Here is a 72,089-nt window from a genome sequence, read left to right as displayed (position 1 = left end):
GTTATAGGGCACACCCACGTGATCCCATCACTTGGGAATCTCACCCAGGTGAAGATAAATAAGCAGGTCCAACAAGAGCTTGACTCATACTTCGACGAGTTGATGCACACTACCACTAGCCCAGACTTGCCTATCAGTGCAAACATCATGCACAGGTACATTGTTGGTCCGGCCACATTGAAGACAATGATGCACATGCTCTCAGACGAGTTGGACAGAGGAGCTTGAGTAGTGTACCCAGATGCTATGGAGGCAAGGTTCAGGTTTTAGACAGATGTCACAGCAAAACACACGGACACTATCAAGGACTACCAATCTTGGCATCAATATGTCAATGTTGATTAGCAAGAGGATGTCGAGAAGTTGGACTTCTATGGTTATCTAAGTCTGAATGATGTCTAGTATGGCTTGTTCAAGCCATTGTTCACATGGGTACATGTGCATTGTAATGTTGAGTCATGTCAAGTGTAAGTCAAGTCTCAATAGTGGATGTAACATTCATAGAGTAGGTGAAGAGTCATGGGGGTAGTTGAATGGTCACAAAGGGGAATGTCAAGGGTCACCCCACCCTTTGCTATAAATAGTACCTCATAACTCATTGTATGGGCTTTTGGTTAGGTAAGCTTCTACTAAGACTATCTTGAAGAAGACTTGGATAATATTGTAACGCGCCTTGGATTCTCCACTGCGCGGAGCTAGTACATCTCTTTGGAGGAGCAAGCAAATGTGGCTGTAACATTTCACTACTGGGGCTAGCAAGTTTACATGGATGTATTGTATGATTGAGACTTACACTTCTTTATATAATAGGATCCAACACATTTTCATACATATGTTGTTATTGTAGTTGGATTGCTCTGGTTGCCTTGATTATATATGTTGTTTAACTTATGTACTTGTGTATAAATTGATTTGTATGCAATTATATGAATCTCGTTGTTAATGCGTTGCATATGTTGTTAAGGTTGTCACCGTCCATGTCGACTACTCTTTTGGACATCAGACAGACCTTTCACATGAACCTTTCTGTAATAACTGTCGCACTCATATCGGATTGATCCATGAGTGTTGTACATGTTATCGTACCTTGTATGATGTGATTGCCGCATCCAAGTGGACTGCTCTGCCGAAAGCTATGCATATCCTTTTGTGTTTTGTGTTCCTAGCCAAGTTGGGACTGATCCCTTTCAACCTAGAACTCACCTTCACCTCCTTCTCCCTTCGAAGTGTTATAACCTCTCATACATCTTCCTTGACTCACTTCATCAGTCACACCCTTGCTACTCACAAAGGTATCTTACTTTCCTTTGTGCGACATCGCGGTCAAGGCATTACCTTACAACCCACTACTAGGACTCCTACACCAAACAGTCTGAGGTCTAATTGGGACTTCTTACTGGGGAGATACCCTTGACATGTTAGCAGGGCCAACACCGTCAACGGACTCCTACACCAAATGGTCTTAGGTCTAATTGGGACTTCTTACCGGGGAGATCCCCTTGACATGTTGGCGGGTCCAACACCATAAACACTTTATCAGTAATACCACGCTCCAAGATCATAGTGGCAATAATCTTGAAGGTTGTGGTACATATAATGTATGTCCCAAGTCGGGTCTTTAATAATGATATACAATATCAATGTAATTTAGCCTCATATGTAACACGAACTCTGGATATATATGCTTTCCAAAATAAAGGGTGACTTGGTCATGGTGGGGGAACTGGCCCCAAGCTCCAATTAATTGATCATACATAAAAGGGGTTGCATCAACATTCTTAAAATATTTGTGTCTAATTATACCTTTATTTTTAGTAGGGAAATCCATAGGGATGTCAAACAACTCTCCACAAACATCAATGTTCTTGGGGGCCTCTTTCACCACCTCCCAAGTAAGTGGGCCTATAACCTCATGACTTCTAATCCTCTATATGGAATATAGGAGGCGTCTTTTTGGGCCCAACCTCTGTTATGTCTCGATCAACCTATTGATGCTTTCTAGTGATGTAGGTGCATAGAGTGAGCACAAGATGTGAGATTCTGGAAAAGAGCTTACCAATGTGATGGGATGGTCACATGGTAATGATGGGAAGAAATTTTAAATGTTTTGTAAGAAAATGTAAATAATTACATCAGGAAGTGATTTTTTATTTTTAGAAATAAGACAGAGAAGTTATTTTCTAATATAAATATAGTTTTCAGTTTCCCTTATTTTTTGGAGAAGGGGAAACGATTCACACTTTGTGACTCTTGGTTGTCATAGTCTGTTCCTTTTCAGAAACTATTAAAAACAAAAAGTGATTGGGAAGAAAAGGAGAGGAGAAGCTCACGAGTGAGGAGAAGAGCGGGAAGGAGAAGAGAGGACCCCGTTGTTTCTTTGGGCATTACAGTTCTGAAGTTTGCAAACTCGTCTGTACCTTCAATCTATGTGAAATCTAAGGTATTTCTGTGTGAATGGCGTAAATGACCAACAATTTGGGCTGTAAATTGTGTGATTGTTACATGACTTGAGATTGAATCGAATCCTTGAGTTTAAATCAAATTGGTTTTCGCTTATAAGTTGTTTTTAGTTGCAATTTTTATTCTTGACCATTGATATTGGTCAGTTTATGAAAACTTTTAGCTTGTTGTACCGATTTATATTAAGAATTTGAATCTGTAGCTTTAATCATTATGTGATTATTCATGTATCTTCGGAATTCTTGTTGTAATGGTTCCAAAATGATATGGAGGAATATTTTGTGTTTTGGAATAGTTATTCCTAGGTATTAAAACTATTTGAGTGTTGTTACAATGATCTGGATTTAAACAGGAACGCAAAAAATTACAGAGATAACCATATACACAAACATGCAGTGGAAATAATTCTTCATTTCATTAATGGGAAATACTGAAATATGCTTACAAACAGAAATGGAAATAAACCAGCTAGGGCGATGGTAGCTTATCTCTGAGAAGAGATGTGGTGGCTACATGCCTTTGAACTCTGTTACAATGAGGCTTGAAGGCCTATTTATTGTTGAGAAACAATGGAAAACCCTTAACATTCCAAAACCTAACCCTAGGAGATGAAACGCCAAATTGTGGGCCCCGTTTGGGTAAATTGGTACATCAACTTCCCGGGGTTGTAACTTTGGCATACGATCTCCGTTTGATGCGTACAATAGCTCGTTAGAAAGATCTATCTGAGCACTACCACTTTGGCAAGGGAAACATTGGTCCATGAACCCATGTTGCCCCCAGATTTCCCAAAAAATGTCGTTTAGGGCCTCAAAACGGCTCCAGAAGTTCAGGACCCGAAAAAACTGCTAAAAATAGTAAGTTGTGCTACAATTAAGGAAACTGAAAATGCTGAGAGAAACAATGGTGGGGGTCCAGGTGGACTTGGCAGGTGGCCACCAATATCCACCTGGATCATTCCTCCCCCCTTAGGAAGCAATGGTCCCCATTGCATTGAGTTCCTCCATGAGATGAGGAAACTTTTGCTGAACTTGTTCCCTGGTGAGCCACTTGCCCTGCTGAAGGAGTTGGCCTGCTTTGACAACTCGATATAGTTGGATATTCTGTTGGCGAGTGTTCTTGATCTGTGTGTCCATGATCCGATCAGTTGCAGCTTTTTCCATGCATTCTGGATTTAATTCTGTGGGTTTGAGTTGTTCTGCAATGTCGGATGTGTCTAGCAATGGTGGAAAGTATGGCCGAAAGCGGTCCACATTGAACACTGGGTGCAGGTCAAGGAATGGGGGAATGTTGAGCTCAAATGCATTGTCTCCCATAGCCTTAGTAATGGTGTAAGGACCATATCGGAGTGGTCTCAATTTTCGATAGGCTCCAGTAAGGCATTCCTTTTGCAAATGCAACCAGACTTTGTCGCCCACCTGAAACTTGTGTGGCACCCGATGTTGATCATGTCGCTGCTTGTACTTGGCATTTGATTTCTCGAGAATGTCATGGACCTGCTGGCGAATATGTTGGATGCGCTCAATGAAGCTGGTGGCCTTATCTGTTTCAAACTGGACATGAGCTGAATTTATGTGAGTAGCTGCAAGTGGCATGGCCACATCAATGGGGCATAGTGGCTGGAATCCCAAACCCACCTGAAAAGGGCTATGGCCAGTGGAGCTGTGAAGAGCTTGGTTGTAGCTGTGCTGAACATAGGGGAGGCTCTCGTCCCATTTGCGTGGATGCTTTGAGTTATACATGCGCAGAATGTGCACAATCATCCTATTAACAACCTATGTCTGGCCATCAGTTTGAGGATGGAAGGCTGTGGACTTCATGAGTTTGGTGTCCAGCATTGACCAGAGACTGGACCAAAATGTGCTGAGAAACCGACTGTCTCGATATGAGATGATAGACTGTGGGATCCCAAAGTGCACCCACACTCATTCAAAGAAGAGTTTAGCAGTGGCTTCTGCTGTGATATTCTTCTTGCAGGCCGCCATAATGGCCATCTTCGAGAACCTGTCGACGACCACAACAACACAGTTATTTCCATGCTTAGTGGAAGGAAGGCCTGACATGTAATCCATGGAGATGGATTCCCAAGGCCAACTAGGGGTAGGCAATGAGGTATAGAGGCCGTGCTTCTTAATGGTCGGTTTGGCAATGGCACAGGCAGTACATGATCTGATGTACTTCCCAACATCCTGTCGAAGATTCGGCCAATAGAAATAATTTTGCAGTACTGCCACTGTTTTCTCGACCCTGAAATGCCTGGCAGCCCGACTGTAGTGTGCTTCCCAAATCATCTTGGCACGCTTGCTTGAAGGAACACAAAGGTGACCCAGGTGGCATAACAGGGCATCCTGGAGGTGAAAATCTGGAACATGCCGACCCTCCAAGAGTGTCTGGTAGTGATGCCGAATTCTGGGTCGCTTTTGTAGAGAAGTGGCCAATCAGAAGTCTCGTGCCCACAAGAGGTGAGCACGGTGGTTAATTCCATGATCGGTGGTCGACTAAGGCAATCTGCAACATTATTGGTGCTGCCCTTCTTATACTTGATATTCAAGTGGAACTGTTGCAGGTATGTAGACCACTTCTGATGGCGATCATTCTGCAATTTCCCTTGGGTCTGTATGAACTGCAGGGGTCGGTGGTCTGTGTGGATGACCGTTTCCTTCCCCAAAATGTAATGCTTCCATTGTCAGCAGGCCTGTACAATGGAATACATCTCTTTATCATAAGTGGGGTACTTCCTGACTGTGTCTGAAAGTGTTTCACTGTGATATGCCACTGGATGTCCATGTTGAGTAAGGATTGCCCCAATAGCATAGTCAGAGGCATTTGTCTCGACCTCAAATGGTTGTTGTAAATCTGGTAACGCGAGCACTGGTGCCATGCAGAGGAAATCCTTCAACTCAATGAATGCCTTCTGTTGAGATTCAGACCAAAAGAATTTTTCTTTCGCCCCTTCCTTGGTGACTTGACTCAAGGGCCAAGTAATATGAGAAAACCCCAACACGAACCTGTGGTAGAAGTTAGCAAGACCTAGAAAGTTGCAGAGCTCTGTTAGAGTGGTTGGAGATGGCCAATCCCGAATGACTTGGATCTTGGCTGGATCGACATGCACCCCCTGTTCATCAATGATGTATCCCAGATACTGAACCTGGGTCATGCCAAAAGTGAATTTCTCCAAATTGGCACATAGCTTGTGTTGCCGCGGTGTTTGGAGAACCTGTCGAATGTGGTGGAGGTGCTCTTCCCAACTCTGGCTGAAGATCAGAATGTCATCCAAGTATACTACTACAAAGGAGTTGGTGAATGGCCGCAAGATGTCATCCATTGGCCTCATGAAGGTTGCAGGAGCATTCGTCAATCCAAAAGGCATAACCAACCATTCGAAAAGGCCCTCCTTGGATTTGAAGGCAGTGTTCCACACATGAGAGGGTTCGATTGGTACCTGGTGATATCCTGACTTCAGATCGATCTTGCTGAAATATTTCGCCTGCTTTAGTTGGTCCAGGAGGTCATCAATCCGCGGGATCGGGTACCTATTACGGACAGTGATCTTGTTCAGTGCCTGATAGTCAATACAGAGTCTCCACGTCCCATCCTTCTTCTGTACCAACACGATCAGGCTCCCACAAGGCGATGAACTCGGACGGATGTGACCTTTCTGCAGGAGCTCCTGAATCTGCCTCTTGATTTCATTGTTCTCCAGAACGGAGCGTCGATAAATTGGTCCATTGGGTAGCGGTGCACCTGGGGTCAGATCGATGGAGTGCTTGACCTAACAGTGCAGAGGAACCCCTGCAGGGGAGGTGAAGATGTCCTCGTACTCCTCCACAACCTTGTCCATCTGTAGTTGTCGTGCAGAGGGACCCCATCTGGAGGTCGCGACCACCTTCTTCTTCTTTCCTTGAGGGCGTATCATCAAGAAAACAAATTTCCTGGTTTTGGAAATGATCTTACTGCATTGTTTTGCAGTAATCAAAGAGATGGCGGTAGGTGGTGCTACCTCTGGTATCCTGTACAACTTATTTCCCAATGTAATAATAACAGCACGGGGCCTTGATTCATACACAGCATGTCGCTTCCACAAGTATGGCTGTCCTAATAATACATCACAAACTTCAAGGGGAGCAATGTCACACAATTCCTCATCCGTGAAGGGCTTGATGTTGTACGGAAGGCGACACTGCTAGCTCACGCGAAGATCTCGTCCTTAGTGAAGCCACCCAATGGTGTATGGTTGTGGATGTGCTGTGGTCGGTAAGCCCAACCGCTTCACGACCTCTACCGAAATGAGGTTCTTTTGACTCCCGCTATCAACAATGAATTGTATCGGGGAGCCCTTTACCCACATCTGGGAGTGGAAGAGACGCTCCTCCTCCTCTGGATCTTCAGGTTCATTTTTCTGGATCTTGGCGGTAGCAACAGTGGCATTGGGATCCGCATCAATGATCTGCTTCCCTTTTTCATTCCCCTTATTGGGTTCTGACTCAGATTCGGAACATGCATCTGATTCTGAAACCTTTAGCTCAACCACCAGTGACTGCTTGGCCCGACACTCACTCGTGTTGTGAGTGGAGCTCTTATGGAACTCACACCATTTTCCAGTGTCCTTTTTCGGCTTCGCGGTGCTATTCTTTGCTTGCAGCTTCGGCGGGTTGTCTTGGGTTGTCCCGCCTTGGCTTTGTCCTTTGTTCTATGGTTTAGGGGCACCTTTCCCCTGCTTGGGATTCGCAGATCCAAAGTCTCGCTTCTTTTGTTTAAACTTCTGCTCAACCTTGACAGCATACCGGTACACTGCGCCGAGTGAGGAGATGTTCAGGAATTGTATTTCTTCCTGGACAGGCAGCCACGGTATTTGAGTATCAAATGTTGCTCTGAATCCTTGATACCCAACTTTGTGCGAAGGGTATGGAAAAGATTGGTGAACTCCGGCACGTCTTGGTCCCTTCCCTGCCGCAACGTGGTCCACTTTATGTATTCATCCTCATAGCTTCAGACAGGGTAGTACTGCTCCTTGATGGCATCCCGGAATGAATTCCAGGTGGGTGCGGCTGAAAATAGTGAGCCAGTACTTTCATCCTTCTGCTCGCAGTAGGTTTCCCACCAGTCCTTGACGTGAGGGGATGCTTTGAGAAGAGCGAAAACAATCTTTTCCCAACTCGAAAAGTCATGAACAGAAAAATAACCCTCTAGCAGATTTAACCATTTATCTATGGCATCTGCGTCTATCTGACCCTCGAATATGGGGATTTCAAAATTAACTCGTACCTTAAAGGGCATGGCATTTCCAGAGTAGCTGCTGGAAGCTGATGCGTTGCTTCTGGGCAGCCGCTGAAGGATCTGGGCAAAGCTGTCCATCATCGCGTTCCGTTGTCGCTCGAGGGCTTCTTCGAGCAAGATTTTGATGGGATCTCCTTCCCCCTCGTCTTTCTTCTCATCCGCCATGGGAGGCCGTCGGGATTTGTGAGGCTGGTCTTGCAAAGGTTCAACTAGTTCAAGCCCTAACTCCTTATATCCCGACCTTGTTGGGGACATGCAAAGAAAAACAGAGAAAAAGCAGACCGCTCTGATACCACTGATCTAGATTTAAACAAGAACGCAACAAATTACAGAGATAACCATATACACAAAGATGTAGTGGAAATATTACTTCATTTCATTAATGGGAAATACTGAAATATGCTTACAACCAGAAATGGAAATAAACCAGCTAGGGCGATGGTAGCTTATCTCTGAGAAGAGATGTGGTGGCTACATGCCTCTGAACTCTGTTACAATGAGGCTCGAAGGCCTATTTATTGTTGAGAAACAATGGAAAACCCTTAACATTCCAAAACCTAGCTCTAGGAGATGAAACACCAAACTGTGGGCCCCGTTTGGGTAAATTGGTACATCAACTTCCCGGGGTCGTAACTTTGGCATACGATATCCGTTTGATGCGTACAATAGCCCGTTAGAAAGATCTATCTGAGCACTACCCCTTTGGGGAGGACAACATCGGTCCATGGACCCATGTTGCCCCCAGATTTTCCAAAAAACGTCGTTTAGGGCCTCAAAATGGCTCCAGAAGTTCAGGACCCGAAAAAACTGCTAAAAATAGTAAGTTGTGCTACAATTAAGGAAAATGAAAATGCTGAGAGAAACAATGGTGGGGGTCCAGGTGGACTTGGCAGGTGGCCACCAATATCCACCTGGATCATACAAAGATAAAGTACCCTTGTTTGGAATTCTAAAAAAAACTCCTTGATTGTTTGTTCGATTGGAAAATTTAGCATTGCAAAATCTCATGAAGGAAGGTAGGTGAATTGTATATTGTGTCAAGGAGTGAGTTAGGGACATTGGGAGTTGATTTGGGAAAAGAGTCGAGTCATTTCATCTTCCCCAAAACCGCAATACATAATTTTAACAGGCGTTACGAAATCATTTCGTAGCGACGAAACAACCAATTGGAATATAGGCTTTGCGAAATCATTTCGTAGCAACTGATAAAAAAAATTAAATTTTGAAATAATGTGTGTCGGTTTGAAATCCCCTTTTGGACTACTTCTGTATTGCCTCATTATGTGGTTATTTTTGTTGTTGGGCATAGAATGTGAAAAAGGGGCTAATCCATTGTTATATGGGTATAAACATGAAGGATTAAAACATTGGGACAAGTGCTTAAATGAGTGTGTCAAAGTGTTATTATATTGCATACATTATTTGTTAAGTTGAAGTATATGTAATTGGATTTCTGAATTGAGGTGATATTCTTAAGGGAGGATGAGAGAAAAAATCTCTCATGGAATTTATCATAATAAATTCATATTCTTATATTGAATGCACAGGTTAAATGTTTCCTTAAATATTGTTGAATTAGATGTAAAATTGGAGCTATGGATTCAGGAGATTCGGTATACTGGCATCCGGTGTGAATTAGACTACATCAAGTGATATCAGATCCTAGGAGGCTCTTTAGCTTGACAAATCTTAGAGGAGAAATACAAATATTTTAAAGAAGAAGAGTTTGAACAATCTCTGGTGATGAGTTTAGAACAACTCAACAAGCAAGCAAAGTTTTGGAGATGAAATTCAAATCATGGAGCATAATTAGATCTAATAAATTTGATTGAGTGACTGCATAATTGAAATTTGAAAGAAAGGAAGCCATTAAAGTTTAGAGTTTGTAGCAGAAGCATGGAGTACAATCAAATTTGAAAATTTGGTTGAGGTAATTTATCTTGTTCTTATTTAATTTGAAGATTTATGATTAAATGATGGAAATTTGAAGACGACATTGTACGGAAGGAAGTCTACTTTGGGAGGAAGTAGATCATATTTGTTTTGAAGAAAAAAAAATTATGAGTGAAGGAAATTAGTAGGTTATAACATTGAAGCTAGAGTGAGCATAAAAGACTGCAAAAAAAATAATGCATGTTCAACAAAGATTTGGACAACGAGGTAATGGTATTTTGTTAATTAATTACTTATTACAAGTAGTAGTGATGATGTTTACAGTTGATGAATGTAACCAAGAACAGAGAGAGTTCTTGATGATGATGGCAAGGAACCTCGCAATAGAGAAGGAGGACAAGAAAATTTATCAGAGGAAGAAGGTGAGTAAATTGCATGCATAAGCCAAAAGAGAAGAGAGTGCTCAAATGAAGATTCCAGAGGAAGGAGAAAACAAAAATACTAGGAGAAGACTAGGCATGGAATCACTTAGTATGGTATTATAATGGCTTATTTACAACTCATAGTGAATAGGGAGAAGCTCATATAATAAGGAGATTTGTGACCATTGAGGGTAAACGGAAAGGTTTAAAGAGAAGCCATAGTAGATAAATTTAGGATAAACTTGATAGAGAAGTAGTTGAAATTAAATTACAACTAGAGATTTTGAGAGAACTGCTACAGAAAAATGAGGAAGGCCAAGGTTACATATGGAGTCTATAGAGGAGAGTAAAATGGATTCTTTTGCAGATGAATTTGAGACAGAGATCGAATTCTTAGTTGATGGAGAAACTCAAGGAGTTTGAACAGAAGATAAATGCTTAGTTGGAGTAAAATATCAAAGGAGTTGAGTTGTAGCAAAGGACAATTGTTGAACAAGAAGTTCTTTGTGAACTTAAACAACGATTAAACCTTGAAGAGAGAGAGAATGATAATTTTGACAGGAGATTAGCTGAAAGTCTCATAAGCGATTTGGAAACTTAAGGCTAGCATGAAGAAAATGTTGATGAGAGACTAGTTGATAGCCTCACAAGTTATGTGGACAATCAACATATGATGACTGAGGTATTAATGGAGGACACAGGACATGATAATTTTGATTTTAACAATTGGTGTATGAATTTAGGAGTTGTTCCGTATGAAGGAAAAAGCATTGATTTTTTTATGTGAAAAGAGGAGGAATAGTCACTAAGTATTGTTATACAGGCTAGAAGGAGGACGAGGATAGTCAAGATGAAGACTATATGCCATAGGAAAATGCAGCCATGGAAGAATAGGCTAACGGTGATGAACACGTGTGTGGATATTAATGATGATGTTGTTATAGTGGATGAAGTAGATGAATATTTTATGCGAAAATTGGAAGCTTTAGCACTGCATGAGGGAGAGTTGATTGAAGCAACAAAGGAGACTTCAAAGCCTCATATTTTTAAAATAGATAATTGGTTTGTTTATGAAAATGTGCGGGAAAGAATGAAATGTCTTGGAAATACTTCAATTAATCAAGTTAAAGAACCATTGGTAGAGGACTTGCATGATTTCAGAATAGGCATGGAAAAAATTGTAGCTGAATTGAAGTTTTTAGAAAATTGGTTGAACAATCTAAGGACAAAGAGTAGAGTGAATTGCAGTAGTCCAAGATATGACAAAGACATGTTTCCCATGGAAAAAATGAAACAAAAAATAGAAATTGATGATGATGAGTTCCAAAATAAAATGAAGAGGGTGGCGAAAGAAGTTGCAAGCAATTGTTACCTTGATGTGTCAGTGGAGGACAACAACGAATTTTAGCTAAGAAATAATGGGTTGTTCTAGCCAGAGGATAGGTTGGATGTAGAAATAGATAAAATGAGGAATTTGATGTTGAAGAAGCTTCAACAGAAGAGGCATGCAGGACATAGGATAATAAAGGGCATCATGTTGCAGATGGTAGAGATATTTTTCATCAGAAAAGAAGGACGAAGGCTACAACAGGAGGAAACAATAGAGCAACCACATGGAAAGGAGAAGGACTAGCTACAACATAAAGTTTGGAACCAAGGAGGAATCACTTCATCAACACATGGTTAGGAGACCATGTATATTGTTGGGCTCCAAAAATGGCACTCATTACCATACATTTTTCACTTATGCTTCCATTATTTCGCTAACTATTCATCACCTTGTCACTCCATTTTCCCTACTATTCACCATTAATGGGTCTCATTTATATTTTCCAAATATTGTTTATTTTTAAGCATTTTTGAGAGAAATTCTTGATTAAATATTAGAAAATAATATATTTTACTTTATATATGGAAAGTGGGTTGTTTTGGTGACATGTGTAGGTTCCAAGGAAGCTTCTAGGGCATCTTTATGTGGCCATGAATGATCAAATTCGAATTTGAAAAGATAAGCTTCATGGAGGAGATCATGGAGGATAGGGTTATGTGTCATCATTGGTTGAGAAATATGTGGGTCAAAGGAGAGAATAGTGGGTCTAAATTTATGAGGTTGTTATCTTAGTTTTTGTATAAATAGGAGCACCTCCTCCATTCCAAAGAGGAGGACTCTTAGAGCATTGTATCCAATTGATGATGGAATAGAATAAGGCTTCATTTTTCATATATTTCCATTATGTAGTTTTAGATATAAATTGTGTGAATGTAGGATATGAATTTATGTAGTTTTAGATATAAGTTTTCTTAATGTAGTATATGGAATAACTTGTCTTGTTCTTAAGAGAATTGAGCTCACTCTAAAAGGATGAGAGAAACATGTTATTTCATATTAGATCTTGTGTCATTTCATTGTTTAGATGTTTAAGGATTTGATTGGTGAATGAGTTTTGAATTAAAATCTTATCAGCATGTGAGAGAACAACCAAGGGTCTAAGTTAGACTCTCTCTCTATTTGATTTGCATGATAATTAAAATTCATTCTTTTGCTTTTATGTTTCAAGTATCATATGAGGAGATACCAAGAGTCTAAGTTAGGCTCTCTCTCCAATGATTTATATGGTAATTGAAATTCATCATTTTGCTTTCATGTTTCAAGTTAATTCATTTCTTATGCTCATGAATGACTCTTAGTTTAGTTTGGATTAGTACATGAGAGGACAATCAAGAGACTAAGTTAGTCTCTCTCTCTACTTGAATCTAAACAACAACTAAGTTCATTCTCTTGTTTTCATTTTAAGTTTTTTTAGTTTCATGTAATCAATGATTTCTCTATGATACTGTAGGGAAGGACAACCAGGACCTCCTTAGTTAGGAGCCTCTTCCCTTGCATATTATATTGAATCGTAAATAATTAAGTTAGACATAGGTTAGTTGCCTACTCCCGCATATATTGTGCTGGCATCATCACAAGCTTACGAGTTTCCCTGGTCGATAATTTATGCAGCAATTTAAGTCCAATAAATTGCCCAACATTTTGGCGCCGTTGCCGGGGATGGTGCTAAGGGATTAGGCATTAGAAATTTAATTTAGTACTAGTATTTTTCTTTGGGAAAAGCTAACTCATGTTGAAAGGATAACTTGGTGACAGCAAGATCTTAGTAACATGGGGAAGTATATATAGGCATTAGCTTTGAATCTCATTTTTAGCTGCATATATAAATCATGATAAATAGGATGCATATATTTCAATCAATATTTTCATTATAAAAGTGTAAAACTAATCCATTTATGGACAGGAGATCTAGAATGATGATCAAGCATTTGGAGGAGATTCAAGAGAATGAGGACTACTTTGAAGATTGGTTTCAAAAGGTGACTAGGCCACATCATTCATCCATTCTTCAAAGAATCCTAACATTTAATCCAAATGTGAAATTGATCTCTCATATCCTTACAGACATTCAGGTATATTTTTCAAATTTGGATGTGAGCATACTAGAGACTCTGATTCGTAAATGGTTTCATTGGAAATACTCCTACGCTTGAAAATAAAAATAAAAATCCCTTTCTCAAAAGGGAGTATGATAGAATAGGAAAATAAAACCAAGCTTGGAAAGTTTTTTTAAGTTTTGATTTTTAAATTTGATTTCATTTATTTCTTGGAATTTTGGTGGTGCAGTAAGAGCCACCTCATTCACCAACCATTGGCAGGAAGATCTACAATCAAAGAGATACTTGCGAAGAAGGAAAACAAGTCGAGTTTAGAGCGCTAAAATCTGAGATTTGAGATCAATTCTTCTTACTATGTTTTTCAAATTCAAAATTTCAAATGTGTAAAGAATTGAAAAAAACTCCGAAGTATGCTCTCTTCTTGCGCCTTGTGTGACCTGGAAGATCAGAAAGGAAATTGAATAAGTTAGCTTTGCAATTTTGTAATAAAATTCATAAATCTGAAAGATGACAAAGAGATCTAAATCTACTATTAAATCTAAAATTTTATCTAATTTTGATCTCTATTTTACAATTAAATTTGTCTCAAAAAAAAATCTTTAAAAATAAAGTTTCTCTAAATCTCCAAATTGTTAATAAATTTTATTTTAACTTTATTGAAAAATACATAGTTTTACCATAAATCATAAATAAAACATAATTTTCAAAAACAAAAAGTCATATATATTAAACACAAACAATGAAAACAATTTAAAAAAATCATATAAAAACAAAACACACAAAAATCAAAACAAATAAAAATTAAAAAAACAAATAAATAATTAAACAAAAACAAAAAAAATCAAGCGAAACAAATCACATCATATAAAATAACAGTAAACAACACATGCCCATAAAAGGCCCATGAACGAACGAATTAACGATTAATTTCGATGGCGTTTGAGAGTTTGCATAGTGATATGAAGAAACTTCAATCCAACTCAGCCATCCGCCCTCTTTTAACCTGCAACCTAAATAACAAAGATAAAAACCTGGGATGCGTACGTCCGATCATGGCTGGTTTATTGGTAAACTGCGTGTTGATTTCACAAATGGATATGGATTTAAAAACAAATTATTGAGAGGGCTGAGAACAAACGACCGAAAATAAAGTTTTGTGAGGGCCGACTTTGCACAAACCAACGAAAGTAGGTTGGAAACAGAGAAAATAAAACATGAATAATACATAATTACAAACCAAACATTAAAAAAAAAAAAACAACAACACATTATTAAAACTTATAATAAAGCCCACATTTTGGCAAAAGCATGATGCATTGCAATGAGGGTTTGAACGAACAATCCTTGCACGAAGGTTAAAAAATGAAACGACATGCAGGCTTCTCCATTGCTTCGACCCGCATCGAATCTGCAAATAAAAACCACATTCTGTCAAGCTTGCCCCAGATCAATGAACGAAAATTGGTATAAGTCCATATTCAAATATGTTGAGCAGATCCTATTTTGCAGGTAGGCAGATGAGTTTGAATTAGAACAAAATGTCTCGATTGCAAGGGACACATGTGGCGTAAGAATCAGAAAATCAATTCGATAGGCAGATATTTTGGAGTCGGACTCGCTAACTCGTTGCCATTGTGTCGAAGTGTTTATTATTTTGTCACACAATTAAAATTTTAAAATTGAAATAAAATTTGTTTTTATATTGTTTTTCACATTATTTCATAAAAAGTAAACTGCTTGTGTGATTTATGGGTGAAGTGTTTGGTTTGTTACTAACAAGTCGTGGTTTATGGGTGAAGTGTTTGGTTTGTTACTAACAAGTCATGTGTTGTGTTTTAATACCATGGAGTTCATACATTGTGATGTTGACTATTTTGGTCTACTTTTGGCTGCCATGTGGTAGTTTGTGGTTGGTTTACATGACAATCATCATTGCTCTATGTGGCATCACTTCACATTTCCTAGTGACTATCCGTCATGTCATTACTTCATCAAGCGTCCTCTCGTATAAAAACGATTCTGGCAGAAGTATTTTACATAGGATGATCATGTCTCTTTGAGTCTTGCAAGTACAGAAGCCGATGGTATCAAAAACTGAATGGAAAATCTTATTCCATGGCTCAACCAAAGAAGACTGACAAGATTTATTTTTAGGTGCAGGCAGGGCGCAATCCTGCAACTGAGAAACCTTACGACAAACTTCACTGTTTCAGCCGAATTTCAAATGAGCACAACTTTCTCATACGACATCGGATTTCGACGATTCAAGCGTCGTTGGAAAGGTCTTGGCGATATCTACACAACGAGGAAGCTTTCAAAATAGTTTGAAACAGTTCAAGATTGACGAAATTGCTGACAAGACATAACAGGTAAAATGAGGCACTAGTTTCGAGACAGGTAAAAATTCTTTTGGTTTTTCTTTCAAGAATTTGTTTCATTAGTACCAATTCTCAGTTTCTTTTTGTAAATGTCATAAATAGAGAGATTGATCACCTCTCTATTATGATAAACTTACATTTTATTGCAGAAAAAGTACTAAGTTTTTGCAGGTTCGAGGAAGATAAACAAATGAGCACAAGCAAACGGTGTCTTTTAAAGACCCCATTTCAAGCATGAGGACATGCTTTCGGATAAGCCAAGGGGGAGAGTGTCATCATATCCATCACTTGCAAGCCTTTTAGATGCCAGTATCTTCATTGCATCCATGCTTCTTTAGTTAATAAACATTCACCTCATTTCCCTTTACATTCGCCATTATACTTCTACTCATTTTCAGTAAATAAAAACTTCATTGCATTCCCACTTCTCTAGTCAATAAAATTTCCATTCCATTTTCCTTTCCATATTTTCAAATAAAACCTTGATAAATTTTCCATTCTATTTTCCTTCACAGTCGTTTTCTTGTCTCTTTCACTAACCTGTAAGCCCATGAATAAATTCATTCAACTCCCTTACAAAGTTGAGCCACCCCATTTTCCTTTTCTTCCAAATAAACCCTGCTTCAATGCAAATTTTCTATCTATGGTCCTTCAAAATCATTATTTCATACTCGTGTTAGATGATGGAGGATTCCTTAAGGCCTCCCTTCTAACAAGTCTTGACCCATCGACCTCAGCACCTTATCTGGGATAAAGACTAGAGTCATTATCAGTACCTTGAGGCTTGTATGCCTTAATGACAGGCTCTCTCGCCAGCAATCATGGGAATACACCAATGTCCCTTGATCGTTGGATCTTGCAAGTGGCTCGACATCAGCCCATCTATTCGCACTTCGCAAGATGTACTTAGGCACCTTGGCACTCATTGACATTAACAGTGAGCTTGCCTCACATTGGTTAACGACATTCATCAATGGTCGGTAATCCAATGACTTCTTTCCATGTTCGACATCGACACATTTATTCACATGGAAAGATTTGTGCCATCGAGTGTTGAAGACTTGAAGACCCATATTTTGTAGCAGATGAAGCCAATTTCCATTCATTGTATTTCCATTCATTGTATACATTGTATTTCACTTGAGGACAAGTCAATAAATAAGGCTGGGAGGAAAATGTAACTTCTATATTTTGTATACCTTCCAAGCCTTATATATTTTCAACCATATCCAGCAGACTCATCAAATTCATCATCCAGCAGCAGATACAACTTTCAGCCATGTTCAGCAGACTCCTCAGATTCATCTTTCATCCACAACTTGAAGAAGAAGCTTCAGATCAGAATTGTGGTAGCTGAACATGCATGATTCATCCACTTCCTTAGGTAAGTAAGGTATGATGTTTTCTAACCTTTAATCTTGAAATTCTTTTTAGATGCTAAAATGATGATATTTGGAAAATATTCCACTATTTCACTATTTCCTTTCTCATTTAAAATTGCCAAAAACCATCAGTTGGGGAGGGGGGAATTTCACACTTCATTCTTTTTCCTCATTCATATTACATCTTAACCCACATAGTCTTTCCACAATAAAAACTACTACAAAATGATGAGCATATGATTGATCTCAACAAAGTAAATAATGATTGAAAACACAAGAACCAATCATTAAAAAGAGATCTCAACAAAGTAAATAATGATTGTAAACACAAGAACCAATCATTAAAAAGAGATCAAAGTAAATAATGATTGTAACACAAGAACCAATCATTAAGAAGAGATCAAAGTAAATAATGATTGTAACACAAGAACCAATCATTAAAATATGTCAATGCTTTGCAAACAAATAAAAGTTATCCAAAGATGTGCAAAGTTAAAAGGAAGTCCATGATTGAAAGATGTTTGTTACACAAGAACCAAACATCTTGTAAAAGGAAGCTCATTTAAGAATCAAATAAAATAAGTCATTGTAGTAGCTTGCATGAGGACATGCAAGAACTTCAGTTGGGGAGTATGTTGGGCTCCAAAAATGGCACTCATTACCATACATTTTTCGCTTATGCTTCCATTATTTCGCTCACTATTCATCACCTTGTCACTCCATTTTCCCTACTATTCACCATTAATGGGTCTCATTTATATTTTCCAAATATTGTTTATTTTTAAGCATTTTTGAGAGAAATTCTTGATTAAATATTATAAAATAATATATTTTACTTTATATATGGAAAGTGGGTTGTTTTGGTGACATGTGTAGGTTCCAAGGAAGCTTACAGGGCATCTTTATGTGGCCATGAATGATCAAATTCGAATTTGAAAAGATAAGCTTCATGGAGGAGATCATGGAAGATAGGGTTATGTGTCATCATTGGTTGAGAAATATGTGGGTCAAAGGAGAGAATAGTGGGTCTACATTTATGAGGTTGTTATCTTAGTTTTTGTATAAATAGGAGCACCTCCTCCATTCCAAAGAGGAGGACTCTTAGAGCATTGTATCCAATTGATGATGGAATAGAATAAGGCTTCATTTTTCATATATTTCCATTATGTAGTTTTAGATATAAATTGTGTGAATGTAGGATATGAATTTATGTAGTTTTAGATATAAGTTTTCTTAATGTAGTATATGGAATAATTTGTCTTGTTCTTAAGAGAATTGAGCTCACTCTAAAAGGATGAGAGAAACATGTTATTTCATATTAGATCTTGTGTCATTTCATTGTTTAGATGTTTAAGGATTTGATTGGTGAATGAGTTTTGAATTAAAATCTTATCAGCATGTGAGAGAACAACCAAGCCTGGTCTATGTTAGACTCTCTCTCTCTATTTGATTTGCATGATAATTAAAATTCATTCTTTTGCTTTTATGTTTCAAGTATCATATGAGGAGATACCAAGAGTCTAAGTTAGGCTCTCTCTCCAATGATTTATATGGTAATTGAAATTCATCATTTTGCTTTCATGTTTCAAGTTAATTCATTTCTTATGCTCATGAATGACTCTTAGTTTAGTTTGGATTAGTACATGAGAGGACAATCAAGAGACTAAGTTAGTCTCTCTCTCTACTTGAATCTAAACAATAACTAAGTTCATTCTCTTGTTTTCATTTTAAGTTTTTTTAGTTTCATGTAATCAATGATTTCTCTATGATACTGTAGGGAAGGACAACCAGGACCTCCTTAGTTAGGAGCCTCTTCCCTTGCATATTATATTGAATCGTAAATAATTAAGTTAGACATAGGTTAGTTGCCTACTCTTGCATATATTGTGCTGGCATCATCACAAGCTTACGAGTTTCCCTGGTCGATAATTTATGCAGCAATTTAAGTCCAATAAATTGCCCAACATTTTGGCGCCGTTGCCGGGGATGGTGCTAAGGGATTAGGCATTAGAAATTTAATTTAGTACTAGTATTTTTCTTTGGGAAAAGCTAACTCATGTTGAAAGGATAACTTGGTGACAGCAAGATCTTAGTAACATGGGGAAGTATATATAGGCATTAGCTTTGAATCTCATTTTTAGCTGCATATATAAATCATGATAAATAGGATGCATATATTTCAATCAATATTTTCATTATAAAAGTGTAAAACTGATCCATTTATGGACAGGAGATCTAGAATGATGATCAACCATTTGGAGGAGATTCAAGAGAATGAGGACTACTTTGAAGATTGGTTTCAAAAGGTGACTAGGCCACATCATTCATCCATTCTTCAAAGAATCCTAACATTTAATCCAAATGTGAAATTGATCTCTCATATCCTTACAGACATTCAGGTATATTTTTCAAATTTGGATGTGAGCATACTAGAGACTCTGATTCGTAAATGGTTTCATTGGAAATACTCCTACGCTTGAAAATAAAAATAAAAATCCCTTTCTCAAAAGGGAGTATGATAGAATAGGAAAATAAAACCAAGCTTGGAAAGTTTTTTTAAGTTTTGATTTTTAAATTTGATTTCATTTATTTCTTGGAATTTTGGTGGTGCAGTAAGAGCCACCTCATTCACCAACCATTGGCAGGAAGATCTACAATCAAAGAGATATTTGCGAAGAAGGAAAACAAGTCGAGTTTAGAGCGCTAAAATCTGAGATTTGAGATCAATTCTTCTTACTATGTTTTTCAAATTCAAAATTTCAAATGTGTAAAGAATTGAAAAAAACTCTGAAGTATGCTCTCTTCTTGCGCCTTGTGTGACCTGGAAGATCAGAAAGGAAATTGAATAAGTTAGCTTTGCAATTTTGTAATAAAATTCATAAATCTGAAAGATGACAAAGAGATCTAAATCTACTATTAAATCTAAAATTTTATCTAATTTTGATCTCTATTTTACAATTAAATTTGTCTCAAAAAAAAATCTTTAAAAATAAAGTTTCTCTAAATCTCCAAATTGTTAATAAATTTTATTTTAACTTTATTGAAAAATACATAGTTTTACCATAAATCATAAATAAAACATAATTTTCAAAAACAAAAAGTCATATATATTAAACACAAACAATGAAAACAATTTAAAAAAATCATATAAAAACAAAACACACAAAAATCAAAACAAATAAAAATTAAAAAAACAAATAAATAATTAAACAAAAACAAAAAAAATCAAGCGAAACAAATCACATCATATAAAATAACAGTAAACAACACATGCCCATAAAAGGCCCATGAACGAACGAATTAACGATTAATTTCGATGGCGTTTGAGAGTTTGCATAGTGATATGAAGAAACTTCAATCCAACTCAGCCATCCGCCCTCTTTTAACCTGCAACCTAAATAACAAAGATAAAAACCTGGGATGCGTACGTCCGATCATGGCTAGTTTATTGGTAAACTGCGTGTTGATTTCACAAATGGATATGGATTTAAAAACAAATTATTGAGAGGGCTGAGAACAAACGACCGAAAATAAAGTTTTGTGAGGGCCGACTTTGCACAAACCAACGAAAGTAGGTTGGAAACAGAGAAAATAAAACATGAATAATACATAATTACAAACCAAACATTAAAAAAAAAAAAAACAACACATTATTAAAACTTATAATAAAGCCCACATTTTGGCAAAAGCATGATGCATTGCAATGAGGGTTTGAACGAACAATCCTTGCACGAAGGTTAAAAAATGAAACGACATGCAGGCTTCTCCATTGCTTCGACCCGCATCGAATCTGCAAATAAAAACCACATTCTGTCAAGCTTGCCCCAGATCAATGAACGAAAATTGGTATAAGTCCATATTCAAATATGTTGAGCAGATCCTATTTTGCAGGTAGGCAGATGAGTTTGAATCAGAACAAAATGTCTCGATTGCAAGGGACACATGTGGCGTAAGAATCAGAAAATCAATTCGATAGGCAGATATTTTGGAATCTGACTCGCTGACTCGTTGCCATTGTGTCGAAGTGTTTGTTATTTTGTCACACAATTAAAATTTTAAAATTGAAATAAAATTTGTTTTTATATTGTTTTTCACATTATTTCATAAAAAGTAAACTGCTTGTGTGGTTTATGGGTGAAGTGTTTGGTTTGTTACTAACAAGTCGTGGTTTATGGGTGAAGTGTTTGGTTTGTTACTAACAAGTCATGTGTTGTGTTTTAATACCATGGAGTTCATACATTGTGATGTTGACTATTTTGGTCTAATTTTGGCTGCCATGTGGTAGTTTGTGGTTGGTTTACATGACAATCATCATTGCTCTATGTGGCATCACTTCACATTTCCTAGTGACTATCCGTCATGTCATTACTTCATCAAACGTCCTCTCGTATAAAAACGATTCTGGCAGAAGTATTTTTAAACAGGATGATCATGTCTCTTTGAGTCTTGCAGGTACAGAAGCCGATGGTATCAAAAACTGAATGGAAAATCTTATTCCATGGCTCAACCAAAGAAGACTGACAAGATTTATTTTTAGGTGCAGGAAGGGCGCAATCCTGCAACTGAGAAACCTTACGACAAACTTCACTGTTTCAGCCGAATTTCAAATGAGCACAACTTTCTCATACGACATCGGATTTCGACGATTCAAGCGTCGTTGGAAAGGTCTTGGCGAGATCTACACAACGAGAAAGCTTTCAAAATAGTTTGAAACAGTTCAAGATTGACGAAATTGCTGACAAGACATAACAGGTAAAATGAGGCACTAGTTTCGAGACAGGTAAAAATTCTTTTGGTTTTTCTTTCAAGAATTTGTTTCATTAGTACCAATTCTCAGTTTCTTTTTGTAAATGTCATAAAAAGAGAGATTGATCACCTCTCTATTATGATAAACTTACATTTTATTGTAGAAAAAGTACTAAGTTTTTGCAGGTTCGAGGAAGATAAACAAATGAGCACAAGCAAACGGTGTCTTTTAAAGACCCCATTTCAAGCATGAGGACATGCTTTCGGATAAGCCAAGGGGGAGAGTGTCATCATATCCATCACTTGCAAGCCTTTTAGATGCCAGTATCTTCATTGCATCCATGCTTCTTTAGTTAATAAACATTCACCTCATTTCCCTTTACATTCGCCATTATACTTCTACTCATTTTCAGTAAATAAAAACTTCATTGCATTCCCACTTCTCTAGTCAATAAAATTTCCATTCCATTTTCCTTTCCATATTTTCAAATAAAACCTTGATAAATTTTCCATTCTATTTTCCTTCACAGTCGTTTTCTTGTCTCTTTCACTAACCTGTAAGCCCATGAATAAATTCATTCAACTCCCTTACAAAGTTGAGCCACCCCATTTTCCTTTTCTTCCAAATAAACCCTGCTTCAATGCAAATTTTCTATCTATGGTCCTTCAAAATCATTATTTCATACTCGTGTTAGATGATGGAGGATTCCTTAAGGCCTCCCTTCTAACAAGTCTTGACCCATCGACCTCAGCACCTTATCTGGGATAAAGACTAGAGTCATTATCAGTACCTTGAGGCTTGTATGCCTTAATGACAGGCTCTCTCGCCAGCAATCATGGGAATACACCAATGTCCCTTGATCGTTGGATCTTGCAAGTGGCTCGACATCAGCCCATCTATTTGCACTTCGCAAGATGTACTTAGGCACCTTGGCACTCATTGACATTAACAGTGAGCTTGCCTCGCATTGGTTAACGACATTCATCAATGGTCGGTAATCCAATGACTTCTTTCCATGTTCGACATCGACACATTTATTCACATGGAAAGATTTGTGCCATCGAGTGTTGAAGACTTGAAGACCCATATTTTGTAGAAGATGAAGCCAATATCCATTCATTGTATTTCCATTCATTGTATACATTGTATTTCACTTGAGGACAAGTCAATAAATAAGGCTGGGAGGAAAATGTAACTTCTATATTTTGTATACCTTCCAAGCCTTATATATTTTCAACCATATTCAGCAGACTCATCAAATTCATCATCCAGCAGCAGATACAACTTTCAGCCATGTTCAGCAGACTCCTCAGATTCATCTTTCATCCACAACTTGAAGAAGAAGCTTCAGATCAGAATTGTGGTAGCTGAACATGCATGATTCATCCACTTCCTTAGGTAAGTAAGGTATGATGTTTTCTAACCTTTAATCTTGAAATTCTTTTTAGATGCTAAAATGATGATATTTGGAAAATATTCCACTATTTCACTATTTCCTTTCTCATTTAAAATTGCCAAAAACCATCAGTTGGGGAGGGGGGAATTTCACACTTCATTCTTTTTCCTCATTCATATTACATCTTAACCCACATAGTCTTTCCACAATAAAAACTACTACAAAATGATGAGCATATGATTGATCTCAACAAAGTAAATAATGATTGAAAACACAAGAACCAATCATTAAAAAGAGATCTCAACAAAGTAAATAATGATTGTAAACACAAGAACCAATCATTAAAAAGAGATCAAAGTAAATAATGATTGTAACACAAGAACCAATCATTAAGAAGAGATCAAAGTAAATAATGATTGTAACACAAGAACCAATCATTAAAATATGTCAATGCTTTGCAAACAAATAAAAGTTATCCAAAGATGTGCAAAGTTAAAAGGAAGTCCATGATTGAAAGATGTTTGTTACACAAGAACCAAACATCTTGTAAAAGGAAGCTCATTTAAGAATCAAATAAAATAAGTCATTGTAGTAGCTTGCATGAGGACATGCAAGAACTTCAGTTGGGGAGTATGTTGGGCTCCAAAAATGGCACTCATTACCATACATTTTTCGCTTATGCTTCCATTATTTCGCTCACTATTCATCACCTTGTCACTCCATTTTCCCTACTATTCACCATTAATGGGTCTCATTTATATTTTCCAAATATTGTTTATTTTTAAGCATTTTTGAGAGAAATTCTTGATTAAATATTATAAAATAATATATTTTACTTTATATATGGAAAGTGGGTTGTTTTGGTGACATGTGTAGGTTCCAAGGAAGCTTACAGGGCATCTTTATGTGGCCATGAATGATCAAATTCGAATTTGAAAAGATAAGCTTCATGGAGGAGATCATGGAGGATAGGGTTATGTGTCATCATTGGTTGAGAAATATGTGGGTCAAAGGAGAGAATAGTGGGTCTACATTTATGAGGTTGTTATCTTAGTTTTTGTATAAATAGGAGCACCTCCTCCATTCCAAAGAGGAGGACTCTTAGAGCATTGTATCCAATTGATGATGGAATAGAATAAGGCTTCATTTTTCATATATTTCCATTATGTAGTTTTAGATATAAATTGTGTGAATGTAGGATATGAATTTATGTAGTTTTAGATATAAGTTTTCTTAATGTAGTATATGGAATAATTTGTCTTGTTCTTAAGAGAATTGAGCTCACTCTAAAAGGATGAGAGAAACATGTTATTTCATATTAGATCTTGTGTCATTTCATTGTTTAGATGTTTAAGGATTTGATTGGTGAATGAGTTTTGAATTAAAATCTTATTAGCATGTGAGAGAACAACCAAGCCTGGTCTATGTTAGACTCTCTCTCTCTATTTGATTTGCATGATAATTAAAATTCATTCTTTTGCTTTTATGTTTCAAGTATCATATGAGGAGATACCAAGAGTCTAAGTTAGGCTCTCTCTCCAATGATTTATATGGTAATTGAAATTCATCATTTTGCTTTCATGTTTCAAGTTAATTCATTTCTTATGCTCATGAATGACTCTTAGTTTAGTTTGGATTAGTACATGAGAGGACAATCAAGAGACTAAGTTAGTCTCTCTCTCTACTTGAATCTAAACAATAACTAAGTTCATTCTCTTGTTTTCATTTTAAGTTTTTTTAGTTTCATGTAATCAATGATTTCTCTATGATACTGTAGGGAAGGACAACCAGGACCTCCTTAGTTAGGAGCCTCTTCCCTTGCATATTATATTGAATCGTAAATAATTAAGTTAGACATAGGTTAGTTGCCTACTCTTGCATATATTGTGCTGGCATCATCACAAGCTTACGAGTTTCCCTGGTCGATAATTTATGCAGCAATTTAAGTCCAATAAATTGCCCAACATTTTGGCGCCGTTGCCGGGGATGGTGCTAAGGGATTAGGCATTAGAAATTTAATTTAGTACTAGTATTTTTCTTTGGGAAAAGCTAACTCATGTTGAAAGGATAACTTGGTGACAGCAAGATCTTAGTAACATGGGGAAGTATATATAGGCATTAGCTTTGAATCTCATTTTTAGCTGCATATATAAATCATGATAAATAGGATGCATATATTTCAATCAATATTTTCATTATAAAAGTGTAAAACTAATCCATTTATGGACAGGAGATCTAGAATGATGATCAAGCATTTGGAGGAGATTCAAGAGAATGAGGACTACTTTGAAGATTGGTTTCAAAAGGTGACTAGGCCACATCATTCATCCATTCTTCAAAGAATCCTAACATTTAATCCAAATGTGAAATTGATCTCTCATATCCTTACAGACATTCAGGTATATTTTTCAAATTTGGATGTGAGCATACTAGAGACTCTGATTCGTAAATGGTTTCATTGGAAATACTCCTACGCTTGAAAATAAAAATAAAAATCCCTTTCTCAAAAGGGAGTATGATAGAATAGGAAAATAAAACCAAGCTTGGAAAGTTTTTTTAAGTTTTGATTTTTAAATTTGATTTCATTTATTTCTTGGAATTTTGGTGGTGCAGTAAGAGCCACCTCATTCACCAACCATTGGCAGGAAGATCTACAATCAAAGAGATATTTGCGAAGAAGGAAAACAAGTCGAGTTTAGAGCGCTAAAATATGAGATTTGAGATCAATTCTTCTTACTATGTTTTTCAAATTCAAAATTTCAAATGTGTAAAGAATTGAAAAAAACTCCGAAGTATGCTCTCTTCTTGCGCCTTGTGTGACCTGGAAGATCAGAAAGGAAATTGAATAAGTTAGCTTTGCAATTTTGTAATAAAATTCATAAATCTGAAAGATGACAAAGAGATCTAAATCTACTATTAAATCTAAAATTTTATCTAATTTTGATCTCTATTTTACAATTAAATTTGTCTCAAAAAAAAATCTTTAAAAATAAAGTTTCTCTAAATCTCCAAATTGTTAATAAATTTTATTTTAACTTTATTGAAAAATACATAGTTTTACCATAAATCATAAATAAAACATAATTTTCAAAAACAAAAAGTCATATATATTAAACACAAACAATGAAAACAATTTAAAAAAATCATATAAAAACAAAACACACAAAAATCAAAACAAATAAAAATTAAAAAACATATAAATAATTAAACAAAAACAAAAAAAATCAAGCGAAACAAATCACATCATATAAAATAACATTAAACAACACATGCCCATAAAAGGCCCATGAACGAACGAATTAACGATTAATTTCGATGGCGTTTGAGAGTTTGCATAGTGATATGAAGAAACTTCAATCCAACTCAGCCATCCGCCCTCTTTTAACCTGCAACCTAAATAACAAAGATAAAAACCTGGGATGCGTACGTCCGATCATGGCTGGTTTATTGATAAACTGCGTGTTGATTTCACAAATGGATATGGATTTAAAAACAAATTATTGAGAGGGCTGAGAACAAACGACCGAAAATAAAGTTTTGTGAGGGCCGACTTTGCACAAACCAACGAAAGTAGGTTGGAAACAGAGAAAATAAAACATGAATAATACATAATTACAAACCAAACATTAAAAAAAAAAAAACAACACATTATTAAAACTTATAATAAAGCCCACATTTTGGCAAAAGCATGATGCATTGCAATGAGGGTTTGAACGAACAATCCTTGCACGAAGGTTAAAAAATGAAACGACATGCAGGCTTCTCCATTGCTTCGACCCGCATCGAATCTGCAAATAAAAACCACATTCTGTCAAGCTTGCCCCAGATCAATGAACGAAAATTGGTATAAGTCCATATTCAAATATGTTGAGCAGATCCTATTTTGCAGGTAGGCAGATGAGTTTGAATTAGAACAAAATGTCTCGATTGCAAGGGACACGTGTGGCGTAAGAATCAGAAAATCAATTCGATAGGCAGATATTTTGGAATCGGACTCGCTAACTCGTTGCCATTGTGTCGAAGTGTTTATTATTTTGTCACACCATTGCTAAATCAAACCATGTGTGTAGATACAAAAAAAAACACTCTATAGAATTAAATCACAACTCGCAACTATTGAAGTAAAGGCGCGCCACACAAGAACTAACATCTATTCTAGCTCGTTGCTATTACTCTCTTGATTAACTCTATGTAACAACATAAGATAAATAGAAACATATGTTGGGTATACGACCAAGTAGTCCCACATTGACTAGAAGTGGGGAGGATCATGGATATATAAGGATGGACAAATATCTCCATTGGTATGAGGCCTTTTGGGGTAAGTCCAAAAGCAAATCCATGAGGGCTTAGGCCCAAAGTGGACAATATCATACCATTGTGGAGATATGTGGTGTCCATAGTCCTAACAAGTGGTATCAGAGCCATGCCCCGAAGTTAGCCAAGTGGATGAATCCTCGGAATACCGAACGAAGGTGGTGGGCCCCGATAATATCACGATGGGATCCGTGGATGAGCTCGGTTAGACAGGCGGTGTGCTCCGGATTCTTCATGGACGTGTCCTCGCCCCAACACGGTGAAGAGGAGTTGACCTGGGATAGAGCAAACTCTCGAGGCAGGTGGTGCTTCCATGTAAGGCGTGTGCTTCCAACACATTGGAGCGGAGAACCCTGGTTGGTAGAGAGTGGACAGATGGATAATCGTTTGAGGGGAGGCTCAATGGTCCTTTGTTCGAGGGGAGGATTGTTGGGTATACGACCAAATAGTCCCACATTGACTAGAAGTGGGGAGGATCATGGATATATAAGGATGGACAAATATCTCCATTGGTATGAGGCCTTTTGGGGTAAGTCCAAAAGCAAATCCATGAGGGCTTAGGCCCAAAGTGGACAATATCATACCATTGTGGAGATATGTGGTGTCCAGAGTCCTAACAACATCATCGAATGCAATCCATGATTTGTACAACAAAAATTGGAAACCATAAATCAATGAACTAAACTGAAATGTACACTACCTAAGCACTGCAATCCCTGCCAAAGATGAGGGCCCTTCCTCCTTAGCAGGGTGTGAGAGGAACACAAAAAGTGATTAGCGAATCAGTTGGAGAATAATAACATCATCACTATGCCAATTGATATTAAATAAGTTCAAGATTATAGAAACAGAATAACGGTACTCTTCTATATGCCGTCTGTCGATACATAAAAATTTGAGTCTTTTATACTTATTACAACCCAAAAATTAGAAAAACGGATCAGCCATGAGAATCTCCTGATTCTCATGCTGATAAAAAATAAAGAAGTTACAACCTATTGCTAAATAAATATACATCAGTTGCATCTGCTTGAGTCTTGTTGCTTCAAAAATAAACAATCCTACTGCCGACAGTTGTTATGTGGAATAGTACCCACATTTCCAGCTTCGGTGCAACAACATTGAGCAAATGGTGGTTCGGGATGACGCAGCATAACTAATGACAGCATTGTTGATGTGACGGCGGGCCCACACGAGGTGTAACAGCAACCTATAGCAACATCCAATGTGTAACAACAATATGTAACAACAATAACTTGTAACAGTAGCAACCTATAACATCACCTTATATGTAACAGCAATCTATAACAGCACTCAGGGTGTAACAACGAACTGTTCTACCCTTTTCGGCAGTTAATACCTGCTGGCTGTCTACTTCATAGCTTCATTCTCATGAGCCAACACCTGAAAAAGATGAACTTCCCAACATACACCTTCAATGCTCTCCTAGTTAGCCACAAAAAAGGAATAAAGCCTCGTATTATTCCGTAAAATACAACAAAGTAACATGACTGTAAAATGGATTAAAAAGGTAAGAAAGTAGAGAGTTTGGTCATATAAGGATACAGGCTTGGAGGACAAAAAGGAGAAAATAGGGGAAAGAATGTGTAGAAAATAGGTAAAACACCACACCCAACATCTCCCCCCAACTGAAGCAACTGCATGTCCCCATGCAGAATCTCAGTTCCTTCTGTTGTGCCCACTGTGGAAATCTGTGAAATTGTAGGCACCAATAGTATCATCGCTCGGAGCTCTAAATCCTTGATCGACCATTAACTCACGTGGCTAAGATCCCTCTTCATAATCACATAACCAGTAATTAGGCTGATACTCCTCCAATGGCAACCAGATCAAAGGGAATTTGAACTTAAGGACAATCCAGAATGCCCCTAGTGTCAACACAATCTAAGCATATTATGACACTCGTGTAACAATAGCCAAAAGGTTCTTGTACTCAAAGGGGTCTCCTTCTTGCAATTCTGCACTACAGGCCTCAGTGAGTTTGGCTCTTCATAGTTGCAAACAAGTTGATGCAGATCCTCACAATTCTTCTTCTGTAAATGGCCAATTGATCTCTGATTTCTAGATTGCTTAGGAACTTTTTGAACTCTCGCTAGAGTTCGTAAGCCATTCCTGGTTCAACCTTGACCCACAATGCTGTCCTTTCCTCATTGGTCTATATTGTTTTCTTGGCCAATTTCCACTCAATCTGATTCCTCATAAACGAAAGGAATGCCCGCAACTGCAAATCTCCCATGAAAGAAAGGACACTCGCCACCATCCTCGTGCTCACATGCTTGCACATTATATTGTGCAAGAACAACTCACACAACAAATTCTATCATCAAAATCAGAGGAATGAAAAATTTCTAAAAAGGTGCAGGTTAAAGAGCCCATATAGGACCTATTCTCATAAACTGCCCTCAACTGAAATAATAGTAACGTTCCCACAGGAACACAGGGTATGATGAGGAAGGCCACCTGCATGTTAGCAGGTTTAGAGCAAGGTCATGGAGTTTGGTCTTATCAAACGACAGGTCGAAGACCTCCCAATGCAGCTGCTACAACTATTCATCCTTTTTCTTCATAATTTCTTTATGCCTCCGTGCCTCCCCTTCTCTTTCCCATTCCTCTTTTAACCATTTTTCTCTCAAGGAATCCATCATTCTCTTATGCGTCTTGAGTGGAATCACTCCCTCCTGCAGAGAGAGTACCAACTACTTCCATTTTTGCAGCTCTGCCAATAACAACGATTTCTCAGAATGCCATCCTTCAACAAGACCCGACGTTCCCTTGCATGCATCATCAATTAAAGGTGTACCGGCCTCTTGAGGGAAAAACTATCCTACCTTAGCTGCTGGTTCTTATGTAGCAATAGCTTCGTCAGTGGGTTTGGTCACAATTTCTTTATTTCCCTGGTCAACTTCCATTTTTACTTCTCGTTCTTGTGTGGCAGCAGTAATATCCACAGGCTTCTGTTCATCATTTTCCTTCGGACCAGCTTCAGCCTCTGCTCTTGATTCTTGTGTAACAACAACATTTACCATCGGCTCATGGATATTATTTTTCTCTTCCTCCTCTTGGTTGATTTCCTCCTCCACTGTTGTTCCTAGTGAAACAACAGTGTCAGCCAAGGGTTCCTATGTATCCATTGCTTGATCACTCTCTATGGATTGTGTTGTCTCAGTTGTTGGTTCTTGTGTATCAGCAACATCCTCGTCAGGTTCTGGTGTAGTAGCTTCCCAATTTTCTGTTTGAATACGCCTTGAGGTAGTGTCTTCTGCATAGACTTTGAATCTGACTTCTAATGCAAAAAGTTCCCAAGACTTCTCCCCTTCTGGCCCTGTCCACGGCCTCTGCCAAAGTATCCAGCCCTGGGTCTCTTATCTCTACCTTTCTTACTTCTAGTGGTTCCCTTAATTCTTTAATTTCTTTTTCTAAAATTTCAATTTTCGACAACAAAGACTGGGTTTCACTCTTACTAGGTGAAGGAGGTTTTTCTAACTAAGATTGCTCCTCGTCCTTTTGCTCGATTGCTTCTTTGTCCTTTCTCGACATGGATGGGGACTCTGGGTGCCCGCTAACCCTTATCCTCTACTTCAGCCTTCTGTCTCCAATTGGTTTATCAACCGACTTCTTGCTGACCCTCACTGTCGAGGACTGGGGCTGCTCCTTTGTCACCTCTGGAGTTTCCCCAACCATCTCTGTTTGCCTTCTGCGAGTGGTCCTGGGCCTTTTCCACATGAACTCTTCCCAATTCTTTCCCTGTCGACTCAAGGCATCCAACACAATGAGTTTAATAAGGCCATGGTTCATAACACATGTTTCTGGATGTGCAACCGTTTTCACAGCCGCAACCATGTGCCTAATATTGCCTAGCAAGAAATAAGGAAGGTTGATCAACTACTAATGGAAGAGATGTTTCAGTAATGGGAAATGGTAATTAAACACAATTGTTGCTCTTCCCTCACAAGTAATGTACTTAATGAGGAAGAGAGCAACATCCGCCCATGGCTAGGGGAGTGACAGCCTATCAATTCCCCTGCCTTTCTTAACCAACGACTCGCTTTCCTAAAGAAAATCCCCTTTCAGTGAGGGGTCATTAACCTTCCTAGTAAACCATCTCTTCCCTTCTACTGGCAATCCTATTACTCTAGCGATAACTTCTTCCGTGACCTCCAATTTCAATCCTCTGACTTCCGTCTAGTTTCTTTCCAGGTTCTTTGCAAATTCCATGGTCAGACAATTGTCGATCCTTCCAATCTTCAGAAGAATTCGAACCAGCCTGCATCTTTGAAAACCTGGCATGCTTTAGGGCAATCTTCCAGGGCTTCTGTATACCCTATCTTGTGTCGTATTGCGGCTCCTCCCATTGTCAGTGTTGTTTCACCTGCTTATCCTTCCCTCCATCACACACTCTAGCTATTTCAACCTGTACTACTATCTTCCTCCTCTTCGAACACTCTGAATGGGGATTCAACACTTCCAGTAGGGGTTAATGATAGGGTGGCAGGGTGGCACAGGTGAAGATTTTGGATTAGGACTTGGCACACATGGTTCGTACTGCTCAATGTATATTTCCTTAATGGTGAGTCATGGGGAGGTCTCATCATGGTGCCCTTACCCTTTTTGGTATGATTCGACATTAAGTAATGATAACTACCAGGTTACATGCCTTAATTGCTGGATTTTTTCAAATAATTACAAATCATGCGATGGTCATGTCACAATGTGATTCGTTCCCCCCAGCTTAATTATGAAAATTGTCCTCGGTTGTCAATTAGTCATGTTAAGTTGCCATAATTACACAATAAAACGAATTCAATATTACCTTTTGATGACGTACCTGGGTGACGTGGGACGAAGTAATGGGCAATGCGACGTCGAATCATACTTGGGAAATGAGACACGCGAACTTAAATCTGATGACGAGGCTCTTGGTGATGTTTTGGCTGTTTATTACAATACAATATCTCGTTTTATTCTTGAAAAGTCGTCGACTACTACAAGTGTAATAGCCAAGAAACCTGATATATGTTAATTTAATTTCTTCAAAAAGATAAAGAACAAAATATTGTGTAACAACACTTATCACATGATATACTTTGGAATAACAAATGTTGTTATAGAGAGTGTAACAGCCCCCACCAAGTGGTTTTCAACTGCTACAAAAGTGTCTGTCTGCACCTGAGAAAGGTTTTCACAGCCAGATTTGAAAGTTTGACGGTGTAACAGCCACCACCAGGTGGTTTTAAGCTATTACGCTTATTGGAAAAATTAAAATTTTTGTAGCACAGGGGGGCTTTCCCATCAAGGTTAATTTTAGGGGCGAATAATCGCCCAAAGGCGAAATTTAAGGCTTTTTATATTTTAATGGGGCGAATTTTTAATTAAAATAATATTTTTTTTTTTATATAATTAGCCCATATTTTATTTAAAAATTAATTTATTTTTTTATTTTAGCCTAGGGCGGATAAACTAACCGAATTGTATTTGATCAAAATAGCCCCATTTTGATATTTGCAGAATGGTATTTGATCAAAATCGCCCCCATTTTGATTTACAGTTTGGATTTTCTGGTTTGAGAGTGGTTTGTGAGGGTCGATTTGGTCCCGGGAGTGGTTTGTGAGGGTCGATTTGGTCATGGGATGTTAGATTTATTTTGAAATGGAGGGGGGAGCGAGGGCAGCTCCCTGTTTTGAGGGATTCAGCCCGCTGTTTTGGTGTATATGGCTCCCTGGGTTTTTGTATAAAAATGGTTTTGAAATAGGTATTTTCATCCTAGTTCACAAATCTAGCAGCAGCAGTTTCGGTGGGATATTCTTGCATTTTCAGATTTCAATCCGCTTATTCTTCTCTGGTTTCGGTATCCATTGTTTCTTGGATTTGAATGGCTCATGCCACTGCAGCAGCAACAACAACAGTCGGTACAGAAAGTTATCAGTACTTACCCTAAATATTACAGCATTTGGATGTTTGCAGTCTGCCAGTATCCCAAGATGAATATTGTGATGGAGAAGGCAACTTCCTGCTTCTGATTCCCATGTATTGTTCGTGTTGGTTTAAATAATATTTCTGCACCATTTTTGCAGTAACTTTCTGGTCATTGTTGTTTTATCTGTTGCTTATATCACGCCTATTTCGTTAAATGTCCGTTTCTTTTTCCTTTGGTTTTCCCTTTCATTCTGTTAGCTTTCTTATAGCTGTAGATTGTGCTCATTTTTGTGCAATCCAGATGTGTTCTTGGGTGTTTTTGGTCAAAATACGCGGTCATTTTTATTTTCAGGGTTATTTTATCAGATGATAGGTTAATTTCAAATTTCAATTCGCTGAATATGTTGTGCTTCTTTGGCACAGTACGTCATATTGTTTATTGCGGTGATAAGGGCCAGAGCAGTTGGTGCCGGTGACTTGAGTTTTGTTTGGTTCTTGTTCGTTGGGTGATGATAAAAAATGTAATATTCATTTGTATTTGTTGATTTTATACTCATGGAACTTGTTTCTTATTGTACTCAGTTCTTTTGATGCAAGAAAGAACAACAGACTAGTTTGAGCTTGAGGTACTTGAAGCGGCAGCAGCTCTCTTCTCAAGCGGTATGTGTTCTAGTTCTCAAGTGTAATATGAGTAAATTTAGAATGTACTGTCGTTTGACAATACTTGTAAGCACTTTGAAGCAAATGGGCCTGAATGCTAGAAGGAAGCAAATTATCTTGCCTAGTAAATAACTCGCTTCCTTGATCATAAACATGATTGGGACCAGGATATTTTCCACGATCAAAGGTTGTTGGAACCTTCAACATAGGAAATCGCAAACATATGCATCGAGTGGCCTTGTCACATAATTTTGGTGTATCATATTGTGAGCTCAAGTTAATATGCAATGATATTTCTGTCCCTAATAATCTCTGATGGAAGAAATTCTACAGCGTACTATACTACTATTGTGGTTCTTGTGTTGATAAATCTCCTTTGCCCATTGAAATAACTACTTCAGCTAATCCTTGGTAACGATGGTCACACAATGCCCTATGAATAGTAGAATTTCCTTAAGAATCTGCAGTCCAATGAAAGAAAGTCCATCCATGTGCATATCGAAAGTTAATCCCAGTACCATCATCGATTGCACACTCAATTTGTTCCCACTGCTCTTCACTTGCTGCTTTCAAACACAAAATAATATCTTTGACTATAACATCTTCATACATAGTATGATCAAAATTTGAACTTGGTTTTATTCCAGAGTGAAGCATGTGAGCAGATTGAGCATGCAACAAAATTTCCTCGTAGCCTTGCTTGGCATCCATAGACTCTAGAAACATTTCCATTCCCAATATTAGATTTCTCCTTATTATCCACAAAATTACCCTTACAGAATCAATTAAGACAATGTCATCTTTGTTGTTCGGGTCAGATTCACTAGAAGTATTTGAATATGGAAATTTTCCCATCTTTACAGAAGTATCTATATCCCACAATAATGCACAAGTCTCATCAAACCCTGAGGCATCAATGTTATCCAAGGAAAAATCCATAGCTTCTTTTATCTGATTTCTTTCCAGGGTGAAGGCTTTCAATGTGTCTTCAAATCCGCCTTTTTGTTTGTCAATTGAGGAGCGCTCTAGATCAACCCACCCACTCTTTCCAGCAGTATAAGTTGCACTACAACCTTTCTCCTTTTCTAGACGTCTCATGCCTTCCTGTTGGGATAAAAGTGGTGGTATCCATTGTCCACTTTCAGTTACCATGGTGAAAAGCCTTGTCTACGGTGTTTGAAGTAGTTTTTCTTGAGAAAATGAATAGGTCGGAAAAATGTAGTATGTATGCTCCTTTAATCTAAGGTCAACTAAGAAATTCATCAATTGAAGGTCACGTCCCCTTCCCATTATTTCTTGCTTATAAGCACAACTACAATCAACCACACACATTGCCATGGTGTCGATCATGTTCATTTGATGCTCATCGTCTTGGAAAGGAAGTGTAACCAATTCACCCTAGCTAAACTCTTGCATTTCATCCTCGGCTGCCTTACCATCTGCTTTGGTCATGAAAACAATGAAATTGATGTTCCATTGCCTTATTCGTTCTTCTTCCATTCTCGGCTGCCTCATTCTATTAATGGCATTAGGACTAGGCCAATCTAATGTCAGTGAAAGACAATTCTCATCCACCTGGCGCACTAGACTTTTTATATAAGGATTAGTTGTCTGAAGATCTTCATTATCAAGTATACTAATTGGCCTTCTACTTGAATTAATCTCATTGGCTAGTTCATCGAACCAACCTACCAGTTGTGAGACTACCCCAAAACTCAGATTTGCAAAATCCAGCTCTATGTCTGAAGATTCTTTTTGCACGATTGTTAACTTTGGATGTGAAATGACCAGGCTATGTTCCCTTGGAGTAGTATCTATAAGCACAGAATAGCTGGTGGAAATGAGTTCAACCATGGACTTGGAAGGACCTCCATTATCCCAAGGCAATTTTCTACTCCGACAACAACAGATAATTGTGGTATTTTCTCAAACAAATGTGTAGCCTACTTTTGTAGGAGTCTTTCAATTCTCTCTTGCCTCATTAAGAATACAACAATGTCACCAAAATCCTCCCTTATAAAATTATGGAAGACAGTTACCAATGTTGTGTTAATATAATCTGGTTCTACGTTGTCAATATGTAGAATTTATACAACATATCGTTGTTCATTAGCCATGAAGTTTGCCAAAACATTCAGTGCATCTTCATCTGGAGCTATAAGAAGTTATCCTTTTGTTCTATTCTCAAGTGACTGCTTGTTATTGGAAAGCTTAATCCCATGACAATGTTCTTTGAAAACCATATGTGTGAACATGGATTCAGAATCCACATATTGGTTTTGTTCTTCAGAAATGCATGTACCTGCAATAGACCTCAATTTAGCCTCTGCAACATTTTTGAGCATGACCATGGCAATTCCCACCTCGTTTATTGTTTTCTTATCATTTGGAAAATTGAAGGAAACTGTTTGAGAACCTTTGACATCCCCTGCATTATATATCAGTTGGATCCCACAAAAAGGAGCAGCAACCAAATTTACCATATTCCATTCCATATAAATACCCCCAGAATTTGTCAGAGCCTGAGGATGATTTTCCTAAATTTGAAGGTAGTTCTAGTAACAAGCAATTTCTTCGTCCACTTTCCCCATAAATTTTCAATGCATCATCCAGGTTATTCTATACCTCCTCCTTAATGACATTTTAGGGATAATTTTTCCTCCTTGCTTGCAAGGTTATCTTGGCTTCATTATGCATTGTTTTTTCCATTTGGAAACTCATCCTTCCTTGAGGATTGTCTAGCATCTACTACCTCAATTTGGATTTCTTGGATCAATTTAGTGCTCTCGTTCTCCTTTTGGACCAGTTGTCCATTCTCCTCACATGCAAAGCATGCATTCACATAAAATTCACCAATTTTAAAAATAAAAGGTTACCTGGCCTCTTCTGATGCCTCCAACATCAAATTTTGTCTTCCTTCCATGCTTTAGGAAGGTACTCCTTCTCTTTCTTCTATTCTTATGACAACTATGAATGATTGTCCCTCTTGAAAATCCTTATCATCTGCATCTATACACATAGCATCAGTATCATAATCACCAAGCTCTTTAGCCCCATATGGTATATATGTTACGAGCACTTCTAGCTAACCTCCCATGAGACTTTCATTTATTGTCTCATCGACATCCTCTTTGTGTAGCTCCCTCTACTGTTATGATGCTTTTTCCACCATATCTTCTATCAACAAATCCATGTTGATTTGAACTCTTTATGCAGTCCATGAGACTCTCTGATAGTCTCTCTTCAACATCTTCCTCATCATCAAGGACTATTCCCTGCTCTGGTTCAAAATAGTGAACTAATTCAACTTTAGGCTCAACAGGTGCTTCATCTTCCTCCCTAGCTTTCTAGCTTTAGGGGTCTTCCTCTTAAAATCTTTTTTCTGACAAGTAATTTGGCCTTCTTCCTTAGGTCCCATCTCTACCTTTGGTATTCTCTTTCAAGCCTCATTTTGACTATGTTGAATCTCTCCTTCAACTCATAAATCTCCTTTTCAATTTCTTCTTTACTCATGCCATTTTCCTTGGCATGCTTCTCCCTTTTGTTATGGCATCCATGAGAACTGGTTAGTAGTGGGTAGTTCTTAACCAAAAGGTTCCCAAAAGGGCGACTTCGAGACTGATTACAGAGAAAGTAGAATCAGTACCTGGATGGCCCCTCTTATGTGGAGCCGATTCACTGACCAAGCTTCCTACTCCACAGTCTACATCAAAACAAACATCTGTAGTTGAATGGGCACTACAGTTGCCAAATAGGCTTACACAGGCAACTGGAGAGCTTCATTTGAAAGGACAGATTATGCAGAAGGTTTGCAACTATGAACATGAAGCTCGGTCTTCAAATGAGGTAGCACCAATTGAAGCATGCTCTAAAGAAGAAGGGTTTCCTTGCAGTCAGCAGAATGATTCTGATCGAGAAGAAAATTGTTTGGCAAGGAGATTAGAGTTCCTTTGTCTAAGTAAAACCTGCAGGCATTTTACATATCAGGAGTTGCAATCTGCTACTTCTGGTTTTTCAACAGGTTGCATTTGTAGTTTTCCTCATGGAGTTTTTCATTTCTGTGCTTCTGTTTTGAATGGGAAATTTCCCTTGAAATGTATATTAACCTTGTGAACTCAATTCAATTATGTAACATCCTTATTCTTGCAGGGAATTTTATAGGAAGAGGAGGCTGCAGTAAGGTGTACAGAGGATTTCTTCCTGATGGACAATCGGTGGCAGTGAAAATCTTGAATTCATCATCCAAAACAGAGCAAGAGCTTCTTTCTGAAGTTGAGATTCTTACTCTATTGAAGCACAACCATGTCATTACACTTATCGGTTACTGTGCAGAAGGCCTTAACCGCCTTCTGGTGTATAATTTTGTATCCAGAGGAAACCTTGAAGAGAATCTCCATGGTATATACTCAAAGTATTGCATTTTAAGAATCATGAAATCGTGTAGAAATATTAAGCAGTAGTACGTTTTAAGCATCATAGTGTTATGTATTGTATGGCAGGGTCTTTCATTTTCTCTTTTCTGAGTTATGATTATAGTCCTAGCTATTGACTATGTATATATTTTTCAGGAGGAGAGGAAAAGCCAATACTTCCTTGGAAAGTGCGATTAAAAGTGGCTGTAGGAGTTGCTGAAGCATTAGATTACTTGCATAATGGCTTTTCTCAATCTGTCATTCATGGAGAGGTAAAGTCTTCCAATATCTTGCTTTCTGAAGAGTTTGAACCACAGGTATAAATCTTTTTACTGCAAGAAGAATCAAGACTAAATTGCACAATTCAGTATTTGAAGAGATCTTAGTGATCTAGACTTGTAAACTGAAACTTGGAATTCTGCACTAATGAAAAATTTCAACAGAATTAATGTGCGTGTTATTATAATAGTTGTCAGATTTTGGGCTAGCAAGGTGGGCACCAACATCTTCATATATCACTTGCAGCGATGTTTTAGGAACATTTGGGTATGTAAGCATCTTCCCAGTTTCGATTGGCCATTTTCAGATTAAAGCTATCCAATTTGTAAATTCACTAATTGTGATTGTAGTTTGACAGGTATCTTGCTCCAGAATACTTTGTTTATGGAAAGGTTAATGAGAAGACGGATGTGTATGCATTTGGTGTGGTCCTTCTTGAGCTAATAACTGGAAGGAAGCCAATTGATACAGCAAGTCCCAAGGGTCAAGAAAGCCTGATTATGTGGGTAAGTCCTGGTTTTTACAGTTGACTCTCTTCTTCATGTTTATTTATATTGATTATCCTTATTAGGGGCTCATGTTTAACCTTCTGTAAATGTTGAAACCAGGCAAGACCACTCTTACAGGATGGGAATATCGAAAGTCTTGCTGACAAATGTTTGCAAAATGTTTATGATACAAATGAAATGCATAGAATGATGCTTGCTGCTACGCTTTGTCTAAGGGAAACATCTCACTATTGTCCTTGCATGAGCCGAGTAATTTATCTTCCTCTATTCATTTCTATATGCTTCAGGGGCTTGTTTTTACTACCTCGTGTGTTTTTTGAGGGTATTCTTTACCTGCAAAAATTACTTTAGGGTGAAATTTCTCTTACATTTTCTTTTAGCTATAAAACACTCTATGTTAACCACATCTGTTCATCTCTGCTTACTCTTTAATACCAAGATATGATTAATGGCAGATTTTAAAACTACTACAAGGAGAAGATGAGAGGACTGACTGGGCGTGGTGCCAGAATACAATGATCAAGGATATGGATACTTCAGATGAGGATGACATTGTAGAAAATCAGGGGGGGCATGATATACAAACCCATCTCACCCTTGCCATGCTTGGGGTGGATGATGATACGGTATCACTTAGAAGATTACGGACTGCGCCAATGTAGCAATTCATCAAGCTTTTAATTCAAGATTAAAAGAAGTGAGTTTTGTTGCCAGCAATACATTTGTTTATGGTTGCTTTATAAGTTTCCCATGGCCACAGTGGTTTCATATTCTTATATGGCCAGGAATGTGACGTATTATGCTAGACCTCAAAGAATAGCTAAGGATTGTATGAAAACTAGGGGATTGAACAATAACATTGAATGGGTGTTTGCAGTTATATTGTTCCTCTGCCAAGAACTCTGCTCTTTTGGACCTCAATTCCCCTCAAATAAAAATGTTTTGTTTAATTGGAACTTATTTACATCCTAACATGCAGGTCGATTTCTCCAAGAGAATGTACCTGGGCAACAAATGATATCCAAGTTGAAATCTTAACAATGGAATTAACTAATTATTTTCAATCGATTTCCTTCATTGTTGCTAGTTGATTTTTCCTAGGATTATCGACATCTCATTTATTGGGTTCACCTCACCCTGATTTGAACTTCTTTCATTTGAATCAACTTCATCTCTGGTTAGAACATTTTTTGATTGATTTCATTTTCCAACAAATGTGGTATTTAAGTTACTTTCTTCTTGCAAGTCGATTTACCGTTATTAGTACACTGCTAGTAGATTTGTTTGACATGATCATTTTCTTCAATTTCAGGGTCGACTAGCTTAATGATAGTGTCCTTTTGCTTCAGCTCATGTTCATTCATCAGTTCTCAATTGATTCTCTCTGTGTTCAAAATGGATTCAAGTAGCTTAGGAATTACATCGATTTCCATGTTCATTCATCAGTTCTCAACTGATTCTCTCTGTGTTCAATGGATTCAAGTAGCTTGGAAATCACATCAATTTCCTTTTATATTGTATTAAAATGTACAGGAATGTCATAGTGGAATTGCTTTCCACAACAATACTTCTTTGTAACTATGGACTTTATCTCAACTCAACTGGATTTCATTTCTAACAAGAGATTTCCTTAATAAATTCCTCTTGACAAATTTTTCTGTTATAAAACTTTGCAAAAGCATACCCTTGGTATAGCTCACTACACAAGAAAATTCATTTTTGAAGCATAATTCTTATACTTGCAACTTTCATTTCTCTGTATAGACTTTCTAGAAAATAAATTGCGTGTAAAGAGTCTGTATTCCACTCTTGGATTCATTTTGTTGGAGAGTTATGTGAAGGACTAATAGTTATGTGAAGGACTAACGAACCTAGTAGTCACAGGACGAAACAAACCCTGAGGCAGTAAAAATTTGTACATGGGTCCACATTTTCTCCCGTTATGGTCCTTACAGAGAGTGCATTGAAGGTAGGTATGTTGCAGTTGGTAGAATATGACGAATGTGCTCCCTTCATGTTCTCTAAGACGACAACTTACAATTATTTGACAATTTCCTCATCCAAATGATTTTGAATGAGTAATTTCATCTAAATTTAACTGATTTTCAAACTGGGATTTAGTCTTCTTAATTTAACTGATTTTCAAACTGAGATTTAGTCAGTGTTATTGAGGAGTGAAATAGAAACTGATTTTCTCTTGCAGAGAATAACAAGGATTGGTGTGAGCTTATACTCTGCCTTATAGACCTTCAAATACAAATAAGCTCTTGTATCCCTATTTCAATCACATAATTTAAATGAATATAATGTCATTTTATTAGAAAAATGCAATGAGTATGAAATAGATCATCAGAATGGCCACTGTAGCCCAGGCTGGTGAGAACTTGAGTATTTTATATCTGACTAAACACATGCACATGAAAAGAAACATCACCTGACACAGACATGAACAAGATAGAATCTAGATATTAGAATTTTGGGGAAAAACAATTGCGCCTTAACAGAGAGCTTCTTATCCTACACCACACATTTCACTCTTTCAAGGTGGAGTTACAAACTGAACATGCAATGACTGAGCTGCATGGTCACCAAAGTTGTAACACACCCAAAAAAACAATGCTTCATATCGGCTTCTCAATTATGTGTGTTTAACATTAGTGATATAGTCTCTTCTGAACTTTTATTTCAAGTAGAAATTTGATTAAATTTCAGAAGTGCAAGAAATCACAGAAAACCCTCCGGCAGTAAATTGATAGGAGAAATCTTCAAAAAAACCTGGAAGCTGTCCTGTTCATATTGTCCTGGACTTTTCAGCCAAGTTAATATGTCTGTAAAGAATACTATTTTATCCTGAGAAAAGATTGACACTTTATTTATCACCAGATGAAAATAAATTAGAAGCAAAACATCAGGTTGGTGACAAATCCAAAACAAGTTGCAAGACTGTAACCCAATTTGCAAAACATCAAAAAACTGATTGTCCCAGAGTGGGATGCACTATGGGAAGCTGTGCTGTCCCATCTTTTACTAGTGTCAGCTTCATAGCACCTGCTTCCATTTCCAGCAGCTCTGTCTTTAAGAGAGCATCGACCTCTATCTTGATAGTGTTGTCATCAAGAGATTTGTAGCTGATTTCCATTTTTAATCTTTATGGCAGCTATTTATAGTCCTGTAGGACTGAAAGTATGGATGTTGCAAAGCTTCATTAGCTGTTATTCTTTTGTTTCCATCCACTTGTAACATTTGTTTCATCAAATCCACACCTTCTAGACACCCAACATTTTTAACAAATCTTGTGAGGGATGGGAAAGGCTTTCCCGGATTTGGAAATATGATATCCAACTGCTCCTTTACAGATTTCCCACAAAATAGCGGCTCACCGATGAACAATTCTGCCGACATGTTATTTGTTGCTTTTTTCTAGACTAGCTCTCACAAAGCATTTGAGTTGTTCCTGTTCCTGGTTGGTTTTTTTATAATTTTATAGACAAGTTCCATGTCGTGGAAATGTGAAAAAAGATAGTGATATTGCCACCATGTGGCTCTTATCATATATGGTTTTATACTTCTTCAAAAAATTCTCTAAGAGTTCACAATGCTAAAATTCACTAGGACTTTACAAAGTTTTATTATTTAGTGAAAGACTTGCCAAGTTCTTACAAGATTTTATAATTGAGTAAAATATTCGCCATGCCTGGTGAGAGATTCGCCAGAAAATTATATATACATATTATATTATTGATAAAATCGCCTTCCATTTTTCCTATATACCATGGAGATTCGCCCAATTATTATATTTATAAATTTGGGGGGGGGTTCTTAAAATTTTCCCTGTTTCCCATGTTCCCGTAATCTATAGATTTGAATTTGTGACAATGTTGACAAATGAATCCTTTGAGGTAGGTTTATGATACAACCAAAGGCGGTGCCCATTTTCAAGTAATGGTGTCCTTGCACTGTCAATGGTCACCAAATTTACAGTCCCATTGTTAGAGACTGCATATACCTCATAAGGACCTAGCCATCTTGTGCAGAGCTTACCCTTGAAGTCTTAAACCTTGAGTCATATAAGAGAGCCCAATGTCCTTTCTGGAACTGTTTCTTCTTTATAAATCTGTGATTCCACTTAGCTATCTGCTGCTGGATAATCTCTGTTTGCTGGATAACAGCGAACCGTTTCTCCTCCAATTCATTGAGCTGGTTTAATGTCTGCCTTTGTGCTATAGCCAAATCCAAATTGACCTGTAGTGTTGTCCTTAATGTCTTGATTTCAAATTCAATGGGGAATAAAGGGTTTTGGCCATACAAAAGTTCATATGGTGAGAATCTATTGGTGTTCCTCCATGTAGTCCTATATGCCCATAACACTTCTGGAAGTTCATCAGCCTAATTTCTTCGATGATTGGCTACAGTCTTAGTAAGGATCCCCTCAATGACTTTATTAGTGCTTTCTACCTGGCCATTCGCTTGTGGATGGTAAGGCGTTGTGATTCTGTGATGGATTTTATATTTTTCGACCAACTCCTGGATCTTATGAGATGTGAACTGCGACCTTCTGTCTGTGACTATCTCCCTGGGTATGCCATACTGGACAAAGATTTATTCAAACAGAAAGTCTGAGACAACCTGCTCCGTGTCTCTAGTTAGTGCCTTTGCCTAGACCCATTTTGTGACATAGTCAGTACATACCAAGATGTAGGATCTCTGTCTAGATGAAGGATTGATTGGTCCTACAAAATCTAGAGCCCACTTCTCAAAAGGTTCTATGACGATCTGGGGTTGTAACGACATCTCATCTAATTGTAGTGGTTGGCCCATCCTTTGACAGCGATCACATCCCTTCACAAACTTCTTCCATCCTAAAATATTGTCAGCCAATAGTACCCTGTTGAAAGGACTTCGTATCCTATCCATTTTTCTGCGAAGTGTCCTCCACAAGGTTCCTCATGGCACGCTTTGATTATATCAAATATATCATCCTCTCTAACACATTGTCTAATCTGAAAATCAGGTCTAATGTGATAAAGATTCCCATCTATCTAGGTATATGTAGCACTTTGTTGTATGATTTTTCCTTTCTCCTTGGAGGACAAATACTGGGGAAACTTCCCTACAACAAGATAATTGGCTATATCTGCATACCAAGGTGTGTAAGTAGAAATAACAAAAAATATTCATCAGGGAAAGAATCTTCAATACTAGTGCAACTATAATCAATAGTTAGCCTAGAAAGAAAGTCAGCTACTACATTGTCTTTTCTAGGCTTATCTACAATAGTGATATCAAATTCTTGTAACAACAATAGCCAGCGTGTAATCCTACCATTTGTAATTGGATTATTCATTAAAAAACGAATGATATAGTGGTCAATGTGTACAAATACTTGATATCCAGTGATGTAATGGTGGAATTTATTTATGGTGTGCACGACTGCTAAGAACTCCTTCTCAGTCACTGTGTAGTTGAGCTCAGTTGGAGTTAGATTTTACTTATGTATTAAATGGTGTAAGGTTTCTTATCCTCCAGTTGTCCCAAAACAACACCTACAACAATATCTGATGCATATGTAGCTATGTGAAATGATAGTTCCCATTTAGGTCCTCGCAAGACCGGAGCTACTGATACACAACATTTCAGCTTTAAGAAGGCCTACTCACACTTCCCTGTCCACAAGAAATCAACATCCTTCATGAGAAAGGAAAATAATGGCAATGCAATTCTTGAAAATTTTCTGTAAATCTTCTATAATACCCTGCATGCCCCAAGAAACTATGTACCTCTTTCTACATTTTGGGGGTTCGAATTCTTAGAATTACCTCTATTTTTGCAGGGTTTACCTTGATTTCGTCAGCAAAAATGTAATGTCTAAGCACGATCCCTTCAGTCATCATCATGTGACATTTCCCAGTGCTTAAGGCAACATTAGTCTGTACACATCGCTCTAGTACTTTTTCCAGATTAACTAATGTTGTTTCAAAAGCATCTCCATAAGGTGTGAAATCGTTCATGAAGATTTCCAAATAGTCATTCAATAAGTTAGAAAAATTCCCAGTATTTCCCTTTGAAAGGTTGCTGGTGCATTACAGATCCCAAAAGGTAGTACTCTGTATGTGTAGGTTCCCTAAGGACAAGTAAAAGTCGTTTTATATTGGTCTTCTGGGGAAATCTTTATCTGATTGTAGCCACTGAATCCATCCAAAAATGAGAAGTATTTCTTTCGAGAGAGAGTCTCAAGGACCTGACCTATAAATAGTAATGGAAAATGGTCCTTCTGAGTGGCCTTGTTGAGTTCTCTATAATCAACACAGACTCTCTACTTTCCATTCTTTTTAGGAATGATGCCAAGTGGTGACACCCATTGACTGTTAGATATTGGGTAAATAAAATTAGCACTCAGGAGTTTTTGTAGTTCTTCTTTCACAACTTCCTTTAGTGTAGGGTTCATGCGGTGTTGTGGCTGTTTGACTAGTTTGCAGCCATCCTTCAAATAAATACAGTGAGTGCATAGGTTAGGGTGGATCCATTTCATATCCATATAATCCCATGCAAATGCCTTTTTATACTTCTGTAACATCTGTAACAACCGTTGATTCTGTTCAACAGTCAAATTGGGATTAACATTCAAAAATTTTCCAGATTCAATCTCAATTGGGTTGCTAGAAACATTTGGAGTTGTTCTCATTTGTTCAAAATAGATATCTTCCACCTCTTCCTCCTCATTTGCATCTTTAACAGAAGAAAAAAAAAGTGGATTACTAATAAAACCATTGATAACATCATCTTCTATCTCCTCTTTGAAATACTGGGCTTTCCCTAGAGTGAGGAGTGGCAGGGAAAGATCTGACTCAGGCTCAAACTCATCCCACCAAGGGTTGTACACATCCATATTTGGTTTTGGGGGATAAAGATTAAGGTTTTGGGTTGCCTGGCCATTTAAGATCACCATGGATCTTGCCATGCAACCTATGAATGTGTCTGCAGTGGCCAACTAAGGTCTTCCTAAGATCAAAGGATGCCCCCCCAAATTGGATTTGGGCTGTAGAATAAGGAAATCAGTCGGGTATCTCCAGGAAGCTATAGTAATCACTATATCTTTTAACATCCCCTCGGGTTTAACACAGGACCTGTCTACCAATTCCAGCATAGTAGGAGTGTGCTTGAGTCCCTGTAGCCTGAGAGAGATAAAGAGATCTTTCGTCATTAAATTAATGGTAGCTCCAAGATCAATCAATACATTGGATATGGGTTGATCATTAATGTAGACAGTGACTGTGGGATTTCCTGGATCATTGTACTTCATAAGGAGAAGTTGAGCAAAAATTAATTCAAATAACTTTCCCATCACATGTATGGTGGCAGGGTCTTTTGGCTTCCTCCTAGGCTTCTTGATGCACAAATCTCTCACTATCTTGGCATAGATGGGTAATTCTTTAAGGGCTTGCAACAAAGGAATTCGTAGATACAAATTTTGCAACTCCCTAATAAAGTCATATTCAGGTTGTGAAGTCATGCTAGGTTCGGCCGGTCTCTGAGGGTATAGGGGGTCCTGTGTAACAACAGTTGAATCTACTGTTACAGGTGTATAAACCTTCCCCGAATTCGCTGTTACAGATGTAACAGTTCTTCATGGGTTGGCTATTACAGATGTAACAACTTCCTCTATATCAGCTGTTGTAGGCGCAGTAGCCACCTCAAAGCCTTTGGCTTCTCCTCTGGATGGTTCACAATCCTCTTATGTAATGATAGGGGAGTTACTAGGGTTAATTACCGCACCCGATCGCAATTGTATTTCATTAAGTTCCACAGGGGTAATAAAGTAGGTTTGGAAGGTCGTAGGAGCCTCTATGCTCAGAGCTGCTTTATTATTTGGGTTTGGGTTAGGTTGCATAGGTAGTTGGGGTCACACAGGTGGTGGACGAGCAGGAGCTTGGAAAGGAGGTAACTGCAGTTGTTGCTGTATGGGTGGTGCAGGAAAAGCTGAATTCTAGGCATTTCCTCTCCATTTCTGGTTCCACGAATATGGTTGGGATTGAGGATATTGAACGGAAGGAGATGGAGAACTTTGGTTCCAGGGTGAAGGGAAATGAGCTGAAGGAGGGGCAACATAGTTCCATGGATATGGTTGGTTATTATTTGCATTGTTCCACAATTGAAAGAGGAAAAGTCTTGAGACATACCTAGAGGTCGCGATTTCCATGGCCTCCTCAGTGCGATGAAGTAAGAAAACTGCACCTCTTCGCTTGATTCTCTAAGTACTTCCTTTAGTCTAGGAAGCTCCGAACACTTCTCTGTCGAATGCTCCAACTCGTAGATATTACACAGGCTGATTCTATTCAATTCGCATTCCCTGTGAGGATGTTTCTTCCGACAAGTTAGACAGAACACGTCTAGGGGTGTATCAACTTCTTCTTGTTGTCTTTTTGATCTGTGTTGTTGTTATTTGGGCCAAGAGAGTACTGAGGATATCGATCTTAAAATTTTCGAAAAAAATTCCAATCTCTGCTTTGGTTACTCTACTTGCAAATTTTTATATACGAACAAAGGCGTCCCGAATTGTACTTCTTCCTTTATATGATCCTCAAGAGCATTGTAGGTAGAGCTTTATAATTTCAGTGAATGGCTCTTGTGATATATCCCCTTTTCCTAATAGGTTCAAGGTGTTAATGTGGTCATCCTTCATTCCTCTGATGAATATAGTCTTCAAGATTTCTAGGTCTAGATCGCTATGTTTAGACCTCTGCAGATTGTGGTGGAACTGTTCCACATAATCTTCCAAGCTTACTTCCTCCTTCTGTGTCATTCTAAATATCTCTTCCCCTTAAGTCCCTGGTCCTACAATAGTCCTAGTATTTTGGAAAGAACGTCTCCTTCATATCATTCCACATTGAAATGGAAGCGGGGCCTAAGCCCATAAACCATCTCAAGGCCGCTCCTTTTAAGATAGTAGGAAATAGCTTTAACTTCTGAGCATTTGTTGTATAATCATAACTTCTGCACAAGACATCAAACTCAAATAGAAATGTATCTGGATCTTCCACAGTCATCCCCTGAAAGGATGGTAAGGATGATAGAGGAATATTTTTCATAGGGGCTTCACCTCTAATATTCCCAATTGGGAACTCAAAGGTGGTGGTAATGGTGTCTGTTTTAGCATTGTTATCATTGTTTTCCCCCATGATTAATTCTTCTAACCCTTCCTGTAGCAGATGTTATTCTAGCTGCGTTTGTGATGGCCCTGTAGACGTGACTAATTCCTCAGATACTCCTGGGGTTGGCTGTTTCACCGCACTACCTATATCAGGATATTGATAAATCAACAAGTGCTTCCTTGTTTGAGGTGTCCGTTTTCCCCCATCGGTTTCCCCTTGGCCCTCAGTCCTCAAAGTCTAGCTGCTAACTTCTCCTTCTTGCTCATAAATCAAATCCTTGATCTTGGGGGTATGAGTGCTAGCCTTAGAATGATACGGTCCTGAGATGGAGGGATTGGCGGTTTATGCTTTCGTTATGGGAGTAACAGCCTTCTGCAACCCTATTTTCCTTGCATTCCTTTGAGAGATGTATTGTTCTTTTTCCACCTTGGAGATTAATTCTTGGATAAATGTCTTCCTTCCTAAATCTTCACCCTTCGTTTCCATTTTACGACCCGTCGTTCTTGTGACTTATTAGAGTGGGGATGATTTCAGTGTCTCTATAAGTCCTACAAATGCACACATGGGCCCTATGTGTATCCAATCACACTCTAAGTGCCTCAGTCTTCGATACTGGTGAGCCTGCCCAGTTATGTTAGAGTGATGCGCAGGTTCTTACCTCTCACCAAACTGCCCAGCGACTGAAGAGCTGAAGACACATTAATCAAAGCATCAAAATGTCCCAAGTGTCCTAGTGATCACAATGGTGAGCCCGCCCAGGTATGTTAGACTGATCCGCAGGTTCTTACCTCTCATCTTACCACCCAAAAACTGTGGACTAGGTGCACTCTATATCAAACAAACAACTTGGCTGACTATATCGTTAACTTGCCATCCCTAGCAACGACGCCAAAATGTAGTGCTGTTTTAATCAACCTTGATTGACTCAGACTACAACATTAATTGTCAACCTAGGGTAGGTCTTACTGTTTCAATGGAGTTCGCACCGTCTGTGCCTATACACTCCAGCCAAGCATAAGAAAATGCAAAAAACTGAGAAAGATGTTGCTTATCTAAATTAATGAATCAAACCATGCGTGTAGATACAAAAAAAACACTCTACAAAATTAAATCACAACTCGCATCTATTGAAGCAAAGGCACACCACACAAGAACTAACATCTATTGCAACTAGTTACTATTACTCTGTTGATTAAATATAAGATAAATAGAAATAGCAATGAATGCAATCCATGATTTGTACAACAATAGCGAGAAACCATAAATAAATGAACTAAACTGAAATGTACACTACCTAATCACTGCAATCCCTGCCAAAGAAGAGTGTCCTTCCTCCTCAGCAGGGTGCAGGAGGAACAGAAAAAGTGATTAACGAATCAGTTGGAGAGTAATAACAACATCACCATGCCAATTGATATTAAATAAGTTTAGGATTAGAGAAACAGAGTAACGATGCTCTTCTATATGCCATTTTCCGATACATAAGAATTCGAGTCTTTTAGACTTATTACAACCCGAAAATTAGAAAAATAGATCAGTCATGAGAATCTCCCGATTCTCATGCTGATCAAAAATAAAGAAGTTCCAAACTATTGCTAAATAAATATACATCAGTTGCAACTGCTTGAGTCTTGTTGCTTCAAAAATAAGAAATCCTACTGTCGATAAATGTTATGTGGAATAATACCCACATTTCCAGCTTCGGTGCAACAGCATTGAGCAAATGGTGGTCTGGGATGACGCGGCATAACTGACAACAACACTGTTGATGTGATGGAAGAACCACACAAGGTGTAACAAAATCTGATGTGTAACAACAACCTGTAATAGCATCCAATGTGTAACAACAATTTGTAACAACAACAACCTATAACAACACCATATATGTAGCAGCAATCTGTAATAACACTAAGGGTGTAACAACGAACTATTCTGCCCTTTCCTACAGTTAATTCCTATTGCCTGTCTACTTCATAGTTTCATTCTCATCGGCCAACACCTGAGAAAGATGAACTTCCCAACATACTCCTTCAATTCTCTCCCAGTTAGCCACAAAAAAGGAATAAAGCTTCGTATTATTTGGTAAAATATAGCAAAGTAAAGTGACAGTAAAATGGATTAAAAAGGTAATAAAATGGAGAGTTTCGTCATATAAGGGCACAAGCTTAGAGGACAAAAAGGTCAAAACAGGGGAATGAATGTGCATAAAATAGGTAAAAAATCACACCCAATAGGTATAAACATGAAGGATTAAAACACTAGGACAAGCGCATAAATGAGTGTGTCCAAACGTTATTATATTGCATACATTATTTTTTAAGTTGAAGCATATGTAATTGGATTTCTGAATTGAGGTGAGATTCCTGATGGAGGGTGAGAGAAAAAATCTCTCATGGAATTTATCATAATAAATTCATATTCTTATATTAAAAGCACAATTTAAATGTTTCTTGAAATATTGTTGAATTGGATGTAAATTCAGAACTATATGTGGAGTAGATTGGGAATATTACTGATGGGGTGAATCTGCGTGTTGGGGTAAATCTGCATGCCATCATCCAACATCAAAGACAAACTACCCTTAGTAGGTAAACTAGCAGGGATGTTACACATCTCTTGTGTTTTCCACATATGCTGGGTCGTAACATCCTTCAATGTGATACTAGTTGTAGCATCATCCTGCAGAGGGATCGACGTTTCACTGTGATCCGCAACTTCGCCCTACTAAGGGTCTGCAAATCATAAACACAATCTAACATATATATTTAACAAACTAGAAGCATAATAACATATATATTAAATTCAAACACATCAGTTGAAGATGATTTAAAATTAAAGACAATTTCAAGACATAAACACATAAAGTTTAAAGAGGATTTAAAAATGTAGGAGGTGTACCTAAAATAGGTGAAGAAGGTCCACTATCGGTAGCATGATCATCACCAGAGATAGAAATACCACCCCTGACACTCTGACTGGAATCAAAGGTATGATCTATGAGTGGAACACGCACTCTGGGTGGGCTACGTGATCTATCATGAGCCCGACCATGTATAGTAGATCCCCTTACACTCTGATGGTCTACAGTTGGGGGGTGTATAGGAGATGCCTCTGCATATTACATATAATACATATGAACTAATCCAAGAAAAAAATGTTGAATTAGAAAGAATGATGAAAAGAAATCATTTCTAAACTAAAGTAGGATAATCTAGCGTGAAGTCCTAAACTTTAAAGTCCATTTTTTTATAATTTATCAACCAAAATATTGAGTTCCATGTAAACACAATCGAAAGAAGTGATCAAATCTACCTTCACACTTTTTCCCATTTCTAAATAATGCATTTTATTCATAGAGCATAAATATGTAAATATATATGTAAAAATTTGAAATAAACCTATTTGCAAAACTAATAAAATTTCATGCCAACCAAATACTCTAATAGACTTTAAGTTCTTATAATGTTTGACTTTGACACATGACATGTACTAGGTGCAAGCACATGAAGACAATGTTTCTTGTACAACACACTACATAATGAAACAATATGGTACACATTAGAAAATAGTCAAAATGCTTTTATTCATTTTTTATTGTGTTTACATGCTTTTAAATTATGTTTTCTTATATAGTTACACGACATATATATATATGTATGTATGTATGTATGTATGTATGTATGTAACAAAATTTCCTTTTTTGGATTTTTAACTTTAAATGTTAATATTTTATTTAAGTAATTAATTTTTTAAAACTAATCGTACTATATTTTATATTTAAAAAAGAGGATTTAAAATATAAATTAATTTAAATTTAAGATAATAAAATAAAATAAAATTTCTTATTCATTAAATAGAGGTTCACCATGAGAAACCATATTTATCATGTCAATCTCAGGCTCCTAATTTATTTATTTATTGGTTATAGTTTGTTTGTTTTTTGTTGTGGAGTTTTTTGGGGTATCTTTTGAGTCAAATTTGTTCAAAATTTAAAATACATTTAAAATAAATAAAAATTAAAAATTTTGAAAATTTATTTCCCTAAATTCCTAACGAAAAACTTTAAAACCTAAAATAATTAGAAAATAACGTGTTCACCATTCAAAATCAGAAAATATTAATAATAAACATGCTACAAAATTGTAAGTAAGAAAAAAATTAAAATCTAAATTATAATTCTTTTGGTGGTTTCGAAGCATTTTTCTTGGTGGTTTTTTGTGCTTTTAAGGTTTTTCTTTTGTGGTTTCTTAGGTTGTTTTTGTTGGAAATAATACTGAGAGGGGGGGGGGGGGGGTGGTTGAATCAGTATTATCAAATCAATATAACTATTTCATTTCCATATTAAGATTCATATACGCTACTTCAGTTAAGGCAAACCGCATGTATACGCAACTGTGTGTAATGCAACAAGAATATATCCAGTAGACTTATGATTCAATTAATTGATCCTTAATGAGTGCATCAGAACATTATTAACCATATGAACAGTAAATAGGAGCAGTAAAACAGAACAGATCATCACACACAAGAAGCACACATGAACACCATGATATAAGGTGGAAACCCAATGTGGGTGAAAACCACCTGCTGCAAGTCGTCTCTATCTTCTTTTAATAAGAAACTTATTTTTACAATATTTTTGTACTGGTGCAGTCTTATACCAGTACACAGGCTTCTACCTGCAGAAGGCTACAACCTTCTCTCGTTCTCCAGCTTCTCCTGGAAGGGAGCTACAACCCCCTTAGCTCTTGTACTAGCCGATCCATTTACTAGTACGTAGGTGCCGACCTACTAAATGCTCCAACCTTTACTCGTTTTCCAGCTGCTACTGGAAGGGAGCTACCACCCCCTTGGCTCTTGTACTAGCTGATGTACTAGTACGTAGGTGCCGACCTACAGAAATCTACAACATTCTCTTTCTTCCTCCAGGTACCACGTTTCATAAATTCTCATACTGGATACTCCTGAAGCACCACACCATAATCTGAAGGCCACGTTTCATCCAATTTTCATACTGGACCCATAAACAACATTGAATCACAAAATTAATCATCACTACAATACACCCATCAACTACACCTGCATCATCAATCTTTGAATCACCCAATACTGAAACCCTGTCAGCAACACAGTCACCAGAACACAGAACAGACAATAGAACTCTGCAACAATAACCAGATCCAACTGCAACTTCAAATATCATATCTCATAATGTATACGCTATTATGAAGAACCAAAACAGCGTACATACGTGCTTTCACCAAAGCCAACCCGCGTACAGATCTGCAAATATTTACTCATAACTTTGTAGCTGTTCCAGACATCAGTCATACCCAGTTCATAACATTCATACAATAAAACATGCATCAATAATTCAGATCTAGTCTAAACAAGATCAAACCGTATAAAGATGATTCGTTCCAAGCCATTAGATCCCGATCTATCCTTATATCTTGTTCTCCATCAACCGGTGAGATTCCTCCTTAGCTCAGATCAAGCAAAGCATCATGAACCCATAACCTGCATCCTAGATCTCATACTTCATCAGATATTTAAGACTTTCTCCATCCCTTTGCCTAATGATCTTCTTCTCCTTTTATAGTCTTAGGCCTTACTCAATACCATGGTCCAAAACCATTGAGAACCAATACTAGGGACCCAATACCTGGGTTCAACACTTCAGACGCAATACCAAGGACCAAAACCATAGGTCTAAATACCACGGACCCAAAACTAAGCTTTCCCACATGTACGCGCTTTTCCGTGCATGAAAGTGTGTGCATACGCATACACGACTTTTGATCAACAATCCCGCGTGTATATGCGCCTTTGTATATAGTGAACCTGCGTGTATACCCTTTTGGTATATAGCGAACCTATGTATATACACGACTTGGTATATAGTGAACCTGCATATAACCTGCTTATGTACGTGACTTGGTATATAGTGAACCTGCGTATATACTCTTCTTTCTTCATTCTTTGTAGTTTGATCATCAATTCTTTGCTACTGACCTGCTGCACTATGATCTGTCATCTGTGTGAGTTTCCATCAAGGAAAACACTTGTATCATAATGCCAACAATCTCCCCCTTTGGACTTGATGGCAAAGCTAACTTGTCATACTGAGAACTGACATCTGATTCCTTTGAGCTGTCCTGCATCCCATGTATTCTGTCACATTTGATATCTCTTCTGTAGATTCATCTAGATATATATAAGTGAGTTGTTCTTCTACAAGTGGGTTGCCATCAAGTACAACACATGCATCATCATGCCAACAATCTCCCCCTTTGGATTTGATGGAAACAACACCAAATCGCTCTCCCCCTTTGACATCAAGGGCAAAGGGCAGACCAAGATATTCTCTTTCCTTGATAAACATTCCGTTGTCCATACTCCCCCTGAGTACCTGCTAAAATCTCTGAATGAGCTCCCCCTTTGTATATGCCAAGGTGTACCAATTTGTCCATGCTCCCTCTGAGTACATGCTGAAATCTCTGCTCTATTGAAGTGCGATGTTCATGCTCCCCCTGATTGTAAGCAAGGTCTACAAAAAGATGTTCTACAAGAAGAACATGACTCTATCTTAAATGACCTTCCTATCACCAAGGACTCATACATACATCCATCTCCCAACCCAGTGGGGATATACCAATATTGACTCATCCACCCAACCAAGTGGGGATACACCAGATACCAAATGTTTGTACATGACTGAAATATTACATCATCCTTCCCATTCATAGTGGGGGTACAAATTACATCATATGACCAAAAGGGATTCATCAAATGACTACAATAGATAGAGACAAACTATTACATCATGAGTCTTGATATGACATTTATAACAGAGACGAAGCATCTAAATAAGATCATGATAGTCATCAGCAACTATCTTACATAGTGTATGATCTACTCCATAAGCATCAGTCAATAGCATCTAGACCAACAACCTGTATAGCATCAACCTGTGACAAGATATGTCTGCATCAAATCATTCACATTATATCATATGCGAGAAACACCATAACCATCTCATCAAGATTTGCATGATCCAAGTATCATCACTTGGGAACATCTGCATCAATCAACATATGTAAGTATCAACCTATCATCATATAGGTAAGAACTCATCATCATCATGTCTCCAACAATGCAACTTTGAGTAATCATCCATGTGTCAGCACTATGTATCTTGAGCTCAAGATCATTTGTCAAGACTTCTTGATATCATCAACAGCAACAATCCTCATCCACATGAGCGCCAAGAACTATAGGAATCCTGCATCATAACTATATTATATGATCTTTATGCATATGAGTGACTCATCATCAAGTAATGAAGATGTGTATTCAAGCTTTGTACTTCTCCTCATCCTTATGAAGATCACCATGTAAGCACCATATATGCATCATCAGAGAATCATCCACAAATCTGATCTGAACATCAACTATGTAACCCCAAGAATCATATGAGATTTTGTCATGGATAACTCATAACTATATCATAGCAAGATATATCATTTAGCCATATAAGCATCATCACTAAGGACTACTAACCATAATGCCAACAATGCATTATTAAAAGCATATGCTCCCCCTGAACCTGTGCCATCTTGCTTACTGTCAGATCTGATCATGCATATATCAGCATGAAGTATCAAGGCATCATCATCATTAATTTAGGATTAAAAAACTTTTAAACATCTTAAAAGTGTCAAGACATTTCCACACATCATCAGCAGATTTTAACCATTATCAATCAGAGCAAATATTGGACTGAATCATATCAGACCCTTTTTCCTGAGCCTCTCCCTACTACTTTTCCTCAAACTAACATATACGCGACTGTGCAGTAACTAACTCGCGTATATATGCGACTTCCCTTTATGAAACTTGCGTATGAGATTTAGGACACTGAAGTTTTACACTTTCAGCTCCCTCTGAGTCTGTTATGTTTGTATATTGTGCTGTGCCACATCTTTCTGACTGTACTTCCTTCTTCTTCCATATCTTCAAGTGTGATGATGTTTTCTCCTTTTGGTATGGTGCCCGTACTTTGTTCCTGCAATCCCTGGCTATATGTCCAAGCTTGTTACATGCATAACATCTCACATGTTTCATATTCCTTCTGTAGCAATCGACAGCTCTGTGACCAAACATATTACAAGAAAAACAATATCCCTTAAAGTACCTGGAACGTGATGATCTTTCTGTGTGATGGTCTTGAGCCATTCTACTTTTGCATCTGGCTGCAACATGTCCAAGATTATGACATACATAACATTCAACATTATTCATTGGAGGAGTAAAAGATTTTCTTTGAAGAATTTCTTTCCTTGGTTGTTGATGGGATTGACCTTTCGTCTCCTTGTTGAGTATTTTAGATTGTGCATTAGAGTTCCTTGTCTTATTTTGTGAACTAGATTCACCTTCAACAGATTCATGAAAACCTAGACCAGTTTTGATAGCAGGAGACCTTTGACTACTAAGAATATCATCCAAGATCTTAGTACTATCTTGAAATCGTAAGAGCTTATCCTTTTCTTCTAAGTTATCTTTTAGAATATTTACCTCAATCTGATGTTGCTCCTCCTTTTCATGACACTGTTTCTTCATGTTTTCTTCAGCTTTTCTTCCTTATTCCAACTAATGCCTTAGTTTTTTTCTTTTTTTCAAGAGCTTGGAGTAGTTCTTTATTCTGCTTATTTGATTCTTCAAGATCTTCTTTTAGCGAGAGGATCGTAGCTTCAAGACGTTCATAGTAATTGGATCTATCTCTGAGTTTCTTGATTGTTGTGCTCCTTTCATTCACTTCATTTCTTAATGATGTCACTTCATCCTGATGTGACTTCATTTCTTAATGATGTGACTTCATTGACATTGATCTTCCTTGTCCTTGAATAACTTCCTTACCTTGTTTCCTTCCTCTAGATGAGCTTTTAATTTGGTAGCTTCTTCTTTGAAGGCACATTCCATTTTGTTCAATAGATCTTGTTGATCTCTAATTTTGTCTGTAAGCCTTTTAAATTTTGCCTCTATTTTATATCTTTCTTGCTCACCCATAAGAGCAAATTCAGTTGTTTCTCTATCACTTTCATCATCTTCAAATGGATGGATAAATGTATCACAAGAGGATAACAAATTCATAACTGATAGTTCCTTTGCTTGTTCATCTTCATTCTGAAGTGATTCTGAGTCTGAAGTGCTTCTTCCACATATTCCCCAATCGATTCTCCCACTGTCATGCCTCTTCTGAGATGTCTTCTTCTTATTAGGCGCTTTCTTCTTAAGTTTCTTTCCCATTGATTCTACAGATCTCCTTCAAGCGATCAAGCTTCTACCAAAGGACTTGCTCTGATACCAATTGTTGGAAATAATACTAAGAGGGGGGCGGTGAATCAGTATTATCAAATCAATATAACTTATTCATTTCCATATTAAGATTCATATACGCTACTTCAATTAAGGCAAACCACGTGTATACGCAACTGTGTGTAATGCAACAAGCGTATATCCAGTAGACTTATGATTCAGTTAATTGATCCTTAATGAGTGCATCAGAACATTATTAACCAAATGAACAGTAAACAGGAGCAGTAAAACAGAATAGATCATCACACACAGGAAGCACACATGAACACCATGATATAAGGTGGAAACCCAATGAGGGTGAAAACCACCTGCTGCAAGTCATCTCTATCTTCTTTTAATAAGAAACTTCTTTTTACAATATTTTAGTACTGGTGCAGTCTTATACCAGTACACGGGCTTCTACCTGCAGAAGGCTACAACCTTCTCTCGTTCTCCAGCTTCTCCTGGAAGGGAGCTACAACCCCCTTAGCTCTTGTACTATCCGATCAATTTACTAGTACATAGGTGCCAACCTACTGAATGCTCCAACCTTTACTCATTTTCTAGCTATTACACGAAGGGAGCTACCACTCCCTTGGCTCTTGTACTAGCTGATGTACTAGTACGTAGGTGCCGACCTACAGAAGGATACAACCTTCTCTTTCTTCCTCCAAGTACCACGTTTCATAAATTTTCAGACTAGATACTCCTGAAGCACAACACCATAATCTGAAGGCCACGTTTCATCCAATTTTCATACTGGACCCATCAACAACATTGAAGCACAAAATTAATCATCACTGCAATACACCCATCAACTACACCTACATCATCAATCTCTGAATCACCCAATACTGAAACACTGAAACCATGTCAGCAACACAGTCACCAGAACACAGAACAGACAATAGAACTCTGCAACAATAACCAGATCCAACTGCAACTTCAAATATCATATCTCATAATGTATACGCTATTATGAAGAACCAAAACAACGTATATACGTGCTTTCACCAAAGCCAACCCGCGTACAGACCTGCAAATATTTACTCATAACTTTGTAGCTGTTCCAGACATCAGTCATACCCAGTTCATAACATTCATACAATAAAACATGCGTTAATAATGCAGATCTAGTCTAAACAATATCAAACTGTATAGAGATGATTCATTCCAAGCAATTAGATCCCGATCTATCCTTAGATATTGCTCTCCATCAACCGGTGAGATTCCTCCTTAGATCAGATCAAGAAAAGCATCATGAACCCATAACCTGCATACTAGATCTCATACTTCATCAGATATTCAAGACTTTCCCCATCCCTTTGCCTAATGATCTTCTTCTCCTTTTATAGTCTTAGGCCTTACTCAATACCATGGTCCAAAACCATTGAGAACCAATACTATGGACCCAATACCTGGGTTCAACACTTCGGATGCAATACCAAGGATCAAAACCATAGGTCTAAATACCACGGACCCAAAAATAAGCTTTCCCACATGTACGCGCTTTTCTGTGCATAAAAGTGCGTGCATACGCATACACGACTTTTGATCAGCAATCCCGCATGTATATGCGCCTTTGTATATAGTGAACCTATGTGTATACCCTACTTGGTATATAGCGAACCTGGGTATATATGCGACTTGGTACATAGTGAACATGCGTATAACCTGCTTATGTACGCGACTTGGTATATAGTGAACCTGCGTATATACTCTTCTTTCTTCATTCTTTGTAGTCTAATCATCAATTCTTTGCTACTAACCTGCTGCACTATGATCTCTCATCTGTGTGAGTTGCCATCAAGGACAACACTTGTATCATAATGCCAACAATCTCCCCCTTTGGACTTGATGGCAAAGCTAACTTGTCATACTGAGAACTGTCATCTGATTCTTTTGAGTTGTCTTGCATCCCATGTATTCTGTCACATCTGATATCTCTTCTGTATATTCATCGAGATATATATAAGTGAGTTGTTCTTCTACGAGTGGGTTGCCATCAAGTACAACACATGCATCATAATGCCAACAATTTTGTGGTTTTATAGGGTTGTTTTTGTGATTCCTAGGTTTCTTTTTGTGGTTTCCTAGGTTGTTTTGTGGTTTTATAGGGTTGTTTTTGTGATTTTTAGGTTTTCTTTTGTGGTTTCCTAGGTTGTTTTGTGGTTTTATAGGGTTTTTTTTTATGGTTTTCTAAGTTGTTTTGAAGGGTTTTTTGGTGTTTTTTTTTTATGGTTTTCATGGTTTTTTGTATGGTAAGTTTTTCTTTTCAAATTATTTTTCTTAAGTTGGCAAGATAAATTAAATAAAAAAGACAAAAAATATAGGAACCCGACCCTGGCCTGAGCCTTTGGGACATTGGTGGGTTTGCTTGTTCCAATTGATATCCCGTAGTCTGTGCACAAATGACGTGTGCATACCACGAGTGTGTATTTTAATAAAAAATAGGGGTTCAATCGAGCTCTAATGCTTGATCGCTATTTTTTAAGCACTCAAGAAGCTCGATCAAATGCTTACAAATGGATCGATCAAGCACTTAAAATGCTCGATCAAGCTCTCTTTTTTCACCTAAACGCGTTGTCCCTTGCTAAAAAGTGTAACCCAGCTCCATGCATAGACCCTATTGTATCTTATAAACTTGTTCATTCAACTCAATTTAGCTTGCTATGGTTTGTAAGTTTACATTAATATTTTATTAGAGAGCTTGTGGCCATGGATATTTTAGTGGACAATTTGTCACAACAAATTTATGAAAATAAACCAAAATCTATTTCATGAAAGATTATTTAATTTTTTATTCCAGATTCGTTAGTATTGTTTTGTTGTTTATGTGCATGCATTACATAATATGCAGAAAACAATTAAATACAATCATTTAGAAACCACAATGAACTAAAAAATATTCTCTAGGAAACCTTTTCGAAGAAAACCCAACTAGAAAGTGGGTATGTTATGCTCTCTTTTTTCTAGAATGGAAATGATACAAGTATAAAGGATAAGGCACTCTCTGTGGAGTTTCCTGAGACTTGTCACCCATATGCTACTATAGAACAAAAACCCCCTCTATTATGCTCTCCCTCCCTCTATCCATACTCACCCATTGTGTTCTACTATGAAACAAAATGCAAGCAAATAGAATAGAACCACCTTTTTCCCTAATGGCCCAATCAAAACACAATGTGAACTAGGGGTTAAGTTTAATTCTTTCAACCATCAACATGAGTAACAACTCAACCCTTCTAAAGGATTCTCCATAGTACACATGTGACTAGCCCCTTTTCCATGAGTAATGAGGGCTAATGTGTTATCCTCTCAAATTATGATGGTTAATCACGATAGTTCAACTTATGGGAGACATAACTTTTGCGTTTGAACTATGATTAATGCAACTCTTACACCACTGGAAAGATCTTCGAGTGTAGGATGACATCATGGGGTCTAGTTATTTTGTAGAAAAGATTACCCTCCCCCACCCTAAAAATTTCATTTAAGGCCTCAAACTATCCCTTGAAGGTTTTAGAATTCTATTCTTCAAACTAGGTTCTGCACATAACATTACTCATGTAAGTTGATTCCTTCAATTTTTTTGACTCTAAAAGAGTCAAGATAGATGAAAAATTATATAGTAACCCAATATGGATCATACTGACCCATTGACATAATCACAACAATTATTATACCTTATGAACCATCCATTCAAAGAAGGGGTATCTAAAAATATGGTTGCTTAGGTATAATATTTGCTATTTATTAGGTATAATATTTGGTATAAAAAGTTAACTACTTTTAATTATGAAAAATATGTATAATTAAACACACTTTTAATTGAAATGGTTGATAATTATGAGATATCTAAAAATATGGTTTATTAAGTATAATACTCACTGTGCTTTTGGTATAGAAAGTTAAATAACCTTAATTATGAAATTTTTTAATGATTAAATGCATTCTTAATTAAAATCATATTGAAATTGTTAGCAATTATGAAAAATACTAAAAATGATGATTAACATTATGTAAATAAAACATTAATTTGAATTCCACGTCAAAAAAATTTAATCATAATAAATAACTCATATACTAACTATTCAATATAATAATACCATAAGAATTACTTCATTGCAAACTTTCAACATGTTTTTATAAAGATCAAGATATTTTTTTTAATATATCCCTAATTTGGACTATCATCATCTTCTTGCATTGGTTGCTTCCATTTTTTAAAAGGCATCGTATACATCGAAATTTTTTTAAAGACCGCGTTGAATATTTTTGAAAATTGTGTGTGTGTTGAGTGACATATATGTGTATGAAATCATGTATGGTATACGATGAAGACTCGATCTAATGTGTTGTGTTGAGCCCTCTTTTATAAATACCATGTGGTGCATTTCATGAAATTTTTATGTGGTATGTCGTGAGTCCTCTTTTATGAATACCGTGAAGGGCATTTCATGTCGTATGTGTGTATGAATGGTATACACTCTTTTTTGGAAGTTCATATGTGTTGTCACGGGCATATGTTAAATATAATGGCATATAAAATTGGTTGAATGGGTATACATGCATCAAAGTGCATGTATGGTATATAATATGGCCTATGTTGATTCAATTATGATGATCATACATTATACATAATTCTTTTTATGTTAAAGCCCTACGTTCTCCCATTATGTACTTATCAAGTACATAGGTATGTTGTAAATATATTATGGAATATTTAATATATGGGGTGAGCAGGAGTGAGGGTTTGACCATATATTTTTATTTTTGAGTTGTTTTTTTTACGAGTGCTTAATGCACTCTTTAATATCTATTGTGGGGTAGTTTTTATTGGAAAAGAGAAATACCATGAGTCGTTTAGGAAGATAAAACACATTTTGATTTTCAATGAGTTGTGGAAAGGAGTTTTCCAAGGAGAAGGAAACAATGCACTGGAAAAACCCACTTCAGACAAGGAAATTTTCATTTGGGAAAACAAGAACAGCAAGGCCTATTCCTTGATTGTAGTGTCGGTAAATAATGTAAATTTTCCTATTGTAGATCACCTGGTAATGTAATGTACTAAAGCAAAACACTTGATCTACTTCTACAAACAATTGAGCGGAAGCTTAATCAAACATGAACAACATCAAGCATGAACAGATATATCTGAGAATGAGAAGTAATCAACCATAACACAGAAGATATAACACTGGAGAAAGCACCAGCCTAAAACCCCAACTCTATATTATCATACAAGTGGAAATCTTGTTCAAGTTATAGAAAGAATCAGCGTTCAAGCTACCCTTCTCTCCCTATAATCAAACAATACAGCTCACAGACTCAATAGACATAGAATATATCTTCCTCAAGCCCTCCAAGCCTCCTATTTCCTTGCACAGTTTTGATTGGGGTCCAATGATATCACGTGTGTGAATTGGCCTCATCACACTCACTGTAACCTCAGGTCCAACTGCGTAATCCTCAAGGAATAATATTCCTTTTGCATGCAAGGAATATTCACCAAGGAATATCCTAGCAACTAATAGTACATTGTCCCTCCATCTGATCTCAACTTGGTCTCTGACTGAACTGACATGCATGAGTTATCCATGAGTGAATCTTCAATACAGTAGTTACATGCATGCAAACATTAACTAACTGAACTCTCATTAATTTAACAAACTGTTAAATTAATCTAACTGGACTTGACTCAGTTAACTGAGCCAACTAATTACAACTCAATATTACAACTCTCTCTTATCTCTTTAACTGATGGATAAATCCTTAAATCAAAGAAGAAACTGTTGCATGTCCTCACATGTACTTCAAGTTCATAATTCGTTAACTAATTAACTCAAGATGAATTAATTAATCAATTTACAAATTGCTGTTAATATCAAATTCGAATTTTACTTCCTATGTTTAGTCCAGGGACTAACTAAAATAAGAAGGGATCTTGAAATGCTATTTTAGAAAAGCTATTTTTAGCACTTTCACTTTTCACCCATTGTAGCTAAGATCTCCAATGGCTGAACTTCTATTTATAGCCTAGCTATTTATAGCCTAGCTATTTATAGTAGTGCTATTTTTAGCATTTCTTGTTGCACATTTCAACAAATGAAGAGGTGAGTCATCATATTTCTTGATTTTCAAATGCCTTTGAAGCCTTAAATAAGTTGAAGGAATTGTATGACTCACATTCTCAACATAAAGTTGTTCAATCGATGATTACGTTGTTCAATCTTGAGTTGAAAAATGATGGCCCTCCTTCCTTAGCATCATAAGTAATATCCATTATGCATGACATAAAAGTCCCTGGTGTTGAAATAAATATTCCTCTCATATCTTATTTCAAGGCACTATATCCCACCTATTTGCATTATCTTGAGTCATTGCAAGCAAGTGGAAACCTTAAAAATATTACCTTTGACTCCCTTGAGAAGAAGCTTGTTGAAAGAGAGAAGGATTTTGGGAAGAAGACATCTCCTCGGTCTCTTGAGGAAGTTGTGCGCCTTGAAAAAAAAGAGGAGAATCATACACAATATTCTTCTAGAGGAAGAGGAAGAGGAAGGCAGACTTTTAGAGGTAGAGGCCATGCATTTCCAAAGAGAAAGGTTTGATCCTCATTGCATATGATGCAATAGAGATGGATATGATGCTTCCACACGTAAGTTGCCTTGGGACAAAATTGAGTAGGAAAGAAATGAATGAAAATGTAAAACAACTAACAAAGGGAAAGGAAAAGCACCTGAGTCCACTCATTATGTTGTGGCACATTGCAACTTTGGAGTAACTAAAGATTTATTCAATACTTCATTTTCTTCATGGAAATATTTTCGTTACTTGATTCGGGAGCAACTTGCCACATGAATTTCTGAAGAATTTCTTTGAAGAATTCACTGATAATGGTGATGGAGAAATCTACTTTGTAGATAACTCATGAAAACCAACCCATCACGGCTTGGCACCATCAGGCTCTAACTGCCTGGTCTTCTAGACTTTCTTTTGCATGATGTTATATACCTCCCAGAGTTGAGGATAAACTTGTTGTATTTGGTCCACATTCTCCAACAAGGACACTTCATCCATATATTTGATGGAAAATTTGAGGTCATAAAAGCACAAAATCACTCACTTGTCATGATTGGGATAGAAGAAGAAAGAATACTTAAGCTACAAGGAACCTCTTCTCGTGCACAAAATGTTTCATACAGTTCTCATTATGATTTATCCAGATATTTTACTTCAAGGATGCATATAGAATTACATATAAAAGAGCATGTAACCAAGTAACTTAAACACATGAAAAAAAGAGAAAATAAAATGGAAACCATGAGATCAAAGGCACAAAATGATTTGATTACAAAGTTCACCCAGTGTAGGCTACCTCTCCGAGCCCTACTCAAAGTGGGTATGCCTCTTTCATTAAATGGAAATAGAAATAAATTACAATCAAATTTACATAAATGACCCTTATACCTCCATTTTCCAACATGGACTAAAAAAGAAAATCTCATATGTATAAAATGACATCACCATTAGATTCGTGGCATGAAATCGTGTCAAACGACTATAAACTTGACCCTGTTCTGAGCAAGTGACCTTTGGACATCTAAGGAATATTTATATTCCCTCAAGATTCCCCTACAAAAATGTCTTCCAAGATTCCTTAGGAATCTTTCTTGAAATCCATACCCTCCTTGACATTGTTATGTAGAAATTTCCACGATAGATCAACAAATTATGCAATATACTAAAACACAATACAAGATCTACTTCTACAACACTTTGCGGAAGCTTAATCGAATTGAGCAAGATCAAGAGAACACATATAACTGAGAATGAGAAATCAATCACACATAACACAGAGGAAATAACCTGGGGAAAGCCTCAGCCTAAAACCCTAATCTCTGTATTATCATACAAGTGGAAATCTTGTTCAAGTTACAAAAAGAATCAACTCTCAAACTATCCTGCTCTCTCTGTAATCAAACAATACAACTCACAGACTCAATAGACATAGAATATATCTTCTTCAAGCCCTCCAATCCTCCTATTTCTTTGCACAGTTTTGATTGGGGTCCAATGATATCATGTGTATGAATTGGCCTCATCACACTCACTCTAACCTCAGGTCCAATAACGCAATCCTCAAGGAATAATATTCCTTTTGCATGCAAGGAATATTCACAATGGAATATTCTAGCAACTAATAGTACACTGCCCCTCCATCTGATCTCAACTGGGTCTCTGTCTGAACTAACATGCATGAGTTATTTATGAGAGAATACTTAGTTATCTGAAGTGTAGTAGTTACATGCATGCAAGCATTAACTAACTGAACTTACATTAATTCAACAAACTGTTTGAATTAATCTAATTGGACTTGAATCAATTAACTGAGCCAACTAATTACAACTCAATATTACAACTCATCCTTATCTCTTTAACTGATGGATAAATTCCTCAATTAATGGAGAAACTATTGCATGTCCCCACATAGACTTCATGTTTGATTTTCCTTAACTAATTAACTCAAGATGAATTAATTGATTATTTTACAAACAGCTGCTAAGATCAAATTCGAATTTTACTTCTCTATTTTAGTTTAGGGACTGACTAAAATAGGAAGTTATCCCAAAATGCTATTTATAGAATGCTATTTTTAGCACTTCCATTTTTCCATCCATTTTTGCTAAGACCAACACTGGCTGAACTTCTATTTATAGCAGTGTTATTTTTAGCAATTCTATTTTTAGCATTTCTTGTTGCTATTTTCAACACTCCCTTTCAATAAGAAAGGGATTATCAATAACCCCAATCCTCTCTCTGTGGAACTTGAACTTGCATTTTGACAATGCCTTAGTCAAAATATTCGCATCTTGTTCCTCGGTGGAAACATACAGCAACAACATGATCCTCTTAACCACACAATCTTGAATATGGTTATACCGAATATCAATGTGCTTGGACCTGTCATGAAAAAATGGATTCTCTGAGAGTTTGATACAACTCTGGTTATCACAGTAGATCACTGTAGGATCCATCATCTGACCAAACAATCCCACTAGAATCTTCCACATTCAAATGGCCTCACATGCAGCCTGACTAGAAGCCATGTATTCAGCCTCTACTGAGCTAAGCGCAACTAATCTCTGTTTCCTGCTATACCAGGAAACAGTGGCTGAACCAAGGTTGAAGATTCCTCTAGAAGTGCTCTTCTGGTCTGGTGGACTCCCTGCCCATTCTGCATCTGTGAAGACCTGAAGCTTCACTCCCCCTGTCCGTCTGTACCACAATCTAAACTGAGATGTGCCTCTGAGGTATCTCAGCACATGTTTCGATGCCTTCCAAACAACTTGGTAGGCTGAACCATAGCTTGACTCAGCTAGTTCACCGCAAAGCATAAGTCAAGTCGTGAGTTCACCAGATACATGAGTGAACCCACCAGTTGTTGATAAACAGTAGCATCTACTACCTCACCTGAAGTAGCATCCTCCTTCCTCCAATTCCTAGCTAGAGGAGTCTACATGGGCTTGCACTTCTCCATGTGAAAGCGCCTGAGTATCTCACTGGCATACTTGCCTTGAGACACAAATACTTCCCCATCTTTCTGCCACACCTCCATGCCTAGAAAGTAGTGCATAATGCCCATGTCCTTCATCTCAAACTCTCTTGCAAGGTCCTCGTTGCAAGACTATATCAGCTAATCATCACCTATTAAAATTATATCATCAACATAAAGTACAATGATTAATGGTTTACCTTCTACCATGATGTGGTAAAGGTTCGCATCTACTTCACTCTTGGTGAAGCCCAAACCGGTGACATAGCTGTCGATCCTAGTGTACCAAGCACGGGGTGCTTGCTTCAGCCCATACAATGCCCTCTTGAGTCTGCACACATGCGACTCACGATCGAAGGTCTCAAAACCCTCTGGCTGCTCAATGTACACCTCCTCCTCAATCTTCCCATTGAGGAATGTTGTCTTCAAATCCATCTGGTGGATCTTCCACCACATCTGAGCTAATAGTGCCAATATTGATCTAATTGATGAGTACCTTTCTACGGGAGCAAAAGTCTCATCGTAGTTGTTGTTGGGAAAAGTATCCAATACGGAATGACCCTATCCCACTCTAAGGGTGATAGTACCTCAGCAACAACTAAATGCAAAGCTATTCAAGATTACTTCTTTATGAGATGAGAGAGAGAAGAGAAGGATGATCCACTAACCGTTATCTTGCGTTAATGGTTGATCCAATCTTCACTCCTTGCTGCTTGTTCCCAGCTCCTTGCTCTTTCACCGGCCCAGCTACACAAAGATCCTGTAAAAGCACAAGAAAAGGAAACTACAAGAAGCATACATCCATAATCGATTCAGGGATTAGCATAAATCAAATATACAAGCATCAATTCATCATCAAGACACATGCATATAGAAGAACCTCAAATACTTTATTAATGAAAGAAGTAAAGTTCTGAGAGGGTTACAACCATAATAGGCCCAATCCAGCAACACCTCCCAGCAGAAAGAAATCTCCTCTTCACCTCCTTCAAGCAAATCACCCAATAGTTCTATACTCAAACCAACAACACTTCCTTACTTGCACAAAATTCCAGCCTCCCTAGACCTCATGAGAGAGATCTATATATAGGGTTTTGGAGAAAGGATGAGTCATCTTGAGACTGGCATGAAGCTGACTAGTGTCCTCTCCCACTTTAGTTAATCTTCAGTTCTTGAGTCCACTTGGAGATTCTTGCTTCCACTTGGAGATCAAGACCCTCTTACTCATCACAAGGCGAATTCCTTGACCCAAGTGTCAGTTTGGAAGCTTCCTAGGCAACTGACACCTTGCAGAATGACTGTGCCACTTGGCCAATCTCGCCCAGCGCAGGTAGCCTTCATTAGATTTGACATTCAGCGCAGGTACAATGTGGAGCAGTTGACATTCAGCGCGGATGCTCAGTGGAGCAGCTGACATGATCCAAAAATAGCTTGTTTTTGAGTGTTTTCAGGTGGAGAACTAATTTTCAGTGCTGTGGTTTGCTGACCTTGTTCCTCTAAGGGTAAGAACAACATGTTTAGGGACTTTGGATCCCTCAGATTATTGACATTTCATGCTCCATGTTGTTAGGCACAAAAATGTCTATAACAGTTGCCCCCTAAAGTATGAGGTCGTTTATCGGGTGAAATGCTTTATCAGGAGGATCCGAAGTTCATTCAATCGCTGAGAGGTGCCCTGCAATAAAATACAATACAATACATTATTTTTCATTCTGCTTTCATGATCTAGCTGAGGCGGGCATTCCCATGCTCAGCTTTATAAATTCATTTTGGTACATATAACAGACGATCGTCTGATGGTAGACTGATAATTCTCTGCTGAAATTATCATCCTTTGAGTAGGATGATCATCTGCTGCAATAATGTACATATCAAATGCTTTTATATTTCCTGAATATATATCGCAGCCCGGATGGATGAAACTAGATCCGGGGTCTTCAAACTCGTTCGATCTTCACTCTAAGTACAAGTCGATCCATGTGAGAATTGCGTTGAAGTCGAACATGGAAAGACATCGCTTGATTACCGGTCAATAATGTAAACCGTTAACAAGCGCGAGAGGAATCACCGATAATGATAATGACCCTCAAGGTACTACAGTACAATTCACGTGATGTGAATAAAGGACTTGGCGTCGAACACCACGCAAAATCTTCTGGTCGAAGGTCATTGATGTATACCTGTCGCCGGAAGTGAGAAACTTGCCATTGAGGCATGCAAGCTTCAAAGTACTGGGGGGTTTGTTCCTAGATCAACTTCTTGGATAATGAGCTGAAGTCGACAAGAAGCGATCTGTCAAAGGAGGGCCTTAATGAATCCCACATCAGTGACACGGAACGGAGCTAATGATTTTAATGGAGGCGAAAACAATCTGTGAAATATGATTCAGGGTGGCGATCATGGGTGGATGAAGGATAATGTATGGCAGTGGATGGGACACGGTTGACTCTTTCTGAACACATCTCTCGAACATATAACGACACTGATGTGATGGATCGGTAGCATTACCCCAAATACGGATGGTTTGGCGAAGACCATGGTGATGAGACCGGTGAATGAAACAACCCAACCCGATGTGGTACGGAGGACAAAGTGTCATGTTCAAGAGCGACTTGCTACCATTAAAGCTTTGAGGTTCTCCCAATTTTTCCCCAGTCATTTCTGACCAGTACCTCTTTATTTTTGTCAAGCTTGAGGAGGATAACATATGCTTGTTCTATAACTTGCCCTTCGGGCAAGCCCATCGCTATGTTTTAACGAGCCTAGCGATAGGGAAACTCGTTCTCGTCTAAAGACAAGTTTGTCGCTATTTAATCATTTTAACGAGTCTAGCGACAAAGACAACTCGGTCCTTTTCATTTTTAGAGAGTCTGAAAAGGTACAGAAAGTTAACTCCAAATTCCTTTTTCGTCATCTAATACCTTAAGTCCGAAAAAGTATAAAACAATACAGAAGGGATGAATTTTCGATAACTTTAACGAGCCGAATAAAACAAGTGCTCGACCTTTTTGTGCAATAATCCCTCAGGTCCAAAAAGATTAAAATCTAGAGGAGGGATAGCTCTTCTGGTCCTTTTAACGAGCTGGAAGGCCAAAACTCGGCAAACTTTTCATATTTTACGAGTCAATTGAAAAGAGCTCAAAGAAGACTCGTCTTTTGAGGAACGAGTGATAAACAGGGATAGCAACAGATTCCAGGTACAGGTTGGAATTTTCCAATCACGACAGTGTCACAAGGATGGCTAAGTGAAATCACTCTTCGCAGTTGTTCCTCAAAATGGGTAAACAATCATATGGGGTGAACGATCGGCCAAATGGAATGGAGGTGGCAGGTGCAAACACGACCAAGGCTTTTTATGGCTAATAAATTTACGATCACAATGGTTATTTACCGGGATAGGTTCATTTTTTAATGAGCTTGAACTCTGGTGGAACCCTTGCTCACGCTTTTCTATTTTTTAACGAGCATAAATTCCGCGGTAAAACTGCTCGATCTTGCGTTTATTTTTTTTAACGAGCATGAACTTTATGCTAAAACTGCTCAATTATACCAGTCATAAGATAAGAATGTCTCCTGAAAGATCCCATTTTTTATAGAGCTTGCGCCTTACCAAAGCTATGCTCCCTCTCATCCTTTCTTCATGCAAGTTCGGAAACGGCTAATCCCAAAAACAGATAAATAACCGCTCTTAGCTTGCACTCTAAAAGGTTTGCATGCCCCCAGGTATAAAATACAATTTCAAGGCTGCCCCTACTTATCCGATAAAACCTTTGTTTTAAAGGGTGAGGCTTGCCTCTTCCTGGTTACCCAAAGATGGTTCTATTTGCTGCCGCAAATGAATCTCTTTCTTCGGCACTGTCTCCCATAGTAGACAATGGTGAATGACCTTTGTCAAACAAGTAACCTTAACAAAAGAATCCTATCCCAGAACAACCCCTCTTCCACATACGGACGGGGTACGGACTAGTCATATTCTTTCGCGGAAATTCTACCTTATACCCAGGGTTTCCTCTGCCTGAAGCAGACCAGGATGCATGCCCCCTGGGTTCCAGTCCCATCTTTCCGAATCACTCGCATTCATCGGGAAGGAGGACTGGGGGTGGAGACATTTCTTGAGTGAATAGACCATTAAGGGTTGGTATTTGACTATTTGCGATGCGTGATCCCGGAAATGAAAGTTGGTCTACGAGCTTGACCACCCTTCCTTCGTGTGGAAAACACATTACTCTAAAGAGTGAGGAGACTATAGCTCCCATGCAATATATATAGTCTCGTCCAAGGAGTAGGTTATAATCCAAGGGTCCTTGAACGACCATCACGTTCATTTGAACGGTCTTCCCTTTCAATGTAACAGGCACATTGGGGAGGATCCCTAACGGTCGACTGGTTCCTTTATCAAAGCCCGAGAGATTTCTTATCTCAGGAAAAAGCGCCAGGGAACCCAGTGCTTTCCAAGCAACAGAGGAAAGGATACTCACAGATGCCCCTTCATCAATGATAGTTCCAGCCATCAC

The 72,089-nt window shown here is 37.7% G+C and overlaps 1 protein-coding gene across 1 annotated transcript; it reads left to right on the top strand.

Moving 5' to 3' along the window:
* Positions 1 to 38,111: 38,111 nt before the first annotated feature.
* LOC149197333 (protein kinase STUNTED-like) lies at positions 38,112 to 39,534 on the top strand. The gene is made up of 5 exons (XM_089408662.1): positions 38,112 to 38,334; positions 38,463 to 38,711; positions 38,882 to 39,042; positions 39,195 to 39,271; positions 39,363 to 39,534. The coding sequence occupies exons 1-5, from the start codon at positions 38,112 to 38,114 to the stop codon at positions 39,532 to 39,534; spliced, it is 882 nt and encodes a 293-aa protein (XP_089264788.1).
* Positions 39,535 to 72,089: the final 32,555 nt, after the last annotated feature.

Source organism: Pinus tabuliformis, chromosome 2_2, assembly GCF_031772625.1.
Source record: "Pinus tabuliformis cultivar Carrire ecotype Pingquan chromosome 2_2, CPIR1, whole genome shotgun sequence".
In the NCBI taxonomy this organism is placed as follows: domain Eukaryota; kingdom Viridiplantae; phylum Streptophyta; class Pinopsida; order Pinales; family Pinaceae; genus Pinus; species Pinus tabuliformis.
This window is presented reverse-complemented; position numbering and strand designations above follow the sequence as displayed.

Coding starts and splice junctions, on each gene's coding strand:
- LOC149197333 (XM_089408662.1), top strand. CDS start 38,112: ATGCAGAAGGTTTGCAACTATGAACATGAAGCTCGGTCTTCAAATGAG. Junction 38,335..38,462: donor TACTTCTGGTTTTTCAACAG/GTTGCATTTGTA, acceptor TTATTCTTGCAG/GGAATTTTATAGGAAGAGGA. Junction 38,712..38,881: donor CCTTGAAGAGAATCTCCATG/GTATATACTCAA, acceptor TATATTTTTCAG/GAGGAGAGGAAAAGCCAATA.